This window comes from Salvelinus namaycush, chromosome 21 (assembly GCF_016432855.1).
Source record: "Salvelinus namaycush isolate Seneca chromosome 21, SaNama_1.0, whole genome shotgun sequence".
In the NCBI taxonomy this organism is placed as follows: domain Eukaryota; kingdom Metazoa; phylum Chordata; class Actinopteri; order Salmoniformes; family Salmonidae; genus Salvelinus; species Salvelinus namaycush.
In genome coordinates, this window is record NC_052327.1 from 50,046,369 (window position 1) to 50,103,228 (window position 56,860).

General features: G+C 45.8%; 3 protein-coding genes across 3 annotated transcripts; 1 reads left to right on the top strand and 2 right to left on the bottom strand.

Moving 5' to 3' along the window:
- Positions 1-622: 622 nt before the first annotated feature.
- LOC120066774 (GRB10-interacting GYF protein 2-like) lies at positions 623-21,671 on the bottom strand. Its single transcript, XM_039018241.1, has 12 exons — positions 21,568-21,671; positions 21,295-21,482; positions 20,912-20,954; positions 18,913-18,964; positions 16,364-16,428; positions 16,160-16,244; positions 15,913-16,009; positions 15,682-15,764; positions 9,917-10,018; positions 8,727-8,828; positions 5,947-6,126; positions 623-1,556 (listed from the first exon to the last, which is right to left on the bottom strand). The coding sequence occupies exons 1-12, from the start codon at positions 21,651-21,653 to the stop codon at positions 1,548-1,550; spliced, it is 1,092 nt and encodes a 363-aa protein (XP_038874169.1). The 5' UTR covers positions 21,654-21,671; the 3' UTR covers positions 623-1,547.
- A 163-nt stretch (positions 21,672-21,834) lies between these two features.
- Positions 21,835-34,801, bottom strand: LOC120065954 (myosin-11). Its single transcript, XM_039016995.1, has 13 exons — positions 34,527-34,801; positions 33,819-34,027; positions 33,655-33,713; positions 33,293-33,463; positions 32,749-32,881; positions 31,636-31,733; positions 31,206-31,347; positions 30,846-30,965; positions 28,453-28,578; positions 28,124-28,228; positions 27,726-27,914; positions 26,276-26,511; positions 21,835-22,116 (listed from the first exon to the last, which is right to left on the bottom strand). Exons 2-13 carry the CDS (start codon positions 33,999-34,001, stop codon positions 21,843-21,845), a joined length of 1,836 nt encoding a protein of 611 aa, XP_038872923.1. The 5' UTR covers positions 34,002-34,027; positions 34,527-34,801; the 3' UTR covers positions 21,835-21,842.
- A 5,659-nt stretch (positions 34,802-40,460) lies between these two features.
- On the top strand, positions 40,461-44,875 carry LOC120066775 (enhancer of mRNA-decapping protein 3-like). The gene is made up of 3 exons (XM_039018242.1): positions 40,461-40,590; positions 40,781-40,949; positions 44,653-44,875. The coding sequence occupies exons 2-3, from the start codon at positions 40,786-40,788 to the stop codon at positions 44,873-44,875; spliced, it is 387 nt and encodes a 128-aa protein (XP_038874170.1). The 5' UTR covers positions 40,461-40,590; positions 40,781-40,785.
- Positions 44,876-56,860: the final 11,985 nt, after the last annotated feature.

Genomic DNA, 56,860 nt, shown 5'->3' on the forward strand with positions numbered 1-56,860 from the left:
ATTGGAGTGGCCATCACAAAGCCCTGACCTCAATCCTATAGAAAATCTGTGGGCAGAACTGAAAAAGCGTGTGTGAGCAAGGAGGCCTACAAACCTGACTCAGTTACACCAGCTCTGTCAGGAGGAATTGGCCAAAATTCACCCAACTTATTGTGGGAAGCTTGTGGAAGGCTACCTGAAACGTTTGACCCAAGTTAAACAATTTAAAGGCAATTCTACCAAATACTAATTGAGTGTATGTAAAGTTCTGACCCACTGGGAATGTGATGAAAGAAATAAAAGCTGAAATAAATCACACTCTACTATTATTCTGACATTTGACATTCTTAAAATAAAGTGGTGATCCTAACTGACCTAAGACAGGACATTTTTACGAGGATTAAATGTCAGGAATTGTCAAAAACTGAGTTTAAATGTATTTGGCTAAGGTGTACGTAAACTTCCAACTTCAACTGTAGCTATGTACTGTATATGTACAGTCGTGGCCAAAAGTTTTGAGAATGACACAAATATTAATTTTCACAAAGTTTGCTGCTTCAGTGTCTTTAGATATTTTTGTCAGATGTTACTATGGAATACTGAAGTATAATTACAAGCATTTCATAAGTGTCAAAGGCTTTTATTGACAATTACATGAAGTTGATGCAAAGAGTCAATATTTGCAGTGTTGACCCTTCTTTTTCAAGACCTCTTACATTTGAGTTGGATGGCAGATTGCAATTGATTTAGATGAGAACAAACGATCATGTGAGTTAACGCAATCATTTTTTTTTTTAAATTACAACAAAATGAGAAAATCACAAACCTCCAGAAATGTTATGTTGTACGTGGTAACATTTTAGTTTTAATGTATTAGCCACATTAACATTGCTACTATTACCAAGCTCTATATGTATGCATCTGGATCATTAGCTTGTATAGCGTAGGCGTATTATTAGAAAAATCATCCTCTGTTGTCATCATCTCACTCTTATCAATGGAACACATTTCACTTCCTGTTTCATCGTTAATCATCAACAGAAGCACCATATTTATAACCGCCAGTCAGTAGATTGACATTAACACTGGTTTGTAAGACCTTTTTGGGATTTGTATCACTGCATGACTATAGTAAGACTTCACACAACCATGGAGGACTCCATTAGCTTCAATGTTTGCAGATCTGTATGGGGTGGAAGCAATATGGTGGAAGCAATATAGTGGAAGCTCGACAACAAATACTGCTTCTACGTATATAGATGCTTCAGATCTGACAACCTTGAAGTAGTTAAGGGCCAAGGGGAAGGGGAAGGGAGCAAATTAGGACCAGGTATGACCCGACTGTAGTATGCATCAGCCACAGCGTCCATCTTCCTCTTCCTCCCCCTCCAATTCAGGGCTGCCGATCTGCACCTGCCTAGCCAGGAACACTCCATCTTCCCAGCGGGGTGGTGGTGATGATGATCCCCGGTCTCTCTCCAATAGAAGAGGATCCCCACTCTCTGACGTGGTCTTCTCTGAAGAGTTAGACGCTGTGGTGCCCGACTCTTGGATCTGTGGCTGAAACCTTAGCTTGGCTAGGTCAGGAAAACAGGGAAATCAAACACAACTAAAAGTGTTGTGTAGTTAAAAAAAAAGTTCCAAGCACCCAAGTGGATTTTTAGATGTAATGGGCATTGATCATTTTAAAAACATTTGGGCGTGAAGCCTTCATCAGGGTTTTACTGTGACCTAGCTTGGTTAGGTCAGGTCAACATAACAGCACACATGGAATCAGATTAATTCAACATAATTTAAATCATTTTTCAGATGACGGTCTGTTCTGTAATGTTGTCAAACACGATCATTTCCGAAGCCATTTTAGATCAGAAAAGCGGCGGAGATCCAGAACAGAGGCTTACCCATAACCACTCTGAGGGAGGGTAACGTCAAGTGATGTCATAATGCTTCTGTCAACCTGGAAGCACTCCATTGGAGGAAATAAGTGATGTAATGTTTTCCTGAGTCGTCTCAAAATGTGGTTCTGGGTGCTGAGATTGTTTAATTAATGTGTTGTCCTCTCTGGGTTCTGAGTTCTCTTCACCCGTACACTTTAATAAATAATAAAGTCTAGAAAAACAAACTCAAATCTAGAAGGAAGCCTGAGCATTTTTTGATTACTTTATCTCAGTTTGATTTTCAAATGCTACAAAAGCTAATCTGACAATTATACTGTACTAGTCCAGTTGTGGAAGCTTTGAGTACCGGTATGCCCCTGTTCTGGAGGACATAAGCACGTGGATTTTAAGCACACACATTAATCCCAAGCAGTGGATATTCAGTCAGCAGATCCAATGGTTAAGGTCAAGCATAGTGATCGAAATTGGTTACGGTAGGGTTAATGTTAGGGTATGGTTAGGGTATGGTTAGGGTATGGTTAGGGTATGGTTAGGGTATGGTTAGGGTTAGGCATAACCAGGGTCAGAAAACTGCCATCTGAAACCATTCCAAATCTGCCAGCTGTATAAACATTACCAGTCAAAAGTTAGGACACACCTACTCATTACAGGGTTTTTCTTATTTAAAAAAAAAAAACTATTTTCTACATTGTAGAATAATAGTGAAGACATCAAACCTATGAAATAACACATATGGAATCATGTAGTAACCAAAAAAAGTGTTAAACTAATCAAAATATATTTTTTATTTGATATTCTTCAATATAGCCACCATTTGCCTTGATGACAGCTTTGCACACTCTTGGCATTCTCTCAACCACCTCAACCATCATGAGGTAGTCACCTGGAATGTATTTCAATTAACAGGTATGCCTTGTTAAAAGTTAATTTGTGGAATTTCTTTCCTTAATGCGTTTGAGCCAATCAGTTGTGTCAAGGTAGGGGTGGTATACAGAAGATTGCCCTATTTGGTAAAATACCAAGTCCATATTATGGCAAGAACAGCTCAAATAAGCAAAGAGAAACGACAGTCCATCATTACTTTAAGACATGAAGGTCCGTCAATATTAAATATTTTAAGAACAAAGTTTCTTCAAGTGCAGTCACAAAAACCATCAAGTGCTATGATGAAACTGGCTCTCATGAGGACCGCCACAGGAAAGGAAGACCCAGAGTTACCTCTGCTGCAGAGGATAAGTTCATTAGAGTTACTAGTCTCTGAACAGTTGATGTTGAGATGTGTCTCTTACTTGAATGCTGTGAAGCATTTCTTTAGACTGCAATTTCTGAGGAGACTGCTCTAATTGCTGCAAAGAAACCACTACTAAAGGACACCAATAATAAGAAGAGACTTGCTTGGGCCAAGAAACACGAGCAATGGACATTAGACCGGTGGAAATCTGTCCTTTGGTCTGATGAGTCCAAATTTGAGATTTTGTTTCCAACCTCTGTGTCTTTGTGAGACGCAGAGTAGGTGAACGGATGCTCTCCGCATGTGTGGTTCCCACCGTGAAGCATGGAGGAGGAGGTGTGATGTTGCTTTGCTTTGCTGATGACACTGTCTGTGATCTATTTAGAATTCAAGACACACTTAACCAGCATGGCTACCACAGAATTCTGCAGCAATACGCCATCCCATCTGGTTTGCGCTTAGTGGGACTATTTGACCAAGAAGGAGTGATGGAGTGCTGCATCAGATGACCTGGCCTCCACAATCACCCGACCTCAACCCAATTGAGATGGTTTGAGATGAGTTGGACCGCAGAGTGAAGGAAAAGCAGCCAACAAGTGCTCAGCATATTTGGGAACTCCTTCAAGACTGTTGGAAAAGCATTCCAAGTGAAACTGGTTGAGAGAATGCCAAGAGTGTGCAAAGCTGTCATCAAAGCAAAGGGTGGCTACTTTGAAGAATCTCAAATATCAAATATATTTTGATTTGTTTAACACTTTTTTTAGTTACTACATGATTCCATATGTGTTATTTCATAGTTTTGATGTCTTCACTATTATTCTACAACGTAGAAAATCGTTTTAAAAAATCAAGGAAAAACCCTTGAATGAGTAGGTGTGTCCAACTTTTTGACTGGTACTGTACACTACCCACTGAGATCTAAGACTTCCACACACAGATCAGAAGCCTAAATATATTTCTAATGGGACTGATTCATTCACATCTTTCACCTTTCTGGAGGTTTTCATTTCTCTCTTTCAGATTGCTGATTTCCACACTCATCGCTGACATCTGGTATGGAGGGAAACGGTTGATTTGTTTTAAGCTGAACCGAAGGTTGAATCTACAGATCTACTCTTTTCATATGACCAGACTTTCTACACTCTTAGGAAAAAAAGGGTTTCAAAATGGTTCTCCCAATAGGAGAACCCTATTTGATTCCAGGTAGAACCATTTTCAGGAACCAAAAGGGGTTCTTCAAAGGGTTCTCCTATGGGTACAGCCGAATAACCCTTTTAAATTCTAGATAGCACCTCCTAAGAGTGTATGGCAAAGGAACCATCACGCCATGAGCTTAGTTCGATTTTTCAAATGTAGGATTTTTTTTTTTGGGGGGGGGGGGGGTCTGACGAGAAATGTGTCCCAATTTGAGGCATGTTTTGTAAGGCTACAAACATTACTCTGTAGCATCATCTCTTGGAAACAAGTCAACTCCTTGTCCAGTGCTCTTCTTCTACTCTGAGTGGGAGTTAGTTAGTCAGATGTGGTCAGAGTCCCAAATGGGTCCCTATTCCCTATATGGTGCACCTATGTGGCTCTGGTCAAACGTAGTGCATTATAGAGGGGAAAGGGGGCCATGTGGTCAGTATCTGTGCCTCTGACCAGGTCAGCCAGTTTCCTGATTATTCATCCTAGTATAACAAGCGTAATGTGAGATTATTGTGCCGCATTTCACAGAGGAGTGTTTATGGAGTCGGACACACCCAATCCCCCTCCCTTCCCTCCACCTCTCTCTCTCTCCCTTCCCTCCACTTCTCTCTCTCCCTTCCCTCCACCTCTCTCTCTCTCCCTTCCCTCCACCTCTCTCTCTCTCCCTTCCCTCCACCTCTCTCTCTCCCTTCCCTCCACCTCTCTCTCTCTCCCTTCCCTCCACCTCTCTCTCTCTCCCTTCCCTCCACCTCTCTCTCTCTCTCTCCCTTCCCTCCACCTCTCTCTCTCTCTCTCCCTTCCCTCCACCTCTCTCTCTCTCTCTCCCTTCCCTCCACCTCTCTCTCTCTCTCTCCCTTCCCTCCACCTCTCTCTCTCTCTCTCTCTCTCCCTTCCCTCCACTTCTCTCTCTCCCTTCCCTCCCCCTCTCTCTCTCTCTCTCCCTTCCCTCCACCTCTCTCTCTCTCTCTCTCTCCCTTCCCTCCACCTCTCTCTCTCCCTTCCCTCCACCTCTCTCTCTCCCTTCCCTCCACCTCTCTCTCTCTCTCTCTCCCTTCCCTCCACCTCTCTCTCTCTCTCTCTCCCTTCCCTCCACCTCTCTCTCTCCCTTCCCTCCACCTCTCTCTCTCTCTCCCTTCTCTCCACCTCTCTCTCCCTTCCCTCCACTTCTCTCTCTCCCTTCCCTCCACTTCTCTCTCTCCCTTCCCTCCACCTCTCTCTCTCTCTCTCTCTCTCTCTCCCTTCCCTCCATCTTCTATCTCTCCCATCCCTCCACCTCTCCTCCCCTCCTCTTTTTCCCTCCTCACCCCTGCATTTCTGTTTGATTAAGACAGGAGCCAGGGTTAACTAAGTCTGCACATGTGTGTTTATGCGTGGAGAAGTAATCTGCTGGATGAGTTGCAAGCTAGGGACACATCAGTGTGTCATTTCATTTCAGTGTGTAAGCAGCTACATGCAATATCATTCTGCCATTAATGATATTAGTTTCTGCATGTTGAGTCCAGATGCTAATTTATCACTCAGTTAGTATAGTAAACACCCGGGGGTGGCGTTATTAAGGCCCGCCATATAAAGGCTTTATAGGGTCATTCATTAAGCTTTCATAAACACTACATAAATGCAGTGATATTACATGTCTAAAGGATTTATTACCGCGTGGGTCTTGCTGTGGAGTTTCTCCCTAAGGCGAGTCACCTCCTCCTCCACCTCCCTCTCTGGGTCGTCCTCCTCTTCCTGCTCCTCAGACACAGATCCCAGTCCTGCAGACTGCTGCTGCTCCCTCATCAGCTCCTTCTCTCTCTTCCTCTGGCTGTGTAGCGTGTCAAGGGAGTTCTGATTGAGAGAAAGAGGAGAGAGATTGAAGCAAGACACTCATATACCTGCTACATAGAACTGCTACATATACCTGCTAGATATACCTACTACGTATACCTGCTACAGTACATATACCTGCTAGATATACCTACTACGTATACCTGCTACAGTACATATACCTGCTATATATACCTGCTACATATACCTGCTACATATACCTGCTACGTATACCTGCTATATATACCTGCTACATATACCTGCTATATATACCTGCTACATATACCTGCTATATATACCTGCTACATATACCTTCTACATATACCTACTACATATACCTGCTACAGTACATATACCTGCTATATATACCTGCTACATATACCTGCTACGTATACCTGCTATATATACCTGCTACATATACCTGCTACAGTACATATACCTGCTATATATACCTACTACATATACCTGCTACATATACCTGCTATATATACCTGCTATATATACCTGCTACATATACCTGCTATATATACCTGCTATATATACCTGCTACATATACCTGCTACAGTACATATACCTGCTACATATACCTGCTACAGTACATATACCTGCTACATATACCTGCTACAGTACATATACCTACTACATATACCTGCTACAGTACATATACCTGCTATATATACCTGCTACATATACCTGCTACGTATACCTGCTATATATACCTGCTACATATACCTGCTACAGTACATATACCTGCTATATATACCTACTACATATACCTGCTACATATACCTGCTATATATACCTGCTATATATACCTGCTACATATACCTGCTATATATACCTGCTATATATACCTGCTACATATACCTGCTACAGTACATATACCTGCTACATATACCTGCTACAGTACATATACCTGCTACATATACCTGCTACAGTACATATACCTCCTACATATACCTCCTATATATACCTGCTACATATACCTGCTACAGTACATATACCTGCTACATATACCTGCTACAGTACATATACCTCCTACATATACCTCCTATATATACCTGCTACATATACCTGCTACATATACCTGCTACATATACCTGCTACATATACCTGCCAGATACACCGGCTACATATACCTACTACATATACCTGCTAGATATACCTGCTACATATACCTCCTATATATACCTGCTACATATACCTGCTACATATACCTGCTACATATACCTGCTACATATACCTGCTACATATACCTGCTAGATATACCTGCTAGATATACCTGCTACATATACCTGCTACATATACCTGCCAGATACACCTGCTAGATATACCTGCTACATACACCTGCTACGTATACCTGCTAGATATACCTGCTACATATACCTGCTACATATACCTGCCAGATACACCTGCTACATATACCTACTACATATACCTACTACATACAGTTGAAGTCTGAGGTTTACATACACCTTAGCCAAATACATTTAAACTCAGTTCCTGACATTTTATCCAAGTAAAAATTCCCTGTCTTAGGTCAGTTAGGATCACCACTTTATTTTAAGAATGTGAAATGTCAGAATAATAGTAGAGAGAATGATTTATTTCAGCTTTTATTCCTTTCATCACATTCCCAGTGGGTCAGAAGTTTACATACACTCAATTAGTATTTGGTAGAATTGCCTTTAAATTGTTTAACTTGGGTCAAACGTTTCAGGTATCCTTCCACAAGCTTCCCACAATAAGTTGGGTGAATTTTGACCCATTCCTCCTGACAGAGCTGGTGTAACTGAGTCAGGTTTGTAGGTCTCCTTGTTCGCACACACCTTTTCAGTTCTGCCCACCATTCATGTGTGGGGTTGCTTCTCAGCCAAGGGAGTGGGCTCACTCACAATTTTGCCTACGAACACATCCAAGAATAAAGAATTGTACCAACACATCCTCCGAGAGCAACTTCTCCCAACCATCCAGGAACAGTTTGGTGACAAACAATGCCTTTTCCAGCATTATGGAGCACCTTGCCATAAGGCAAAAGTGATAAGTGGCTCGGGGAACAAAACATCGATATTTTGGGTCCATGGCCAGGAAACTCCCCAGACCTTAATCCCATTGAGAACTTGTGGTCAATCCTCAAGAGGCGGGTGGACAAACAAAAACCCACAAATTCTGACAAACTCCAAGCATTAATTATGCAAGAATGGGCTGCCATCAGTCAGGATGTGGCCCAGAAGTTAATTGACAGCATGCCAGGGCGGATTGCAGAGGTCTTGAAAAAGAAGGGTCAACACTGCAAATATTGACTCTTTGCATCAACTTCATGTAATTGTCAATAAAAGCCTTTGACACTTATGAAATGCTTATAATTATACTTCAGTATTCCATAGTAACATCTGACAAAAATATCTGTAGACACTGAAGCAGCAAACTTTGCGAAAATGAATATTTGTGTCATTCTCAAAACTTTTGGGCCACGACTGTATACCTATTCCATAAACCTACTACATATACACTACTGTTAAAGGCCTCAACTGAATCTGTATCTGTTCTGATCCTTCCCAGCTTTCATATTGGCTCAACCCCTCTACACTCTCACTTACAAGAAACACATCTGAGCTTACCTTGATGACCTTTGACTTCGGTGCCCAGTCTTGCAGACCTCCTCCTGCTGATCTGCCATAGACCTGACCCAACTGCCCACGCTCTTTAAATAGACTCTTCAGCTGGTCATCCAAACAATAATGTAAATATCAAATAATACACCAAAGAGAGGAGCTTCTGTAAGGATACCTGTTCTGTTCTAACAGTCTACTGTACCTGTACCTGTTCTAACAGTCTACTGTACCTGTTCTGTTCTAACAGTCTACTGTACCTGTACCTGTTCTAACAGTCTACTGTACCTGTTCTAACAGTCTACTGTACCTGTTCTAACAGTCAACTGTACCTGTACCTGTTCTAACAATCTACTGTACCTGTACCTGTTCTAACAGTCTACTGTACCTGTTCTAACAGTCTACTGTACCTGTTCTAACAGTCTACTGTACCTGTTCTAACAGTCTACTGTACCTGTTCTAACAGTCTACTGTACCTGTTCTAACAGTCTACTGTACCTGTTCTAACAGTCAACTGTACCTGTACCTGTTCTAACAGTCTACTGTACCTGTTCTGTTCTAACAGTCTACTGTACCTGTTCTAACAGTCTACTGTACCTGTTCTAACAGTCTACTGTACCTGTACCTGTTCTAACAATCTACTGTACCTGTACCTGTTCTAACAGTCTACTGTACCTGTTCTAACAGTCTACTGTACCTGTTCTAACAGTCTACTGTACCTGTTCTAACAGTCTACTGTACCTGTTCTAACAGTCTACTGTACCTGTTCTAACAGTCTACTGTACCTGTTCTAACAGTCAACTGTACCTGTACCTGTTCTAACAGTCTACTGTACCTGTTCTGTTCTAACAGTCTACTGTACCTGTTCTAACAGTCTACTGTACCTGTTCTGTTCTAACAGTCTACTGTACCTGTTCTAACAGTCTACTGTACCTGTTCTAACAGTCTACTGTACCTGTTCTAACAGTCTACTGTACCTGTTCTGTTCTAACAGTCTACTGTACCTGTTCTGTTCTAACAGTCTACTGTACCTGTTCTAACAGTCTACTGTACCTGTTCTAACAGTCTACTGTACCTGTTCTGTTCTAACAGTCTACTGTACCTGTTCTAACAGTCTACTGTACCTGTTCTAACAGTCTACTGTACCTGTTCTAACAGTCTACTGTACCTACTGTACCTGTTCAAACAGTCTACTGTACCTGTTCTGTCACCAGTCTTCTCTGTTTATCTTGGTCTACTATGTTATCCACACAAACCGTTTTCTCTTTCTTGCTGCCAGCAGCTGCTGTCTGTTCTGTAGCCTGCAGATAAGGAAAGGCATTACTCGTATTGTCTGGATAAACCCTTTGCCTGGTCACAGATATTTGTCATTTGGCATGCCGCAAAAAAATATCTGGGACCAAGCTAAAGGTTTCTAGTACTGGAGTGTGGAACACTGTCTATATGTATAGTCTACCTGATGGAACACTGTCTATATGTATAGTCTACCTGATGGAACACTGTCTAAATGTATAGTCTACCTGATGGAACACTGTCTATATGTATAGTCTACCTGATGGAACACTGTCTAAATGTATAGTCTACCTGATGGAACACTGTCTATATGTATAGTCTACCTGATGGAACACTGTCTAAATGTATAGTCTACCTGATGGAACACTGTCTATGTGTATAGTCTACCTGATGGAACACTGTCTGTATGTATAGTCTACCTGATGGAACACTGTCTATATGTATAGTCTACCTGATGGAACACTATCTATGTGTATAGTCTACCTGATGGAACACTGTCTGTGTGTATAGTCTACCTGATGGAACACTGTCTGTATGTATAGTCTACCTGATGGAACACTGTCTATATGTATAGTCTACCTGATGGAACACTGTCTATATGTATAGTCTACCTGATGGAACACTGTCTAAATGTATAGTCTACCTGATGGAACACTGCTGTGTATAGTCTACCTGATGGAACACTGTCTATGTGGATAGTCTACCTGATGGAACACTGTCTATATGTATAGTCTACCTGATGGAACACTGTCTATATGTATAGTCTACCTGATGGAACACTGTCTATCTGTATAGTCTACCTGATGGAACACTGTCTATATGTATAGTCTACCTGATGGAACACTGTCTATATGTATAGTCTACCTGATGGAACACTGTCTATATGTATAGTCTACCTGATGGAACACTGTCTATATGTATAGTCTACCTGATGGAACACTGTCTAAATGTATAGTCTACCTGATGGAACACTGTCTATATGTATAGTCTACCTGATGGAACACTGTCTATACGTATAGTCTACCTGATGGAACACTGTCTATATGTATAGTCTACCTGATGGAACACTGCTGTGTATAGTCTACCTGATGGAACACTGTCTATATGTATAGTCTACCTGATGGAACACTGTCTATATGTATAGTCTACCTGATGGAACACTGTCTATCTGTATAGTCTACCTGATGGAACACTGTCTATATGTATAGTCTACCTGATGGAACACTGTCTATATGTATAGTCTACCTGATGGAACACTGTCTAAATGTATAGTCTACCTGATGGAACACTGTCTATATGTATAGTCTACCTGATGGAACACTGTCTATTTGTATAGTCTACATGATGGAACACTGTCTATATGTATAGTCTACCTGATGGAACACTGTCTATGTGTATAGTCTACCTGATGGAACACTGTCTATATGTATAGTCTACCTGATGGAACACTGTCTATATGTATAGTCTACCTGATGGAACACTGCTGTGTGTAGTCTACATGATGGAACACTGTCTATGTGTATAGTCTACCTGATGGAACACTGTCTATATGTATAGTCTACCTGATGGAACACTGCTGTGTATCGTCTACCTGATGGAACACTGCTGTGTATAGTCTACCTGATGGAACACTGCTGTGTATAGTCTACCTGATGGAACACTGCTGTGTGTAGTCTACATGATGGAACACTGTCTATGTGTATAGTCTACCTGATGGAACACTGCTGTGTATCGTCTACCTGATGGAACACTGCTGTGTGTAGTCTACCTGATGGAACACTGTCTATATGTATAGTCTACCTGATGGAACACTGCTGTGTATCGTCTACCTGATGGAACACTGCTGTGTATAGTCTACCTGATGGAACACTGTCTATATGTATAGTCTACCTGATGGAACACTGCTGTGTATAGTCTACCTGATGGAACACTGCTGTGTATAGTCTACCTGATGGAACACTGTCTATATGTATAGTCTACCTGATGGAACACTGTCTATGTGTATAGTCTACCTGATGGAACACTGTCTGTGTGTATAGTCTACCTGATGGAACACTGTCTGTATGTATAGTCTACCTGATGGAACACTGTCTATATGTATAGTCTACCTGATGGAACACTGTCTATATGTATAGTCTACCTGATGGAACACTGTCTAAATGTATAGTCTACCTGATGGAACACTGCTGTGTATAGTCTACCTGATGGAACACTGTCTATGTGGATAGTCTACCTGATGGAACACTGTCTATATGTATAGTCTACCTGATGGAACACTGTCTATATGTATAGTCTACCTGATGGAACACTGTCTATCTGTATAGTCTACCTGATGGAACACTGTCTATATGTATAGTCTACCTGATGGAACACTGTCTATATGTATAGTCTACCTGATGGAACACTGTCTATATGTATAGTCTACCTGATGGAACACTGTCTATATGTATAGTCTACCTGATGGAACACTGTCTAAATGTATAGTCTACCTGATGGAACACTGTCTATATGTATAGTCTACCTGATGGAACACTGTCTATACGTATAGTCTACCTGATGGAACACTGTCTATATGTATAGTCTACCTGATGGAACACTGCTGTGTATAGTCTACCTGATGGAACACTGTCTATATGTATAGTCTACCTGATGGAACACTGTCTATATGTATAGTCTACCTGATGGAACACTGTCTATATGTATAGTCTACCTGATGGAACACTGTCTATATGTATAGTCTACCTGATGGAACACTGTCTATATGTATAGTCTACCTGATGGAACACTGTCTAAATGTATAGTCTACCTGATGGAACACTGTCTATATGTATAGTCTACCTGATGGAACACTGTCTATTTGTATAGTCTACATGATGGAACACTGTCTATATGTATAGTCTACCTGATGGAACACTGTCTATGTGTATAGTCTACCTGATGGAACACTGTCTATATGTATAGTCTACCTGATGGAACACTGTCTATATGTATAGTCTACCTGATGGAACACTGCTGTGTGTAGTCTACATGATGGAACACTGTCTATGTGTATAGTCTACCTGATGGAACACTGTCTATATGTATAGTCTACCTGATGGAACACTGCTGTGTATCGTCTACCTGATGGAACACTGCTGTGTATAGTCTACCTGATGGAACACTGCTGTGTATAGTCTACCTGATGGAACACTGCTGTGTGTAGTCTACATGATGGAACACTGTCTATGTGTATAGTCTACCTGATGGAACACTGCTGTGTATCGTCTACCTGATGGAACACTGCTGTGTGTAGTCTACCTGATGGAACACTGTCTATATGTATAGTCTACCTGATGGAACACTGCTGTGTATCGTCTACCTGATGGAACACTGCTGTGTATAGTCTACCTGATGGAACACTGTCTATATGTATAGTCTACCTGATGGAACACTGCTGTGTATAGTCTACCTGATGGAACACTGCTGTGTATAGTCTACCTGATGGAACACTGTCTATATGTATAGTCTACCTGATGGAACACTGTCTATGTGTATAGTCTACCTGATGGAACACTGCTGTGTATCGTCTACCTGATGGAACACTGCTGTGTATAGTCTACCTGATGGAACACTGTCTATATGTATAGTCTACGTGATGGAACACTGTCTATATGTATAGTCTACCTGATGGAACACTGCTGTGTATCGTCTACCTGATGGAACACTGCTGTGTATAGTCTACCTGATGGAACACTGTCTATATGTATAGTCTACCTGATGGAACACTGCTGTGTATAGTCTACCTGATGGAACACTGTCTATGTGGATAGTCTACCTGATGGAACACTGTCTATATGTATAGTCTACCTGATGGAACACTGTCTATATGTATAGTCTACCTGATGGAACACTGTCTATATGTATAGTCTACCTGATGGAACACTGTCTATATGTATAGTCTACCTGATGGAACACTGTCTATATGTATAGTCTACCTGATGGAACACTGTCTAAATGTATAGTCTACCTGATGGAACACTGTCTATATGTATAGTCTACCTGATGGAACACTGTCTATACGTATAGTCTACCTGATGGAACACTGTCTATATGTATAGTCTACCTGATGGAACACTGCTGTGTATAGTCTACCTGATGGAACACTGTCTATATGTATAGTCTACCTGATGGAACACTGTCTATATGTATAGTCTACCTGATGGAACACTGTCTATCTGTATAGTCTACCTGATGGAACACTGTCTATATGTATAGTCTACCTGATGGAACACTGTCTATATGTATAGTCTACCTGATGGAACACTGTCTAAATGTATAGTCTACCTGATGGAACACTGTCTATATGTATAGTCTACCTGATGGAACACTGTCTATTTGTATAGTCTACATGATGGAACACTGTCTATATGTATAGTCTACCTGATGGAACACTGTCTATGTGTATAGTCTACCTGATGGAACACTGTCTATATGTATAGTCTACCTGATGGAACACTGTCTATATGTATAGTCTACCTGATGGAACACTGCTGTGTGTAGTCTACATGATGGAACACTGTCTATGTGTATAGTCTACCTGATGGAACACTGTCTATATGTATAGTCTACCTGATGGAACACTGCTGTGTATCGTCTACCTGATGGAACACTGCTGTGTATAGTCTACCTGATGGAACACTGCTGTGTATAGTCTACCTGATGGAACACTGCTGTGTGTAGTCTACATGATGGAACACTGTCTATGTGTATAGTCTACCTGATGGAACACTGCTGTGTATCGTCTACCTGATGGAACACTGCTGTGTGTAGTCTACCTGATGGAACACTGTCTATATGTATAGTCTACCTGATGGAACACTGCTGTGTATCGTCTACCTGATGGAACACTGCTGTGTATAGTCTACCTGATGGAACACTGTCTATATGTATAGTCTACCTGATGGAACACTGCTGTGTATAGTCTACCTGATGGAACACTGCTGTGTATAGTCTACCTGATGGAACACTGTCTATATGTATAGTCTACCTGATGGAACACTGTCTATGTGTATAGTCTACCTGATGGAACACTGCTGTGTATCGTCTACCTGATGGAACACTGCTGTGTATAGTCTACCTGATGGAACACTGTCTATATGTATAGTCTACCTGATGGAACACTGTCTATATGTATAGTCTACCTGATGGAACACTGCTGTGTATCGTCTACCTGATGGAACACTGTCTATATGTATAGTCTACCTGATGGAACACTGCTGTGTATAGTCTACCTGATGGAACACTGTCTATGTGTATAGTCTACCTGATGGAACACTGTCTATATGTATAGTCTACCTGATGGAACACTGTCTATATGTATAGTCTACCTGATGGAACACTGCTGTGTATAGTCTACCTGATGGAACACTGTCTATGTGTATAGTCTACCTGATGGAACACTGTCTATATGTATAGTCTACCTGATGGAACACTGTCTATGTGTATAGTCTACCTGATGGAACACTGTCTATATGTATAGTCTACCTGATGGAACACTGCTGTGTATAGTCTACCTGATGGAACACTGCTGTGTATAGTCTACCTGATGGAACACTGCTGTGTGTAGTCTACATGATGGAACACTGTCTATATGTATAGTCTACCTGATGGAACACTGCTGTGTATAGTCTACCTGATGTAGCTGGCGTAGAGTCTGTAGCCTCTGAACTGCCTGGTCTCTCTCCTGTTGCAGCTGATTGGCTCTCCTCCTGCTCTCTGTGAGAGAGTGTGTGTGAGAGAGAGCGTGTGAGAGAGATCGTGTGAGAGACAAAGTGTGTGAGAGAGAGAGCGTGTTTGGAAGTTCAACGCTAAAGTGTGATGATTCCAGTGGCTTCTTCATACTCTTTCCACAGAAACACCTTACCCTCTAGCTGAGACCTCAGTGAGTCAGTGTGCTGCGCTTTTTCTTGGCCTCCATGACATAGACCTTCTCCCCCGGCCTGCTCCTTTAGGTTAATCAACTGTGGCAATGAGAGAGAGCGGGAGGAGGAGAAAGAGAGATAGAAAAAGCAAGAGAGAGAGAGAGAAAGTGGGAGGTATCTTTCATAATGGACAAAACGTCAAAAGAAATACAGTAATTCCCTTGAAAAGTGATAAGAGCCCTTCAATACCTTCAACTCCAGTGTAGAAACCTTGATTTGTGCCTCTGTCCTCTCGGCATCTCTCAGTCTCTCCAGACTCCTCAGAGCATGTTCCCTGCAAACGGGACAATGATACGTCAGACTACATTCTCTCGTCATGGGTCGTCTTTGGATTAGCTGTGAGAGATATTGTTCATTTCCAAATGTACATGTTACAGGTAAGGCTCTACATACTTCTCCCTCAGGTGCTGCTCTCTCTCTGCCGCTTCCAGCTCCAGCCTCTGAAGTTCACTATTTAGCTGTGACACCCAATGACATTCAGGATGTGCAGAAGAGGGAAACACATGAACAAATTGACTGATTGTTTAATTGATTGATTAACGAACTAACCCACCTGTCCCCTGGCTGACTGTAACTCATGTTGCTGCTCCTCCAGTTCAGTGTCTCTGTCCCTCAACATGTTCCACACCTTTATGTAACGCTGCCCCTCACCTGGGCCCCATCCACCTCCTCCAGAGACACTGTATAGTTATTGTGCCTTTCGGAAAGTATTCAGACCCCTTGACTTTTTCCACATTTTGTTACGTTACAGCCTTATTCTAAAATTGATTCGTTTCCTCCCCCTCAATCTACACACAATAACCCATGATGACAAAGCAAAAACAGGTTTTTCAGAACTTGTTGCTAATATATATAAAATAAAATAAAATTAAATATGACATTTACATAAGTATTCAGACCCTTTACTCTCAGTACTTTATTAAAACACCTTTGGCAGCGATTACAGCATCAAGTTTTCTTGGGTATGACGCTACAAACTTGGCACACCACTATTTGGGGAGTTTCTCCCATTGTTCTCTGCAGATCCTTTCAAACTCTGTCGGGTTGGATGGGGAGCGTCGCTGTACAGCTATTTTCAGGTCTCTCCAGAGATGTTCGATCCGGTTCAAATACAGGCTCTGGCTGGGCATTCAGAGACTTGTCCCGAAGCCACTCCTGCGTTGTCTTGTCTATGTACTTAGGGTCGTTGTCCTGTTGGAAGGTGAACATTCGCAGGTGTGTGCCTTTCCAAATCATGTCCAATAAATTTAATTTACCACAGGTGGACTCCAATCAAGTTGTAGAAACATCTCAAGGATGATCAATGGAAACAGGATGCACCTGAGCTCAATTTTGAGTCTCATAGCAAAGGGGCTGAATACTTATGTAAATAAGGTATTTCTGTTTTTTTTATTTGTTAAAAATGTCTAAAAACCTGTTTTTGCTTCGTCATTATGGGGTATTGTGTGTAGATTGCTGAGGAAAATGTGTTATTTAATCCATTTTAGAATAAGGCTGTAACGTACATTTTTGGGGGAAAAAGTCAAGGGGTCTGAATACTTTCCGAATGCACTGTATAACTCTGCCCTCACCTGGCCCCCATCCACCTCCCCCAGGGAGACCATCTGTAGCTCTGCCCTCACCTGGCACCCATCCACCTCCCCCAGGGAGACCATCTGTAGCTCTACCCTCACCTGGCCCCCATCCACCTCCTCCAGGGAGCCCATCTGTAGCTCTACCCTCACCTGGCCCCCATCCACCTCCTCCAGGGAGACCATCTGTAGCTCTACCCTCACCTGGCCCCCATCCACCTCCTCCAGGGAGACCATCTGTAGCTCTGCCCTCACCTGGCACCTATCCACCTCCCCCAGGGAGACCATCTGTAGCTCTGCCCTCACCTGGCCCCCATCCACCTCCTCCAGAGAGACCATCTGTAGCTCTGCCCTCACCTGGCACCCATCCACCTCCCCCAGGGAGACCATCTGTAGCTCTGCCCTCACCTGGCACCTATCCACCTCCCCCAGGGAGACCATCTGTAGCTCTACCCTCACCTGGCCCCCATCCACCTCCCCCAGGGAGCCCATCTGTAGCTCTACCCTCACCTGGCCCTATCCACCTCCCCCAGGGAGACCACCTGTAGCTCTACCCTCACCTGGCCCCATCCACCTCCTCCAGGGAGACCATCTGTAGCTCTACCCTCACCTGGCCCCCATCCACCTCCTCCAGGGAGACCATCTGTACCTCTATCCTCACCTGGCCCCCATCCACCTCCTCCAGGGAGACCATCTGTAGCTCTGCCCTCACCTGGCGCCATCCACCTCCCCCAGGGAGACCATCTGTAGCTCTACCCTCACCTGGCCCCCATCCACCTCCTCCAGGGAGACCATCTGTAGCTCTGCCCTCACCTGGCGCCATCCACCTCCCCCAGGGAGACCATCTGTAGCTCTACCCTCACCTGGCACCCATCCACCTCCTCCAGGGAGACCATCTGTAGCTCTACCCTCACCTGGCCCCCATCCACCTCCCCCAGGGAGACCATCTGTAGCTCTACCCTCACCTGGCCCCCATCCACCTCCTCCAGGGAGACCATCTGTAGCTCTACCCTCACCTGGCCCCCATCCACCTCCCCCAGGGAGACCATCTGTAGCTCTACCCTCACCTGGCACCCATCCACCTCCCCCAGGGAGACCATCTGTAGCTCTGCCCTCACCTGGCACCCATCCACCTCCCCCAGGGAGACCATCTGTAGCTCTACCCTCACCTGGCCCCCATCCACCTCCTCCAGGGAGACCATCTGTAGCTCTGCCCTCACCTGGCACCATCCACCTCCTCCAGGGAGACCATCTGTAGCTCTGCCCTCACCTGGCACCATCCACCTCCTCCAGGGAGACCATCTGTAGCTCTACCCTCACCTGGCCCCCATCCACCTCCTCCAGGGAGACAATTTGTAGCTCTGCCCTCACCTGGCCCAGCTCCTCCAGCGAGACCTGTTCATCCCGTGTCTGTGGTGGTATACTAGGAAAGACAAAATGAAAATATTCCTGTGTCTCTGTGTTTCCATGTCCCCGTCTCTCTGTGTCTCTCTGTGTCTCTCTGTGTCTCCGTGTAATGTGTCTCTGTGTCTCTCTGTGTCTCTCTGTGTCTCTTTGTGTCTCCGTGTAATGTGTCTCTGTGTCTCTCTGTGTCTCTCTGTGTCTCTCTGTGTCTCTCTGTGTCTCTCTGTGTCTCTTTGTGTCTCCGTGTAATGTGTCTCTGTGTCTCTCTGTGTCTCTCTGTGTCTCTCTGTGTCTCCGTGTAATGTGTCTCTGTGTCTCTCTGTGTCTCTTTGTGTCTCCGTGTAATGTGTCTCTGTGTCTCTCTGTGTCTCTCTGTGTCTCTCTGTGTCTCTCTGTGTCTCCGTGTAATGTGTCTCTGTGTCCGTGTGTCACTCTGTGTCTCTCTGTGTCTCCGTGTAATGTGTCTCTCTGTGTCTCTCTGTGTCTCTCTGTGTCTCCGTGTAATGTATCTCTCTGTGTCTCTCTGTGTCTCCATGTAATGTGTCTCTGTGTCTCTCTGTGTCTCTCTGTGTCTCCGTGTAATGTGTCTCTGTGTCCGTGTGTCACTCTGTGTCTCTCTGTATCTCTCTGTGTCTCCGTGTAATGTGTCTCTGTGTCCGTGTGTCTCTCTGTATCTCTCTGTGTCTCTGTGTCTGTGTCTCTCTGTGTCTCTCTGTGTCTCCGTGTAATGTGTGTCTGTGTCTCTCTGTATCTCTCTGTGTCTCTGTGTCTGTGTCTCTCTGTGTCTCCGTGTAATGTGTGTCTGTGTCTCTCTGTGTCTCCGTGTAATGTGTCTCTGTGTCCGTGTGTCTCTCTGTATCTCTCTGTGTCTCTGTGTCTGTGTCTCTCTGTGTCTCTCTGTGTCTCCGTGTAATGTGTGTCTGTGTCTCTCTGTATCTCTCTGTGTCTCCGTGTAATGTGTCTCTGTGTCTGTGTCTCTCTGTGTCTCTCTGTGTCTCTCTGTGTCTCCGTGTAATGTGTGTCTGTGTCTCTCTGTGTCTCTCTGTGTCTCCGTGTAATGTGTCTCTGTGTCTGTGTCTCTCTGTGTCTCTCTGTGTCTCTCTGTGTCTCTCTGTATCTCTCTGTGTCTCCGTGTAATGTGTCTCTGTGTCTGTGTCTCTCTGTGTCTCTCTGTGTCTCTCTGTGTCTCTCTGTATCTCTCTGTGTCTCCGTGTAATGTGTCTCTGTGTCTGTGTCTCTCTGTGTCTCTCTGTGTCTCTCTGTGTCTCCGTGTAATGTGTCTCTCTGTGTCTCTCTGTGTCTCTCTGTGTCTCTCTGTGTCTCCGTGTAATGTGTCTCTGTGTCTGTGTCTCTCTGTGTCTCCGTGTAATGTGTCTCTGTGTCCGTGTGTCACTCTGTGTCTCTCTGTATCTCTCTGTGTCTCCGTGTAATGTGTCTCTGTGTCTCTCTGTGTCTCTCTGTGTCTCCGTGTAATGTGTCTCTGTGTCCGTGTGTCACTCTGTGTCTCTCTGTATCTCTCTGTGTCTCCGTGTAATGTGTCTCTGTGTCTGTGTCTCTCTGTGTCTCTCTGTGTCTCTGTGTCTCTCTGTGTCTCCGTGTAATGTGTCTCTCTGTGTCTCTCTGTGTCTCTCTGTGTCTCCGTGTAATGTGTCTCTCTGTGTCTCTCTGTGTCTCTCTGTGTCTCCATGTAATGTGTCTCTGTGTCTGTGTCTCTCTGTGTCTCTCTGTGTCTCTCTGTGTCTCCGTGTAATGTGTCTCTCTGTGTCTCTCTGTGTCTCTCTGTGTCTCTCTGTGTCTCTGTGGGTAAATCAAGATGCATTTAAGTGCATTCAGAATCTAGAGACAGACGACATTTAGATTCTTCATAATTCATACATTACTATGCTTGTGCAAGTAGTCCTGGTTCTACGTTCATAGAAAATACATCATTATGATATATTTAATAGAAGAATGGGATCATACTCACTCTGTCTCTGTCCCTTTATCAAACGTTTCTACCGTTCCCCTACCTGCAGAGGACAACAGTGTCAACTCCTTGTGTTCCGTAGTGCACCACTGGCACCACAGAGTGAGAGATCGACACTAATCCAGGGGTTTGGCAACCCTGTTCCTGGAGTGCCGTAGGTACTGCCGGATTTTTAAGCCAACTAGGCAGCACACTGAAAAACGTAGTGATCATTATCAGTGATTGTCAAAAAAATGTCACACCTGGTCTTCCAGGTCGGTTAAATCCAAAACATGAAGTATCTGCGGTACTCCAGGACCAGGGTTGCCTATCACTGCTCGATTCCCTTTGAATTCATTTATGAATTGCTGAACAAATTAATTAATAAATTATTTATTTTTTACCCAAGATATGAGGGTCGTCTTTAACTTTGAGTCTGTTGTGTAAGTAACAGTACCGGCTCCTCTCCAGCTCCAACTGTTGTTTACAAGCGTTCAGCTCTACCTTCAGCAGAGAACCAGCATCTTTAACGACTCTGCTCAGCTCTGCCTCTTTACTGGCCCAGTGCTGATGAAGAGTCTGAATCTCTTCCCTAAAACGAAGAACACATTCATGTAATGGTTAATTATAGACATTTGAAATGTCTGGGATTCATAAACCGGATAGTCCACGCTCACTTGTCTCTCTGTCCCTCTGTCTGAAGTCTCTCAACCTCCACCTTCAGCCGTACCACCTCCTCTTGAAGCTGAAAGCCACAAATCATACAACTACACGGATCTCAATAACACAGAACACTAAGGATCAATAAGCGATGACATTGAAATAGATGTTTTGTGTCTACAGCCAGGGTACGTTAAATAAGGACGATTGCTTGATCAATTGATTGACCGATTTGATTTAATTTACCGTTTTTATTTACTACATCTACAGCCACGGTACATTGGAGACGATCTCATCTTACTGTATCTCCAGGGTTCTTCTCTCTGAGTTCCTCTAATTCTGCCTGGGTGGATTGTAACGCCATAGCCACATCCTGCCACTTCTCGCTCCAGTGTGAGGCCACACCCCTAAGCTCCTCCATGTTCTGAGCTGACTCAGACTCCAACCGCTGCAGCTCCTCCCCCTTCTGACACAGCCCCTCCTCCTTTTCCAGGAGCTCCGCCTCCAAGGCCAGGCAGCATTCGTGCAGCCTCTGGTTCTCTGACTCCAAGGCATCCTGGGATTCACTGGTGATATGATGTTATTGACGTTAGTGATGACAATCATTAATACATGTCCATAGTTGTTGTGTGAGAGTGTTAAAGACATTACGAAACACAAATCAACCCCTAGCCTCTACCCACAATGCACTTGTGTAGATCTGAGAGGATTGGATAGGTGTAAATAGGCCTGTGGCGGTCATGAAATTGTGTCAGCCGGTCATTGTCATGCAAAAGTGAACCAACTGCATCGCCAAGGCATACGTGCTCTCTCAGACTCATGGATAGAACGTGTTGGAGCGTAGCAGAAGGTAACCAGTCCATCCAGTATGCATGATAATAATACCCACAATCAAAAGGGATTACTAGAATTTGTTTAATTTTGGAGAATAGGCTAGACCAATTATGTACAAAGGATCTCTTAAATCCCCCCCCCCCCCCCCCCATTTAAAAAAAATGTATTCTGCCTTCGGTATGTATTAGGTTATGTATTGTATAATGGCACAGTCATTATTTTTATTCAGGTTTTGTTTTATTCAGGCTTGGGTTCATGTATAGGCCTATGTGTACACATCAGCTATAATATGCTTATGGATGTTTTTGAATGAATCGTCCACCTTAGAAAGCGCCGTCCATTTCATTGTGTTAGGCTTTGAAACAACATCCACAGTGACCATGTTTTCCACTCTGTTTCAAACCTGTCGTTCAAATTCTTTCTTCAAATTGATCCATCACAGCGAGGTGAGTTTTTAAAAGCACGTACTGTTTATGTTTGATGTGATTTTCCATTTCATTTGCATTGATGGCAAAGTGGTTAGAGGGACAATAGAGCCCTGAGTACCAGGCCATTAGGACCTGATGGAGGGACAATAGAGCCCTGAGTACCAGGCCATTAGTGACCTGATGGAGGGACAATAGAGCCCTGAGTACCAGGCCATTATTGACCTGATGGAGGGACAATAGAGCCCTGAGAACCAGGCCATTAGGACCTGATGGAGGGACAATAGAGCCCTGAGAACCAGGCCATTAGTGACCTGATGGAGGGACAATAGAGCCCTGAGTACCAGACCATTAGTGACCTGATGGAGGGACAATAGAGCCCTGAGTACCAGACCATTAGTGACCTGATGAAGGGACAATAGAGCCCTGAGAACCAGGCCATTAGTGACCTGATGGAGGGACAATAGAGCCCGGAGTACCAGGCCATTAGGACCTGATGGAGGGACAATAGAGCCCTGAGTACCAGGCCATTAGTGACCTGATGGAGGGACAATAGAGCCCTGAGTACCAGGCCATTATTGACCTGATGGAGGGACAATAGAGCCCTGAGAACCAGGCCATTAGTGACCTGATGGAGGGACAATAGAGCCCTGAGTACCAGATCATTAGTGACCTGATGGAGGGACAATAGAGCCCTGAGTACCAGACCATTAGTGACCTGATGAAGGGACAATAGAGCCCTGAGAACCAGGCCATTAGTGACCTGATGGAGGGACAATAGAGCCCGGAGTACCAGGCCATTAGTGACCTGATGGAGGGACAATAGAGCCCTGAGTACTAGGCCATTAGTGACCTGATGGAGGGACAATAGAGCCCTGAGAACCAGGCCATTAGGACCTGATGGAGGGACAATAGAGCCCTGAGTACCAGACCATTAGTGACCTGATGGAGGGACAATAGAGCCCTGAGAACCAGGCCATTAGTGACCTGATGGAGGGACAATAGAGCCCTGAGAACCAGGCCATTAGGACCTGATGGAGGGACAATAGAGCCCTGAGTACTAGGCCATTAGGACCTGATGGAGGGACAATAGAGCCCTGAGTACCAGGCCATTAGGACCTGATGGAGGGACAATAGAGCCCTGAGTACCAGGCCATTATTGACCTGATGGAGGGACAATAGAGCCCTGAGAACCAGGCCATTAGGACCTGATGGAGGGACAATAGAGCCCTGAGTACTAGGCCATTAGGACCTGATGGAGGGACAATAGAGCCCTGAGTACCAGGCCATTAGGACCTGATGGAGGGACAATAGAGCCCTGAGTACCAGGCCATTATTGACCTGATGGAGGGACAATAGAGCCCTGAGAACCAGGCCATTAGGACCTGATGGAGGGACAATAGAGCCCTGAGAACCAGGCCATTAGTGACCTGATGGAGGGACAATAGAGCCCTGAGTACCAGACCATTAGTGACCTGATGGAGGGACAATAGAGCCCTGAGTACCAGACCATTAGTGACCTGATGAAGGGACAATAGAGCCCTGAGAACCAGGCCATTAGTGACCTGATGGAGGGACAATAGAGCCCGGAGTACCAGGCCATTAGGACCTGATGGAGGGACAATAGAGCCCTGAGTACCAGGCCATTAGTGACCTGATGGAGGGACAATAGAGCCCTGAGTACCAGGCCATTAGTGACCTGATGGAGGGACAATAGAGCCCTGAGTACCAGGCCATTATTGACCTGATGGAGGGACAATAGAGCCCTGAGAACCAGGCCATTAGGACCTGATGGAGGGACAATAGAGCCCTGAGAACCAGGCCATTAGTGACCTGATGGAGGGACAATAGAGCCCTGAGTACCAGACCATTAGTGACCTGATGGAGGGACAATAGAGCCCTGAGTACCAGACCATTAGTGACCTGATGAAGGGACAATAGAGCCCTGAGAACCAGGCCATTAGTGACCTGATGGAGGGACAATAGAGCCCGGAGTACCAGGCCATTAGGACCTGATGGAGGGACAATAGAGCCCTGAGTACCAGGCCATTAGTGACCTGATGGAGGGACAATAGAGCCCTGAGTACCAGGCCATTATTGACCTGATGGAGGGACAATAGAGCCCTGAGAACCAGGCCATTAGGACCTGATGGAGGGACAATAGAGCCCTGAGAACCAGGCCATTAGTGACCTGATGGAGGGACAATAGAGCCCTGAGTACCAGATCATTAGTGACCTGATGGAGGGACAATAGAGCCCTGAGTACCAGACCATTAGTGACCTGATGAAGGGACAATAGAGCCCTGAGAACCAGGCCATTAGTGACCTGATGGAGGGACAATAGAGCCCGGAGTACCAGGCCATTAGTGACCTGATGGAGGGACAATAGAGCCCTGAGTACTAGGCCATTAGTGACCTGATGGAGGGACAATAGAGCCCTGAGAACCAGGCCATTAGGACCTGATGGAGGGACAATAGAGCCCTGAGTACCAGACCATTAGTGACCTGATGGAGGGACAATAGAGCCCTGAGAACCAGGCCATTAGTGACCTGATGGAGGGACAATAGAGCCCTGAGAACCAGGCCATTAGGACCTGATGGAGGGACAATAGAGCCCTGAGTACTAGGCCATTAGGACCTGATGGAGGGACAATAGAGCCCTGAGAACCAGGCCATTAGTGACCTGATGGAGGGACAATAGAGCCCTGAGTACCAGACCATTAGTGACCTGATGGAGGGACAATAGAGCTCTGAGAACCAGGCCATTAGTGACCTGATGGAGGGACAATAGAGCCCTGAGAACCAGGCCATTAGGACCTGATGGAGGGACAATAGAGCCCTGAGTACCAGACCATTAGTGACCTGATGGAGGGACAATAGAGCCCTGAGAACCAGGCCATTAGTGACCTGATGGAGGGACAATAGAGCCCTGAGTACCAGACCATTAGTGACCTGATGGAGGGACAGTAGAGCCCTGAGAACCAGGCCATTAGTGACCTGATGGAGGGACAATAGAGCCCTGAGTACCAGACCATTAGTGACCTGATGGAGGGACAATAGAGCCCTGAGAACCAGGCCATTAGTGACCTGACGGAGGGACAATAGAGCCCTGAGAACCAGGCCATTAGTGACCTGATGGAGGGACAATAGAGCCCTGAGAACCAGGCCATTAGTGACCTGATGGTCGTTAGCGAGTTGGGTACTACCAACGCATGTACAAAGTGAACAAGAGGAGACTCAACGGTCACGTGCAATTTTACTGCGGTCCTGACTCATGACTGCCAGTGTGGCGGCAATACAGTCACCGCAACAGCGGGTGGTATCTCTATCTCGCACTCTGGTGAAATTGTCATCTAGGATCTTGGCCTAGGGGTCGAGGTCACCGTTAGGTGTTGATTTGGGCTTAAGGCTATGATACCAAGTGGTGATCTCCAAATGTACATCTGCAGTCTGTTATTCCTCTCACCTGAGCTGACAGCAACTCTCCCTCAACTCTGTCACTTCCTCCTCCTGTCTTCCATCCCGTCCAATAGCACTCGTCAACTCCTCCTTCTCTCCAATCAGCTGCGAGCGCTCCGTCTCCAGAGCTGCGATCTGATTGGTGTGGATGACTCTCTCCGCCCCCAGCTCATGCAGCTGAGACAATGAGGACTCCAGCCTCTGTCTGACCATCTCCAGCTCTGATGTCATCTTTTCATTCATCTTGTCCAATATCAAAGAGATAGACGTGGTTAAACATTCAGACGGGATATGGAACACTTAAGCAGGTAGAAAATTCAGTCACAGAGTACAAAAAAATTCAGCTCAACAAGTGGAACCAACAGGCACACAACTAGGACTAGAAATAGGGTTTTTAATAGAAAGTTTCCCCTTTTAGGGTGCATTGTTCTGGTAAATATATATGGAAAGCTTCCTCTTTTAGGGTGCATTGTTATGGTAAATATATATGGAACGTTTCCCCTTTTAGGGTGCATTGTTCTGGTAAATATATATGGAAAGTTTCCCCTTTTAGGGTGCATTGTTCTGGTAAATATATATGGAAAGTTTCCCCTTTTAGGGTGCATTGTTATGGTAAATATATATGGAAAGTTTCCCCTTTTAGGGTGCATTGTTATGGTAAATATATATGGAAAGTTTCCCCTTTTAGGGTGCGTTGTTCTGGTAAATATATATGGAAAGTTTCCCCTTTTAGGGTGCATTGTTCTGGTAAATATATATGGAAAGTTTCCCCTTTTAGGGTGCATTGTTCTGGTAAATATATATGGAAAGTTTCCCCTTTTAGGGTGCATTGTTCTGGTAAATATATATGGAAAGTTTCCACTTTTAGGGTGCATTGTTCTGGTAAATATATATGGAAAGTTTCCACTTTTAGGGTGCGTTGTTCTGGTAAATATATATGGAAAGTTTCCACTTTTAGGGTGCGTTGTTCTGGTAAATATATATGGAAAGTTTCCCCTTTTAGGGTGCGTTGTTCTGGTAAATATATATGGAAAGTTTCCCCTTTTAGGGTGCATTGTTCTGGTAAATATATATGGAAAGTTTCCCCTTTTAGGGTGCATTGTTCTGGTAAATATATATAGAAAGTTTCCCCTTTTAGGGTGCATTGTTCTGGTAAATATATATGGAAAGTTTCCCCTTTTAGGGTGCATTGTTCTGGTAAATATATATGGAAAGTTTCCCCTTTTAGGGTGCATTGTTCTGGTAAATATATATGGAAAGTTTCCCCTTTTAGGGTGCATTGTTCTGGTAAATATATATGGAAAGTTTCCCCTTTTAGGGTGCATTGTTCTGGTAAATATATATGGAACGTTTCAGAAATGTTTTAATAGAAAGTTTCCCTTTTTTTTTATTCCCTGAATTTTGAAACCAGCTACATCACAGTCCATAACCAAACCAAGTTCTTTCAAACTTCACACCTCTGTCACAGTCAGAAGTTCCTGCTTCATCTGCACAGTCTCCTGCCCCTGCCTGTTGGTGTGGGCCTTGGCCTCGGCCAGCTGGTTGCTGAGCTCACACACCTGGTCTGTGTAGCCTTCCCTGCCTCTCTGGGCCCTCTCCAACTGCAGCTCCAGATCCTGAGCGTGCTGGTGCAGGTCTGCCTTCTCCTGTACAGCATACATGACAGAACATACGCAGGTGTTCACCAAGACAAAACATCTATGCACAAATACTTTGGATCTTTGCATCGTTATACTCGAGATGCATGCCCTTATCTCGATGATTACGCCTTGGATGTTAACGGAGGATTTGCACGATAACTCATCATGCATGGATGTGAAGTTAGGATTGGGGCCACAGTGTTTAGCTGGGAGACCTGCAGTAAGTGGTCCTTGTCAGACATGGCTCCGGTCAGCTTGATCTTCAGGTCCTCCACACTGTCCTCCAGACGCAACACCTTGGAGGTCAGAAGGTCCCTCTCCTGCTCGACAGAGAGGGTGGTTAGGACCAGTCAGTGGAGTGCAAGAGGACTCTGGGTTGATTTCCCAGACACTGATTAAACTCAGTCCTCAGGATTCAAAAAGAACGTCCATTGACTATGTTTTTTTTTAGTCCAGGACTAGAGTTAATGCTTGTATGTCCCTTTGAGTGATGAATAAAGGTTTCCTGAAATGAAATGGAATTGACCCCAACCCTGCCACTCACCAGAGTGGCCTGACCCAGCTTACTGCGTGCCTCACTCAGCTGGTCCTGCAGCTCACTGTGGGTCTGCAAGGCACGACCCAGTCTCTGGTTCACTTCTTCTGTCTGGTTCAACACTGTCCTCTGAGCCTGGATGCACAGAGCGGGAGGTAGGGAGAGAAAGGTAGGTGAAAAGTGCTGCAGCATGTGTTTTGTAGCCTGGAGACAGAGTGGGAGGTAGGGAGAGAACGGGGCTGGAGACACAGAGTGGGAGGTAGGGAGAGAACAGGGTTGGAGACACAGAGTGGGAGGTAGGGAGAGAACAGGGCTGGAGATACAGAGTGGGAGGTAGGGAGAGAACAGGGTTGGAGACACAGAGTGGGAGGTAGGGAGAGAACGGGGCTGGAGACACAGAGTGGGAGGTAGGGAGAGAACAGGGTTGGAGACACAGAGTGGGAGGTAGGGAGAGAACAGGGCTGGAGATACAGAGTGGGAGGTAGGGAGAGAACGGGGCTGGAGACACAGAGTGGGAGGTAGGGAGAGAACGGGGCTGGAGATACAGAGTGGGAGGTAGGGAGAGAACGGGGCTGGAGACACAGAGTGGGAGGTAGGGAGAGAACGGGGCTGGAGATACAGAGTGGGAGGTAGGGAGAGAACGGGGCTGGAGACACAGAGTGGGAGGTAGGGAGAGAACGGGGCTGGAGACACAGTGTGGGAGGTAGGGAGAGAACGGGGCTGGAGACACAGAGTGGGAGGTAGGGAGAGAACGGGGCTGGAGACACAGAGTGGGAGGTAGGGAGAGAACAGGGCTGGAGACACAGAGTGGGAGGTAGGGAGAGAACGGGGCTGGAGACACAGAGTGGGAGGTAGGGAGAGAACGGGGCTGGAGACACAGAGTGGGAGGTAGGGAGAGAATGGGGCTGGAGACACAGAGTGGGAGGTAGGGAGAGAACAGGGCTGGAGACAGAGTGGGAGGTAGGGAGAGAACAGGGCTGGAGACACAGAGTGGGAGGTAGGGAGAGAACAGGGCTGGAGACACAGAGTGGGAGGTAGGGAGAGAACAGGGCTGGAGACACAGAGTGGGAGGTAGGGAGAGAACAGGGCTGGAGACACAGAGTGGGAGGTAGGGAGAGAACAGGGCTGGAGACACAGAGTGGGAGGTAGGGAGAGAACAGGGCTGGAGACACAGAGTGGGAGGTAGGGAGAGAACAGGGCTGGAGACACAGAGTGGGAGGTAGGGAGAGAACAGGGCTGGAGACAGAGTGGGAGGTAGGGAGAAAACAGGGCTGGAGATAGAGTGGGAGGTAGGGAGAGAACGGGGCTGGAGACACAGAGTGGGAGGTAGGGAGAGAACGGGGCTGGAGACACAGAGTGGGAGGTAGGGAGAGAACAGGGCTGGAGACACAGAGTGGGAGGTAGGGAGAGAACGGGGCTGGAGACACAGAGTGGGAGGTAGGGAGAGAACAGGGCTGGAGACACAGAGTGGGAGGTAGGGAGAGAACGGGGCTGGAGACACAGAGTGGGAGGTAGGGAGAGAACAGGGCTGGAGACACAGAGTGGGAGGTAGGGAGAGAACAGGGCTGGAGACACAGAGTGGGAGGTAGGGAGAGAACAGGGCTGGAGACACAGAGTGGGAGGTAGGGAGAGAACAGGGCTGGAGACACAGAGTGGGAGGTAGGGAGAAAACAGGGCTGGAGATAGAGTGGGAGGTAGGGAGAGAACGGGGCTGGAGACACAGAGTGGGAGGTAGGGAGAGAACGGGGCTGGAGACACAGAGTGGGAGGTAGGGAGAGAACAGGGCTGGAGACACAGAGTGGGAGGTAGGGAGAGAACGGGGCTGGAGACACAGAGTGGGAGGTAGGGAGAGAACAGGGCTGGAGACACAGAGTGGGAGGTAGGGAGAGAACAGGGCTGGAGACACAGAGTGGGAGGTAGGGAGAGAACGGGGCTGGAGACACAGAGTGGGAGGTAGGGAGAGAATGGGGCTGGAGATACAAAGATGAATAGGAATAGAAGAGTCTGTATAAACTGTGGAGTACCACAAGGAAGTGTTCTCTGACCCCTTTTTCTCTTGTTGTACATCAGTGATTTAAAAGCTGCCTGTTCATTAGAGCGTTGTACTAGTAACCGAAAGGTTGCTAATTCGAATCTACGAGCTGACCCGGTAAAAATCTGTCGTTCTGCCCCCTGAACAAGGCAGTTACCCACTGTTCTCCGGTAGGCCGTCATTGTAAATAAGAATTTGTTCTTAACTGACTTGCCTAGTTAAATAATGTTAACAATGAGCACAGCAGTTGTCAAGACAACACAGACAGACTAGGGCCTTTAATCCTCGGTCAAAGGTCGTGGACACTACAGGGAATAGGGTGTGATTTTGGACAGAAACTCCATTAGACGAGGCTAGTTGTTGGACTCACCTCTTTAGAGGTGCGTAGTTGATGAAAGTCTCTCTCTGTCTCCAGGGCCTCTGCTCTCTCCTCGGCCTCTCTGAGGGCCTCTCTCAGTCCGGACAGCTCTCTCTCTGCTTTTTGCTTCCCCTGCACGGACACACAGACACACTGTAAAATCATCCATATGGATGTAGTGCTGCTTTAAAGTTGAACCATACGTGGGGTTTTTACTCTAAACAAGGTTATCCACAAGTAACCTGGTCCCAGATCTGTTTGAGTTGTATCAGCTCTAATGGTCGTTATGACAACAATCAGAGGAGTTGCACAAACAGATCAAGGACCCAAAGAGTTTTATTTTATTTTTTACAATGAGGTTAAACAGTGTACATCTCTGAACAAGTCTTGTTGTGTAACAGGTAAGGTCCTGCTGAGTGGGTTGTTGTTAGTTCTTGGGGCCGCAGGTTTGATAACACTCCCTCTCTCGAGAGACGATCTCATCTTCGACATGTCCCTCTCCAGTTGAAGAACCCTTCAAATGGACATATAAATGGAATTTACTGACGTCTCTTTTGGGAGTTCTTTATATCAGGTTTGAAAACTGAGGTGAATAGCAGGGTTGGGGTCAAATCCATTTCAATTCGGTCCATTCAGGAAGTTAAATTTTATATATATTTTTTCCTGAAATGACTGAATTGAAATGGAAATGGCCCCTGCATGGTGAATAGCTGTCCTGTTCATCTACACAGGGATTTGAGAAAAGCATGAACTCATTCAATACCATGAATGCCATTCTTAGCGGCTTAGTCATTGTACTCACTTGTCTTGCAGTTCTCCTCGACGTCGGCTTTCCTCAAACCGGCTCAACTCAGCTGCCTCCTTCTCTTGCTCAAGAGCACTCACTGCATCTGCCAGCTGCTGTGGGACAAACGGGTTGAGGGGTGAGCCTGAACCCCAAAGACCAGACAAAGCCTGACCTAGACCCCAAAGACCAGACAAAACCTGGTTTAGACCCCAAAGACCAGACAACACCTGACCTAGACCCCAAAGACCAGACAACACCTGGTTTAGACCCCAAAGACCAGACAAAACCTGGTTTAGACCCCAAAGACCAGACAAAACCTGGTTTAGTCCCCAAAGACCAGACAAAACCTGGTTTAGACCCCAAAGACCAGACAAAACCTGGTTAGACCCCAAAGACCAGACAAAACCTGGTTTAGACCCCAAAGACCAGACAAAACCTGGTTTAGACTCCAAAGACCAGTCAAAACCTGGTTTACACCCCAAAGACCAGACAAAGCCTGACCTAGACCCCAAATCCCAGACAAAACCTGGTTTAGACTCCAAAGACCAGACAAAACCTGGTTTAGACTCCAAAGACCAGACAAAACCTGGTTTAGACCCCAAAGACCAGACAAAACCTGGTTTAGACCCCAAAGACCAGTCAAAACCTGGTTTAGACCCCAAAGACCAGTCAAAACCTGGTTTACACCCCAAAGACCAGACAAAACCTGGTTTAGACTCCAAAGACCAGACAAAACCTGGTTTAGACTCCAAAGACCAGAGAAAACCTGGTTTAGACTCCAAAGACCAGAGAAAACCTGGTTTAGACTCCAAAGACCAGACAAAACCTGGTTTAGACTCCAAAGACCAGACAAAACCTGGCCTAGACCGCAAAGACCAGACAAGGCCTGAACCCCAGAAACAAGACAAGGCCTGGCCTGAACCTCAAAAAGCAAGTGCAGGTACAATGGTGTTCAAAAACTTCCAAGAAGGAAGAAACGTTGAGAGGGAACTCTGGCTGTACCGGATAGAAGTGAAGAGTACGTTATGGCCATTAAAGACCAGTTCAGAGCGTACACAGAGACAGCAGACTTTCTGAATCATTAAACCGCAGTATGTCTCTTTTTAAGTCCAGAGATCCTTCACTTACCTTGTGTTTCATCTCCAGCAGCTGTGCAGTACTACTGCTATGCTGCAGCTGTGTGTGTCTGTTCTTCAACAGGTCTGTCTGGCTGTCAAGACGCCCATGGGCCTCCCGCAGCCTCTGCACCAGCTCTGCCCGCCTGCAGATACAATGCTTTATCAAATCAAATCAAATGTATTTATATAGCCCTTCTTACATCAGCTGATATCTCAAAGTGCTGTACAGAAACCCAGCCTAAAACCCCAAACAGCAAGCAATGCAGGTGTAGAAGCATGGTGTAGAAGCTTTATTACAGGTTCTAAGTGTATATGAGACTTTATAATACCTTATTATAAGGCTTATAACATTCTATGTCTCCCTAAGTAGTATCTTATAATAAGATAACATAAATACCTTATATTTATCCATTATATTTATAATGCCTTGTTATAAGGCTCATAATACAGTAGGTTATGTCTATCTAATAACATTATAATAAGGCATTATAAAGGGTTATAATATGTTATGTCTCTCTAAGTACCTTGTTATAAGGCGTTATAAAGGCTCATACCTAAAGCCACTCTCTTCCAGGGCTGCTCTTAGCTCAACCCCTGGGGAGACAGGGGAGAGGGACCGGGGGGCGCCCTCAGGGGCCAGGCGAGACATCGACTGCCATCTTCTTTTACCCAGCCCTGGGTCACTCTGTCTGCTGAAGCCACCATCTCTGCCATTAACGGAGGTGCTAGGACACATGAAACAGATGTCATCAATATCAAATTATACAAGACGCTTTGAGTAAACCTACCTTTTTTAAAGGGAAAGGCAGTGCTCAAACCAACCCAGGGTCAAGGTGCAGCCTTGAATAGAAGTACAACCTAGAGGTTAAAAACTAACTTTATGTCTTTAAGGCTACAAAAAAGTTTCTGTTCATACCTGGTGCTCATTTTGGAGAGGAACCCTCCAGTCATACATGCCATACTCCATGCTGAGGACTAACAGAACAAAACATCACTCAAAAATGCCTCACCATGATCTAAATAATTAATTCATAACACAAATTTATAAGTCACCTACATAAATCACAAATCGTTCCTTACCTGAGATTTAAAGTGAGACCTGCTGTCCCACATGTCCAGATCGGTGAGGACGAGTGGACGAGAGTCTCTGAGAGGGATGAGGGAACGACTGAAGGGTTTAACACCCAGTCCTCCGAACTCATCCCTGCCTTCCACGTGGGAGAGGCCGCGGTCCTCACCCCCCCATAGCTGGGCCAAGTCCATCCGGCACAGACTGTATCGACAGGCCCCTGGCCAGAGGGTGGAAAAAGGGGACAAGGATTGATTGAGTCTCATGTTAGTGGCAGTTCGTAGTCTGCTATTATTACTACTATTCATGGAGAAAAAAAAATGCCTTGACTTTTCCAGTGTTTGTTTGTTCTGCTCTGAGTTCACACCCAATCTTTAACAATGCAGTGCAGTTAATTATAACCCCACTGACTGGACTCCAAATGCCTTGTGTTTGTGTTGCAGTCAAATAGAATTTGAAAGAGAAAAAAAACAAACCCTTACAAGGAAAACAAATGTGGACGCAATAACAAATGTTTTCTGGGTGAATTAACCTTCTGTACACTGAGTAAATGTATTACATCTACATACAGTTCACATGTGGCCTACTGTTATTAATAAGCACACAAAGAAGTAACTAATATTTTAGAATGGCAAATAAACATTTTAAATATACTTACCATAACCAGAAAACCAAATCTTTAGTGAGTAAGTATACCATATGAGAAAGCTGTCTCTTACCTTGCTGTTCAAGCCCTCTCTTGTTTAATAGCTCTGTCCCTACTGCTGTCCGTCAGCTGCCCTGATTGTGGGAGCCAGGGAGCTGTTGAGAGTGCAGCCCTGGCAGACGGTAGTCATGGTTACCCGCATACAGAGGGACGAGCGTTGCAGAGCGTGGGTGAGCTAAGTCCAATCCCTGGGCCGGCTACATTGTCTCCCTGTGACCTCACTGCTTCAGTAGCCTGCCTACTGTTTGTTGACACGATGAGATGACAGGAGCACCACTCTGTGGAGACTAGCAAGACCCACGCTTGACATGAAAAAAAAAAAAACCAGTACATTTACTAATTGATTCACTCACACATTGCAACCGAGCATCGTGAAATAAATATTTGTGTTTCATGTTTATGGTAAAGTAATCATTGTCAAAACATTACAGTAAGATTGATGTATTCAGGTATATGGCATTAGTCACAATCTTTAACGTCATTTGGAATAAGTAAACCTATTGTATAGATATGAATAAAGACGCCGGTATGCACATGATTTAAAGGAAGTTGTGTTTGTATGTTGGTATGGGACATGACGGGTGTGAGATGAATGATGACTTGACAATGAGCTGTATTATAACACACTGTTATTTGCTCTGTCTCAACAGGACAGCGGGAAATACTGCACGCCACTGAGATCATAACATACAGGTATCTGCCAAAATAAAGGAAACCCCCAGCATAAAGTGTCTTAACAGGGGCGTTGGGCCACAACGAGCCGCCGGAACAGCTTCAATGCTCATTGACATAGATTCTACAAGTGTCTGGAACTCTATTGGAGGGATGCGACACCGTTCTGCCATGAGAAATTCCATCATTTGGTGTTTTGTTGTTGATGGTGGTGTTGGGAAAACGCTGTCTCAGGCACCGCTCCAATATCTCCCAAAAGTGTTCACTTGGGTTGAGATCTGGTGACTGAGACACACACACACACACTATGTTCCTTTGAGACCCCTCTTTCAAAGTCACTGAGATCTCTTCTTCTAGCCATGGTAGCCTAAATAATGGGCAACTTGGCATTTTTACACATGACCCTAAGCATGATGGGATGTTAATTGCTTAATTAACTCAGGAACCACACCGGTGTGGAAGCACCTGCTTTCAATATACTTTGTATCCCTCATTTACTCATGTGTTTCCTTTATTTTGGCAGTTACCTGTCGGTGTTAGCTTTGAGAGAAAATGTCTTCCAGCTCAGTCAGCTGTCGCACATAAATCACGTGTGTAGTCATGAACGCAATACATCTCTGTATTTAGTCATATAGACCTCCTCTCATTCACACCATATCTGATGTGACTTCATGGGTAATTTAACAAGTATTTTATCAACCAAACCAGTTATTACTTTACTGTCAAATCATCACATTATAAATCCCCCTAGAGTCTATTGACGCACCAGTGCGTCAATCTAAGTAAGATGATACAAAAAAATACCCATCAAATCCGTCAGTTTAAGATAGAGATATTTTTGTTTTTGTATTGGATGTGTCTCAATCCACTGCATCTGCCAATGGCGGCCTTCCGCATCTGCCAATGGCGGCCTTCCGAAATCTGCCAATGGCGGCCTTCCGCATCTGCCAATGGCGGCCTTCCGCATCTGCCAATGGCGGCCTTCCGCATCTGCCAATGGCGGCCTTCCGAAATCTGCCAATGGCGGCCTTCCGAAATCTGCCAATGGCGGCCTTCCGAAATCTGCCAATGGCGGCCTTCCGAAATCTGCCAATGGCGGCCTTCCGCATCTGCCAATGGCGGCCTTCCGCATCTGCCTATGGCGGCCTTCCGCATCTGCCTATGGCGGCCTTCCGCATCTGCCTATGGCGGCCTTCCGAAATCTGCGGTGGAAGGTAGAGGAGCTACAGCTGTGTTTGTGAGACCCATGACCGCTCTATGGAAAGGGGAGACTCTAACAAACATGATGGTGTTCTCCGCTTTGCTCTGCTCGTCTGAAGTCGGAAAAACGCTGATGTGACAACTTCTGTTGGTAGCATTCCGAACCTCTCGGTCTATAAACTAATGTGAACCCCCACTGTGAAAAAGGGGGAGATTCTCTCAAACAAAATGGTGTTCTCCTACAAGTGTTATGGGGATCCTCAGCTTTGCACACTCTTGGTATTCTCTCAACCTGCTTTACCTGGAATGCTTTTCCAACAGTCTTCTTGAAGGAGTTCCCACATATGCTGAGCACTTGTTGGCTGCTTGTCCTTCACTCTGCGGTCCAACTCATCCCAAACCATCTCAATTGGGTTGAGGTTAGGTGATTGTGGAGACCAGGTCATCTGATGCAGCACTCCATCACTCTGATTATTGGTCAAATAGCCCTTACACAGCCTGGAGGTGTGTTGGGTCATTGTCCTGTTGAAAAACAAATGATAATCCCACTAAGCGCAAACAATATGGGATGGCGTATCGCTGCAGAATGCTGTGGTAGCCATGCTGGTTAAGTGTGCCTTAAATTCCAAATATATCACAGACAGTGTCACCAGCAAAGCACTCTCACACCTCCTCCTCCATGCTTCACGGTGGGAACCACACATGTGGAGCTCATCTGTTCATCTACTCTGCGTCTCACAAAGACACGGCGGTTGGAACCAAAAATCTCAAATTTGTACTCATCAGACCAGAGGACACATTTCCACCGGTTTAATGCCCATTGTTCGTGTTTCTTGGTCCAAGCAAGTCTCTTATTCTTATTGGTGTCCTTTAGTAGTGGTTTCTTTGCAGCAATCCAACCATGAAGGCCTGATTCACACAGTCTCCTCTGAACAGTTGATGTTGAGATGTGTCTAAAAAAGTGTTTAAATATGTAAAAAAAAATATATATATTTGCTGAGCTTTCTTATATGTTCTAGATACCTGACAGACGCTTCAAAACCTTATTCCTTATGAAAAACTGTTGGACTGTCATTTTTTTCCGATTTATGATTGTGTTATTTCTATGGGCTATAGTAGGTTAAGCCAAATTCAATATTTTATCTAATCATTTATTTATATAGTACCAGTCAAAATTTTGGACAAAACTACTCATTCAAGGGTTTTTCTCTATTTTGACTATTTTCTACATTATAGAATAATAGTGAAGACATCAAAACTATGAAATAACACATATGGGATCATGTACCGGTAGTAACCAAAAAGTGTTAAATAAATCAAAATATGTTTTTTCTTTGAGATTCTTCAAAGTAGCCACCCTTTGCCTTGATGACAGCTTTGCACACTCTTGGTATTCTCTCAACCTGCTTTACCTGGAATGCTTTTCCAACAGTCTTCTTGAAGGAGTTCCCACATATGCTGAGCACTTGTTGGCTGCTTTTCCTTCACTCTGCGGTCCAACTCATCCCAAACCATCTCAATTGGGTTGAGGTTAGGTGATTGTGGAGACCAGGTCATATGTCTTCACTATTATTCTACAATGTAGAAAATAAAGACAAACCCTGGAATTGGTGTGTCTTTTGACTGTTACTGTCTAATTTGTTTATTACCTAAACTAAAGGGGTCCTAAAATTCAAAATCTAAATTGCCTATTGTATGACCATTTTATAACAATTCCATATGTCAGCTTAGAACCCCCCCCACTACGGTTTAGACTCTTGTTATTTTTTTTTGTCCTTTTTCTCCCTTTACAGTCTTGTCCCATCGCTGCAACTCCCTTATGGGGGAGAGGCAAAGGTCGAGAGCCGTGCGTCCTCCGAAACACAACCCAGCCAAGCCGCACTGCTTCTTGACACACTGCTCGCTTAACCCGGTAGCCAGCCAAAGCAATCTGTACACCTGGCGACCATGTCAGCGTGCATGCGCCCGCTAGTGCGAGACGGGACAAGAACATCCCTGCTGGCCAAACACTGACGCTGGGCCAATTGTACTATGCCCTATGGGTCTCCCGGTCGAGGGCGGCTGCGACAGAGCCTGGACTCGAACCAGGATCTCTAGTGGCACAGCTAACACCGTGATGCAGTGTCTTATGCTTCGAACACACCGACAGTATCATTGCATTTTGGTACACCATAATTACATTAAATTCCAATGAATCGCTGCGTTTGCCTTGCAGTGTTGCGTTGCAGAGACAGTTGCAGTGCGTTCGGTGTATATCCTGGTGATGCTACATACACTGCTCAAAAAAATAAAGGGAACACTTAAACAACACAATGTAACTCCAAGTCAATCACACTTCTGTGAAATCAAACTGTCCACTTAGGAAGCAACACTGATTGACAATAAATTTCACATGCTGTTGTGCAAATGGAATAGACAAAAGGTGGAAATTATAGGCAATTAGCAAGACACCCCCAAAAAAGGAGTGATTCTGCAGGTGGTGACCACAGACCACTTCTCAGTTCCTATGCTTCCTGGCTGATGTTTTGGTCACTTTTGAATGCTGGCGGTGCTCTCACTCTAGTGGTAGCATGAGACGGAGTCTGCAACCCACACAAGTGGCTCAGGTAGTGCAGTTCATCCAGGATGGCACATCAATGCGAGCTGTGGCAAAAAGGTTTGCTGTGTCTGTCAGCGTAGTGTCCAGAGCATGGAGGCGCTACCAGGAGACAGGCCAGTACATCAGGAGACGTGGAGGAGGCCGTAGGAGGGCAACAATCCAGCAGCAGGACCGCTACCTCCGCCTTTGTGCAAGGAGGTGCACTGCCAGAGCCCTGCAAAATGACCTCCAGCAGGCCACAAATGTGCATGTGTCAGCATATGGTCTCACAAGGGGTCTGAGGATCTCATCTCGGTACCTAATGGCAGTCAGGCTACCTCTGGCGAGCACATGGAGGGCTGTGCGGCCCCACAAAGAGATGCCACCCCACACCATGACTGACCCATCGCCAAACCGGTCATGCTGGAGGATGTTGCAGGCAGCAGAACGTTCTCCACGGCGTCTCCAGACTCTGTCACGTCTGTCACATGTGCTCATGTGCTCAGTGTGAACCTGCTTTCATCTGTGAAGAGCACAGGGCGCTAGTGGCGAATTTGCCAATCTTGGTGTTCTCTGGCAAATGCCAAACGTCCTGCACGGTGTTGGGCTGTAAGCACAACCCCCACCTGTGGACGTCGGGCCCTCATACCACCCTCATGGAGTCTGTTTCTGACCGTTTGAGCAGACACATGCACATTTGTGGCCTGCTGGAGGTCATTTTGCAGGGCGCTGGCAGTGCACCTCCTTGCACAAAGGCGGAGATAGCGGTCCTGCTGCTGGGTTGTTGCCCTCCTACGGCCTCCTTCACGTCTCCTGATGTACTGGCCTGTCTCCTGGTAGCGCCTCCATGCTCTGGACACTACGCTGACAGACACAGCAAACCTTTTTGCCACAGCTCGCATTGATGTGCCATCCTGGATGAACTGCACTACCTGAGCCACTTGTGTGGGTTGTAGACTCCGTCTCATGCTACCACTAGAGTGAGAGCACCGCCAGCATTCAAAAGTGACCAAAACATCAGCCAGGAAGCATAGGAACTGAGAAGTGGTCTGTGGTCACCACCTGCAGAATCACTCCTTTTTTGGGGGTGTCTTGCTAATTGCCTATAATTTCCACCTTTTGTCTATTCCATTTGCACAACAGCATGTGAAATTTATTGTCAATCAGTGTTGCTTCCTAAGTGGACAGTTTGATTTCACAGAAGTGTGATTGACTTGGAGTTACATTGTGTTGTTTCAGTGTTCCCTTTATTTTTTTGAGCAGTGTATTTTGCGCCATGACCGGTGGGTTCGAAGTGTTAGATCACTGTGGCACTAGGGAGGCCACGGCTTAGCCTCTTAATAAATTATATATATATATATATATATTAAAGCAATATTCACTCCATGAAATTAAATGTGATAACAAACACATAAATGTCATTGTGCATTGTGTATTTCATGTCTGCAACCCTACTTTTATTTTGAAATGTGTTTGGCTACGTGCGCCGGAAGTTGTGCGACGCTAGCTCATGCTTCTGAAACAAAGCTAAGGACGCTTGCTTTGATTATTTTAATTATAATAGCCCATTTTGGGCAACTGCTCAAATATTAAATTAAAACAGTCGTTATACGGAATATCACCAAAGGTAGGCTACTTTTCTACATGAAACAATAAGACATGTATTGCCATTCTGAACGAGAAAATTAGACCTCGTCAGAGGCCATGTTGTTAGCAAGCTGTCAACGTCAGCTAGATGTTAGCTAGCTATTTCAACTTTAAACTCAAATGTTCTCATGACATGTGTTCATGTTTACCATGGTTTGACTCGTCACCAGACAGCATGGCTGCAGACTGGTTGGGTAGTCTGGTCTCGATAAACTGCGGAGAAACTCTGGGGGTGTACCAAGGTGAGGTGTCGTCTGTGGACCAGTCCAGCCAGACCATCTCCCTCAAACAGCCCTTCCACAATGGAGTCAAGTGCCCTGTGCCCGAGGTCACTTTTAGGTACGACTGTTTATTATTTTCGTGGAAATTATATTTTCTTCATAGTATTACAACGCTTTCAGGAAACTATGATTATAATAACTCAATTGTAGGCTAGTGTTGTCATGATACCAGCATTTTGACTTCGATACCAGGTTTAGTATCATGACACTGGATTCAACACGATACTTGATACCAGAACGATACCAAAATTATACCAAGTTAAAAACAAAAAAGGTGTATTGGCCAAAGTCAAAGAATGGCACTTGATCCAGATAGATCTTCTGAGTTCAATATCATTTCATTTGACATTTTTTGATTTTAGAATGAATGTATTAATAAATTAATGAATCAATCATACAATCAAACTACATAACAACATAATGGCAAAAATGTATTTGAGTGGTAAATCTCTCTTGATAAACTGGATAAATCAAGATGTAGTTTAGGCCTATTCACAATACAGGTGAATGCATATGTAACAGTTTAACTTTAGTCCGTCCCCTCGCCCCGACCCAGGCGCGAACCAGGGACCCTCTGCACACACCAACAACAGTCACCCACGAAGCATCGTTACCCATCGCTCCACAAAAGCCGCGGCCCTTTCAGAGCAAGGGGAACCACTACTTCAAGGTTTCAGAGCAAGTGACGTCACCGACTGAAAGGCTGCTAGCGCGCACCACCGCTAACTAGCTAGCCATTTCACATCGGTTATACATATTCAATACGTGTGTGCATGCAATGAGTTATTAATCTTGCTTTAACTGATTTCAATGAGGCTACAGATGAAAAACAACCTGTTTACTTTCTAATGGGGACTTATTTTATGGCGCTGCTCAACAACATTTGCAATAGAAGAAGCAGTAGCTTTTTTAAATAGTGTGCGCACTGTCTCTTAAGACCCGTGACGTCATTCACACAAAGTCAGTTCGAGGCTCAAGCAAAGATGATCTTGACTGAAAGAGACGTAAGGCGCGGGAGACGAAGTGAATTAATAAAGGTTTGTAATCAGCTATTTTTTTCACTTATGGTTAGCATATTTTCACAAACGATGTACTTGGGTAGTGAATTGATGTTAGCTTCAGCTGTAAGCTAGCAAGGAAAGTTAGCCTACAAAGTTGGACGCTACCGGTATGTTCTTGCATTGTAGTGTTCTAGCCTGTACTGGACATTGTTTTGAGAACAGTAATTAACAGTTTCAACCCTTCTACATGTCGCATTATCAATAATGTATATCAAATCAAATCAAATGTATTTATAAAGCCCTTCTTACATCAGCTGATATCTCAAAGTGCTGCACAGAAACCCAGCCTAAAACCCCAAACAGCAAGCAATGCAGGTGAAGAAGCACGGTGGCTAGGAAAAACTCCCTAGAAAGGCCAAAACCTAGGAAGAAACCTAGAGGAACCAGGCTATGAGGGGTGGCCAGTCCTCTTCTGGCTGTGTCGGGTGGAGATTATAACAGAACATGGCCAAGATGTTCATAAATGACCAGCAGGGTCAAATAATAATAATCACAGTAGTTGTCGAGGGTGCAGCAAGTCAGCACCTCAGAAGTAAATGTCAGTTGGCTTTTCATAGCCGATCATATAAACCCTAGATTGCTGATGCTATGTATTGGCCATTGAGAGGCTTTGAAGCCACCGGTCGGCCATATTGGCCCTCCCCAGTAGGAGCAGTCCTTCACAGGAAATAATGGAATTCTACAGTATTTCAATTAAATGTTTCAAGGACTAATAACAGGCTGTTTCACACGTCTCTCTTGTCAAATGATACAAATGTACACCGCATTAATTAATTCAGGAGAAAATACCTTCAAAGTTGTCAAACCAATATGATTGTCTACCAGGGTTGAGATCAATTCTATTTTCACAGTCCAGAATTCCCTGTTGTCTCCCACAGTGCTGTGGACATCAGCCTTTATGACTATGACTGTCTATTCTCCCACAGTGCTGTGGACATCAGCCTTTATGTGACTGTCTATTCTCCCACAGTGCCGTGGACGTCAGCCTTTATGTGACTGTCTATTCTCCCACAGTGCCGTGGACGTCAGCCTGTCTATGACTGTCTATTCTCCCACAGTGCCGTGGACGTCAGCCTTTATGACTATGACTGTCTATTCTCCCACAGTGCTGTGGACGTCAGCCTTTATGACTATGACTGTCTATTCTCCCACAGTGCCGTGGACGTCAGCCTGTATATGACTGTCTATTCTCCCACAGTGCCGTGGACGTCAGCCTGTATATGACTGTCTATTCTCCCACAGTGCTGTGGACATCAGCCTTTATGTGACTGTCTATGACTGTCTATTCTCCCACAGTGCCGTGGACGTCAGCCTGTATATGACTGTCTATTCTCCCACAGTGCTGTGGACATCAGCCTTTATGACTATGACTGTCTATTCTCCCACAGTGCTGTGGACGTCAGCCTTTATGTGACTGTCTATTCTCCCACAGTGCCGTGGACGTCAGCCTTTATGTGACTGTCTATTCTCCCACAGTGCCGTGGACGTCAGCCTTTATGTGACTGTCTATGACTGTCTATTCTCCCACAGTGCCGTGGACGTCAGCCTTTATGTGACTGTCTATGACTGTCTATTCTCCCACAGTGCTGTGGACGTCAGCCTTTATGTGACTGTCTATTCTCCCACAGTGCTGTGGACGTCAGCCTTTATGTGACTGTCTATGACTGTCTATTCTCCCACAGTGCCGTGGACGTCAGCCTTTATGTGACTGTCTATTCTCCCACAGTGCCGTGGACGTCAGCCTGTCTATGACTGTCTATTCTCCCACAGTGCCGTGGACGTCAGCCTTTATGTGACTGTCTATTCTCCCACAGTGCTGTGGACGTCAGCCTTTATGTGACTGTCTATTCTCCCACAGTGCCGTGGACGTCAGCCTGTATATGACTGTCTATTCTCCCACAGTGCTGTGGACGTCAGCCTTTATGTGACTGTCTATTCTCCCACAGTGCTGTGGACGTCAGCCTGTATATGACTGTCTATTCTCCCACAGTGCTGTGGACGTCAGCCTTTATGTGACTGTCTATTCTCCCACAGTGCCGTGGACGTCAGCCTGTATATGACTGTCTATTCTCCCACAGTGCTGTGGACATCAGCCTTTATGTGACTGTCTATGACTGTCTATTCTCCCACAGTGCCGTGGACATCAGCCTTTATGTGACTGTCTATTCTCCCACAGTGCCGTGGACGTCAGCCTGTATATGACTGTCTATTCTCCCACAGTGCTGTGGACATCAGCCTTTATGTGACTGTCTATGACTGTCTATTCTCCCACAGTGCTGTGGACATCAGCCTTTATGTGACTGTCTATGACTGTCTATTCTCCCACAGTGCCGTGGACGTCAGCCTTTATGTGACTGTCTATTCTCCCACAGTGCCGTGGACGTCAGCCTGTATATGACTGTCTATTCTCCCACAGTGCTGTGGACATCAGCCTTTATGTGACTGTCTATGACTGTCTATTCTCCCACAGTGCTGTGGACATCAGCCTTTATGTGACTGTCTATTCTCCCACAGTGCCATGGACGTCAGCCTTTATGTGACTGTCTATTCTCCCACAGTGCCGTGGACGTCAGCCTTTATGTGACTGTCTATGACTGTCTATTCTCCCACAGTGCCATGGACGTCAGCCTGTATATGACTGTCTATTCTCCCACAGTGCCATGGACGTCAGCCTGTATATGACTGTCTATTCTCCCACAGTGCCATGGACATCAAGGAGCTGAAGGTCCTGGATATAGTGAGTGGTAGAGGTGTTGTGGTTCCGAAGAGCAGCGATCCGGTCTCAGTCCCACACAGAGGACAGCATAAGACCCAGGACAGGCTGTCTTCACCGCAACAGCTGTGTTCTAAAAGCTATGGAGATAAACACCTGGACGGGCCGGGCCAGCCCAGGGGTTTCCGACGGAGACACAACTCCTGTTAGTACCAGCACACTGCAGGGTCATGTTCATTAGGCACCAATAGAAACCAGCACACTGCAGGGTCATGTTCATTAGGCACCAATAGAAACCAGCACACTGCAGGGTCATGTTCATTAGGCACCAATAGAAACCAGCACACTGCAGGGTCATGTTCATTAGGCACCAATAGAAACCAGCACACTGCAGGGTCATGTTCATTATGCACCAATAGAAACCAGCACACTGCAGGGTCATGTTCATTAGGCACCAATAGAAACCAGCACACTGCAGGGTCATGTTCATTATGCACCAATAGAAACCAGCACACTGCAGGGTCATGTTCATTAGGCACCAATAGAAACCAGCACACTGCAGGGTCATGTTCATTAGGCACCAATAGAAACCAGAACACTGCAGGGTCATGTTCATTATGCACCAATAGAAACCAGCACACTGCAGGGTCATGTTCATTAGGCACCAATAGAAACCAGCACACTGCAGGGCCATGTTCATTAGGCACCAATAGAAACCAGCACACTGCAGGGCCATGTTCATTAGGCACCAATAGAAACCAGCACACTGCAGGGCCATGTTCATTAGGCACCAATAGAAACCAGCACACTGCAGGGCCATGTTCATTAGGCACCAATAGAAACCAGCACACTGCAGGGCCATGTTCATTAGGCACCAATAGAAACCAGCACACTGCAGGGTCATGTTCATTAGGCACCAATAGAAACCAGCACACTGCAGGGCCATGTTCATTAGGCACCAATAGAAACCATCACACTGCAGGGTCATGTTCATTAGGCACCAATAGAAACCAGCACACTGCAGGGTCATGTTCATTAGGCACCAATAGAAACCAGCACACTGCAGGGTCATGTTCATTAGGCACCAATAGAAACCAGCACACTGCAGGGCCATGTTCATTAGGCACCAATAGAAACCAGCACACTGCAGGGCCATGTTCATTAGGCACCAATAGAAACCAGCACACTGCCAGGGTCATGTTCATTAGGCACCAATAGAAACCAGCACACTGCAGGGCCATGTTCATTAGGCACCAATAGAAACCAGCACACTGCAGGGCCATGTTCATTAGGCACCAATAGAAACCAGCACACTGCCAGGGTCATGTTCATTAGGCACCAATAGAAACCAGCACACTGCAGGGCCATGTTCATTAGGCACCAATAGAAACCAGCACACTGCAGGGTCATGTTCATTAGGCACCAATAGAAACCAGCACACTGCAGGGCCATGTTCATTAGGCACCAATAGAAACCAGCACACTGCAGGGTCATGTTCATTAGGCACCAATAGAAACCAGCACACTGCAGGGTCATGTTCATTAGGCACCAATAGAAACCAGCACACTGCAGGGTCATGTTCATTAGGCACCAATAGAAACCAGCACACTGCAGGGTCATGTTCGTTAGGCACCAATAGAAACCAGCACACTGCAGGGTCATGTTCGTTACGCACCAATAGAAACCAGCACACTGCAGGGTCATGTTCATTAGGCACTAATATAAACCAGCACACTGCCAGGGTCATGTTCATTAGGCACCAATAGAAACCAGCACACTGCAGGGTCATGTTCATTAGGCACCAATAGAAACCAGAACACTGCAGGGTCATGTTCATTAGGCACCAATAGAAACCAGCACACTGCAGGGTCATGTTCATTAGGCACCAATAGAAACCAGAACACTGCCAGGGTCATGTTCATTAGGCACCAATAGAAACCAGAACACTGCAGGGTCATGTTCATTAGGCACCAATAGAAACCAGAACACTGCCAGGGCCATGTTCATTAGGCACCAATAGAAACAGCACACTGCAGGGCCATGTTCATTAGGCACCAATAGAAACCAGCACACTGCAGGGTCATGTTCATTAGGCACCAATAGAAACCAGCACACTGCAGGGTCATGTTCATTAGGCACCAATAGAAACCAGAACACTGCAGGGTCATGTTCATTAGGCACCAATAGAAACCAGCACACTGCAGGGTCATGTTCATTAGGCACTAATATAAACCAGCACACTGCCAGGGTCATGTTCATTAGGCACTAATATAAACCAGTACACTGCAGGGTCATGTTCATTAGGCACCAATAGAAACCAGCACACTGCAGGGTCATGTTCGTTAGGCACCAATAGAAACCAGCACACTGCAGGGTCATGTTCGTTAGGCACCAATAGAAACCAGCACACTGCAGGGTCATGTTCGTTAGGCACCAATAGAAACCAGCACACTGCAGGGTCATGTTCGTTAGGCACCAATAGAAACCAGCACACTGCAGGGCCATGTTCATTAGGCACCAATAGAAACCAGCACACTGCCAGGGTCATGTTCATTAGGCACCAATAGAAACCAGCACACTGCAGGGCCATGTTCATTAGGCACCAATAGAAACCAGCACACTGCAGGGTCATGTTCATTAGGCACCAATAGAAACCAGCACACTGCAGGGTCATGTTCATTAGGCACCAATAGAAACCAGCACACTGCAGGGCCATGTTCATTAGGCACCAATAGAAACCAGCACACTGCAGGGTCATGTTCATTAGGCACCAATAGAAACCAGCACACTGCAGGGTCATGTTCATTAGGCACCAATAGAAACCAGCACACTGCCAGGGTCATGTTCATTAGGCACCAAGTTGGAAGAAAACAGCCTGAAACAGGGAGGGACTAAATCAGACTCAATGACCTGTACTACCACTACTGACCTGTACTACCACTACTGACCTGTACTACCATTACTGACCTGTACTACTGACCTGTACTACCATTACTGACCTGTACTACTGACCTGTACTACCACTACTGACCTGTACTACCATTACTGACCTGTACTACCATTACTGACCTGTACTACCATTACTGACCTGTACTACCACTACTGACCTGTACTACCACTACTGACCTGTACTACCACTACTGACCTGTACTACCACTACTGACCTGTACTACTGACCTGTACTACCATTACTGACCTGTACTACCAATACTGACCTGTACTACCACTACTGACCTGTACTACCATTACTGACCTGTACTACCATTACTGACCTGTACTACCACTACTGACCTGTACTACTGACCTGTACTACCATTACTGACCTGTACTACCATTACTGACCTGTACTACCACTACTGACCTGTACTACCATTACTGACCTGTACTACCACTACTGACCTGTACTACCACTACTGACCTGTACTACTGACCTGTACTACTGACCTGTACTACCACTACTGACCTGTACTACCACTACTGACCTGTACTACCACTACTGACCTGTACTACCACTACTGACCTGTACTACCATTACTGACCTGTACTACCATTACTGACCTGTACTACCACTACTGACCTGTACTACCACTACTGACCTGTACTACCACTACTGACCTGTACTACCACTACTGACCTGTACTACCACTACTGACCTGTACTACCACTACTGACCTGTACTACCACTACTGACCTGTACTACCACTACTGACCTGTACTACCACTACTGACCTGTACTACTGACCTGTACTACCATTACTGACCTGTACTACCACTACTGACCTGTACTACTGACCTGTACTACCATTACTGACCTGTACTACTGACCTGTACTACTGACCTGTACTACTGACCTGTACTACTGACCTGTACTACCACTACTGACCTGTACTACCACTACTGACCTGTACTACCACTACTGACCTGTACTACCACTACTGACCTGTACTACCATTACTGACCTGTACTACTGACCTGTACTACCATTACTGACCTGTACTACCAATACTGACCTGTACTACCACTACTGACCTGTACTACCATTACTGACCTGTACTACTGACCTGTACTACCATTACTGACCTGTACTACTGACCTGTACTACCACTACTGACCTGTACTACCATTACTGACCTGTACTACCATTACTGACCTGTACTACCACTACTGACCTGTACTACCACTACTGACCTGTACTACCACTACTGACCTGTACTACCACTACTGACCTGTACTACCACTACTGACCTGTACTACCACTACTCTACCTGTACTACCACTACTGACCTGTACTACTGACCTGTACTACCATTACTGGCCTGTACTACCATTACTGGCCTGTACTACCATTACTGACCTGTACTACCATTACTGACCTGTACTACCACTACTGACCTGTACTACTGACCTGTACTACCATTACTGACCTGTACTACCATTACTGACCTGTACTACCACTACTGACCTGTACTACCACTACTGACCTGTACTACCACTACTGACCTGTACTACTGACCTGCACTACCATTACTGACCTGTACTACTGACCTGTACTACCATTACTGACCTGTACTACTGACCTGTACTACCACTACTGACCTGTACTACCACTACTGACCTGTACTACCACTACTGACCTGTACTACCACTACTGACCTGTACTACTGACCTGTACTACCATTACTGACCTGTACTACTGACCTGTACTACCACTACTGACCTGTACTACCATTACTGACCTGTACTACCATTACTGACCTGTACTACCACTACTGACCTGTACTACCATTACTGACCTGTACTACCACTACTGACCTGTACTACCACTACTGACCTGTACTACTGACCTGTACTACCACTACTGACCTGTACTACCACTACTGACCTGTACTACCACTACTGACCTGTACTACCACTACTGACCTGTACTACCACTACTGACCTGTACTACCACTACTCTACCTGTACTACCACTACTCTACCTGTACTACCACTACTGACCTGTACTACTGACCTGTACTACCATTACTGGCCTGTACTACCATTACTGGCCTGTACTACCATTACTGACCTGTACTACCATTACTGACCTGTACTACCATTACTGACCTGTACTACCACTACTGACCTGTACTACCACTACTCTACCTGTACTACTGACCTGTACTACCATTACTGACCTGTACTACCATTACTGACCTGTACTACCATTAATGACCTGTACTACCATTACTGACCTGTACTACCATTACTGACCTGTACTACCACTACTGACCTGTAGTACCACTACTGACCTGTACTACCACTACTGACCTGTACTACCACTACTGACCTGTACTACCATTACTGACCTGTACTACTGACCTGTACTACCATTACTGACCTGTACTACCACTACTGACCTGTACTACCATTACTGACCTGTACTACCACTACTGACCTGTACTACCACTACTGACCTGTACTACTGACCTGTACTACCACTACTGACCTGTACTACCATTACTGACCTGTACTACCACTACTGACCTGTACTACTGACCTGTACTACCATTACTGACCTGTACTACCACTACTGACCTGTACTACCACTACTGACCTGTACTACCACTACTGACCTGTACTACTGACCTGTACTACCACTACTGACCTGTACTACTGACCTGTACTACCACTACTGACCTGTACTACTGACCTGTACTACCACTACTGACCTGTACTACCATTACTGACCTGTACTACCATTACTGACCTGTACTACTGACCTGTACTACCACTACTGACCTGTACTACCATTACTGACCTGTACTACCATTACTGACCTGTACTACCATTACTGACCTGTACTACCACTACTGACCTGTACTACCACTACTGACCTGTACTACCACTACTGACCTGTACTACCACTACTGACCTGTACTACCATTACTGACCTGTACTACCACTACTGACCTGTACTACCACTACTGACCTGTACTACTGACCTGTACTACCATTACTGACCTGTACTACCACTACTGACCTGTACTACCACTACTGACCTGTACTACCACTACTGACCTGTACTACTGACCTGTACTACCATTACTGACCTGTACTACTGACCTGTACTACCACTACTGACCTGTACTACCACTACTGACCTGTACTACCACTACTGACCTGTACTACCACTACTGACCTGTACTACCATTACTGACCTGTACTACTGACCTGTACTACCATTACTGACCTGTACTACCAATACTGACCTGTACTACCACTACTGACCTGTACTACCATTACTGACCTGTACTACCATTACTGACCTGTACTACCATTACTGACCTGTACTACCACTACTGACCTGTACTACCACTACTGACCTGTACTACCATTACTGACCTGTACTACCATTACTGACCTGTACTACCACTACTGACCTGTACTACCATTACTGACCTGTACTACCATTACTGACCTGTACTACCATTACTGACCTGTACTACCATTACTGACCTGTACTACCACTACTGACCTGTACTACCACTACTGACCTGTACTACTGACCTGCACTACCATTACTGACCTGTACTACTGACCTGTACTACCATTACTGACCTGTACTACTGACCTGTACTACCACTACTGACCTGTACTACCACTACTGACCTGTACTACCACTACTGACCTGTACTACCACTACTGACCTGTACTACCATTACTGACCTGTACTACTGACCTGTACTACCATTACTGACCTGTACTACTGACCTGTACTACCACTACTGACCTGTAACTACATGTACCCCTACTACCTACTGACCTGTACTACCACTACTGACCTGTACTACCACTACTGACCTGTACTACCACTACTGACCTGTACTACCACTACTGACCTGTACTACCACTACTGACCTGTACTACCACTACTGACCTGTACTACCACTACTGACCTGTACTACCACTACTGACCTGTACTACCTGTACTACCTACTGACCTGTACTACCACTACTGGACCTGTACTACCACTACTGACCTGTACTACTGACCTGTACTACCATTACTGGCCTGTACTACCACTACTGACCTGTACTACCACTACTGACCTGTACTACCACTACTGACCTGTACTACTGACCTGTACTACTGACCTGTACTACCACTACTGACCTGTACTACCACTACTGACCTGTACTACCACTACTGACCTGTACTACCACTACTCTACCTGTACTACCACTACTGACCTGTACTACTGACCTGTACTACTGACCTGTACTACCATTACTGGCCTGTACTACCATTACTGACCTGTACTACCATTAATGACCTGTACTACCATTACTGACCTGTACTACCATTACTGACCTGTACTACCACTACTGACCTGTACTACCACTACTCTACCTGTACTACTGACCTGTACTACCATTACTGACCTGTACTACCATTACTGACCTGTACTACCATTAATGACCTGTACCATACCTGTACTGACCTTACATTATGACCTGTACTACATTACTGACCTGTACTACCATACTGACCTGTACTACCACTACTGACCTGTACTACCATTACTGACCTGTACTACCATTACTGACCTGTACTACCATTACTGACCTGTACTACCACTACTGACCTGTACTACCATTACTGACCTGTACTACCACTACTGACCTGTACTACCACTACTCTACCTGTACTACTGACCTGTACTACCATTACTGACCTGTACTACCATTACTGACCTGTACTACTACTACTGACCTGTACTACCACTACTCTACCTGTACTACTGACCTGTACTACCACTACTGACCTGTACTACCACTACTGACCTGTACTACCACTACTGACCTGTACTACCATTACTGACCTGTACTACCACTACTGACCTGTACTACCATTACTGACCTGTACTACCACTACTGACCTGTACTACCACTACTGACCTGTACTACCACTACTGACCTGTACTGACCTGTACTACACATACTGACCTGTCTCTCTTCCTTCCTCTTAACCCCCTCCTCCTCTTTCTTCTTCCTTCCTTCTTAACCCACCCTCTCTCTTTCTTCCTTCCTTCCTTCTTAACCCTCTCTCTCTCTCTCTTTCTTTCTTTCTTTCTTTCTTCTTAACTCTCTCTCTCTCTCTCTCTCTCTCTCTCTCTCTCTCTCTCTCTCTCTCTCTCTCTCTCCCTCTCTCGTCTCTCTCCTCTCTTCTCTCTCTCTCTCTGCTCTCTTCCTTCCTTCCTTCAACCCACCCTCTCTCTCTCCCTTCCTTCCTTCTACCCTCCCCTCTCTCTCTTCTTTCTTTCTTTCTTCTTAACCCTCTCTCTTCTCTCTCTCTCTTCTCTCTCTCTCTCCATCTCTCTCTCTCTCTCTCTCTCTCTTCCTCTCCTCTTGCTCTAAATCCCTCTCTCTCCTCTCTCTCTCTCTCTCTCTCTCTCATCCTTCTTAACCCCTCTCTCTCTCTCTTCTCCATCTCTCTCTCTCTCTTCCTTCTTAACTCCGACCTCTCTCTCCTCTCTCTCTTCCTTCCTTCTTCCCACCTCTCTCTCTCTCCTCCTTCCTTCCTCTTACCCCACCCTCTCTCTCTCCTCTCTTTCTTCTTAGACCACCTCTCTCTCTCTCTCTCTCTCTTCCTTCTTAACTTCCCACCTCTCTCTCTCTCTCTCTCTCTCCCTTCTTAACCCTCTCTCTCTCTCTCTCTCTCTCTCTTCCTTCTTAACCCTCTCTCTCTCTCTCTCCTCTCTCTCTCTCTCTTCCTCTCTCGCTACTCCTCTCTCTCTCTCTCTCTCTCTCTCCTTCTACCCTCCTCTCTCTCTCTCTCTCTCTCTCTCTCTCTCTCTCTCTTCCTTCCTTCTTAACCCTCTCTCTCTCTCTCTCTCTCTTCCTTCCTTCCTTCCTTCCTTCCTTCTTAACCCTCTCTCTCTCTCTCTCTCCTCCTCTCTCCTCTCTCCTCTCTCTCTCCCTCATCTCTCTCTCGCTCTCTCCTCTTCCTTCCTTTTTAACCCACCCTCTCTCTCTCTCTTCCTTCTTCTTACCCACCCTCTCTCTCTCTCTTCCTTCCTTCTTAACCCACCCTCTCTCTCTCTCTTCCTTCCTTCTTAACCCACCCTCTCTCTCTCTCTTCCTTCCTTCTTAACCCACCCTCTCTCTCTCTCTTCCTTCCTTCTTAACCCACCTCTCTCTCTCTCTTCCTTCCTTCTTAACCCACCCTCTCTCTCTCTCTCTCTTCCTTCTCTCTCTTACCCACCCTCTCTCTCTCTCTCTTCCTTCCTTCTTAACCCACCCTCTCTCTCTCTCTCTTCCTTCCCTTCTTAACCCACCCTCTTCTCTCTCGCTTCCTTCCTTCTTAAACCCACCTCTCTCTCTCTCTCTCCTTCCTTCTTAACCACCCTCTCTCTCTCTCTTCTTCTTCTACCACCCTCTCTCTCTCTCTTCCTCCTTCTTACCCCCCTCTCTCTCTCTCTTCCTTCCTTCTTAAACCCACCCTCTCTCTCTCTCTTCCTTCCTTCTTACCCCCTCTCTCTCTCTCTTCCTCCTTCTTAACCCACCCTCCTCTCTCTCTCTTCCTTCCTTCTTAACCCACCCTCTCTCTCTCTCTCCTTCCTTTCTTAACCCTCCTCTCTCGCTCTCTCTCTCTTCCTTCTTAACCCCCCTCTATCTGCTTCCTTCCTTCTTCTTAACCCCCTCTCTCTCTCTTTCTCTCTCTCTCGCTCTTTTTTTCTTTCTCTCCTCCTCCTCTTTCTTTCTTTCTTTCTTTCTTTTCTTCTTAACTCTCTCTCTCTCTCTTCTCCTCTACCTCTCCTCTCTCTCTCTCATCTCTCTCTCTCTTCTCTCTCTCTTCCTTCCTCCTCTCTCTCTCTCTCTCTCTCTTCCTTCCTTAACCCACCCTCTCTCTCTCTCTCTCTCTTCCTTCTTAACCCACCCTCTCTCTTTCTTCCTTCCTTCTTAACCCACCCTCTCTCTCTTCCTCTCTCTCCTTCTCCCTTCTTAACCACTCTCTCTCTCTCTCTCTCTCCTTCTTACCCACCCCTCTCTCTCTCATTCATTCAATTCATTCAATTGCTTTATTGACATGGCAGTTCGTTATTACTTACTTGTCAAGTATACATATCGAAAATAAAAATCAAATATTATGTATTATATACAAAATATATATATGTTTATATATAAATAAATGGTGGGACCACAGCATATCCTCTCTCTCTCTCTCTTCCTTCTTAACCCACCCTCTCTCTTTCTTCCTTCTTCCTTCTTAACCCTCTCTCTCTCTCTCTCTCTCTCTCTCTCTCCCTTCCTTCCTTCCTTCCTTCCTTCCTTCCTTCTTAACCCACTCTCTCTCTCTCTCTCTCTCTTCCTTCCTTCTTAACCCACTCTCTCTCTCTCTCTCTCTCTCTTCCTTCTTAACCCACCCTCTCTCTCTCTCTCTCTCTCTTCCTTCTTAACCCACCCTCTCTCTTTCTTCCTTCCTTCCTTCTTAACCCTCTCTCTCTCTCTCTCTCTCTCTCTCTCTCTCTCTCTCTCTCTTCCTTCCTTCTTAACCCTCTCTCTCTCTCTCTCTCTCTCTCTCTCTCTCTTCCTTCCTTCCTTCTTAACCCTCTCTCTCTCTCTCTCTCTCTTCCTTCCTTCCTTCCTTCCTTCTTAACCCTCTCTCTCTCTCTCTCTCTCTCTCTCCTCTCTCTCTCTCTTATCTCACCCCCTCTCTCTCTCTCTCATCTCTTCTTCTTAACCCACCCTCTCTCTCTCTCTCTCTCTTCCTTCTTAACCCACCCTCTCTCTCTCTCTCTCTCTTCCTTCTTACCCACCCTCTCCTCTCTCTCTCTCTTCCTCTTAAACCCACCCTCTCTTCTCTCTCTCTCTTCTTCTAAAACCCACCCTCTCTCTCTCTTTCTCTCTCCTTCCTTTAACCCACCCTCTCTCTCTCTCTCTCTCTCCTTACCCCTTCTTCCTCCCTAACCCACCCTCTCTCTCCCTCTCTTCCTTCCTTCTTACCCACCCTCTCTCTCTCTCTCTCTCTCTCTTCCTTCCTTCTTAACCCACCCACCCTCTCTCTCTCTCTCTCTCTCCTCTTCCTTCTTCTAACCACCCCCCTCTCTCTCTCTCTCTCTCTCTCTTCCTTCTTAACCCACCCTCTCTCTCTCTCTCTCTCTCTCTCTCCTTCCTTCTTAACCCACCCCCTCTCTCTCTCTCTCTCTCTCTCTTCCTTCCTTCTTAACCCACCACCTCTCTCTCTCTCTCTCCTCTCTTCCTTCCTTCCTTCACCCACCCCCCTCTCTCTCTCTCTCCTCTCTCTCTCTTCCTTCCTTCTTAACCCACCCACCCTCTCTCTCTTCCTCCGTCTTAACCCCCTCTCTCTCTCTCTCTTCTTCCTTCTTCTTAACCCACCTCTCTCTCTCTCTCTCTTCCTTCTTAACCACCCACCCTCGCTCTCTCTCTTCCATCCTTCTTACCCCCCCCCCCTCTTCTCTTCTCTTCCGTCCTTCTTACCCCCCTCTATCTCTCTCTTCCATCCTTCTTAACCCCCCCTCATCTCTCTCTCCATTCCTCTTAACCCCCCCTCTCTCTCTCCTTCCTTCTTCTTCACTCCCCCCTCTCTCTCTCTCCTCTTCCTTCTTACCCCACCCTCTCTCTCTCTCTCTCTTCCTTCCTTCTTAACCCACCCTCTCTCTCTCTCTCTCTCTCTCTCTCTCTTCTTCTTCTTAACCCACCCACCCCTCTCTCTCTCTCTCTCTCTCTCTCTTCCTTCCTTCTAAACCCCCCACCCTCTCTCTCTCTCTCTCTCTCTCTCTCTTCCTTCTTCTTAACCACCCACCCTCTCTCCTTCTCTCTTCTCCTCTCCTCTTCCTTCCTTCTTACCCACCCACCCTCTCTCTCTCTCTCTCTCTCTCTCTCTTCCTTCCGTTCTTACCCACCCCCTCTCTCTCTCCTCTCTCCTCTCTCTCTCTCTCTCTCATGTTCCTTCCTCTTACCCCACCCACCCTCTCTCTCTTCCTTCCTTCTTAACCTCCCTCTCTCTCTCTCTCTCTCTCACTCTTCTCTTCCTTCTTAACCCCCCTCTCTCTCTCTCTCTCTCTCTCTTCCTTCCTTCTTAAACCCCACCCTCTCTCTCTCTCTCTTCCTTCTTAACCCACCCACCCTCTCTCTCTCTTCCATCCTTCTTAACCCCCCCACCCTCTCTCTCTCTTCCATCCTTCTTAA

Bases quoted from the DNA above. Each gene is read 5' to 3' on its own strand.
- LOC120066775 (XM_039018242.1), top strand. From the start codon at position 40,786: ATGGCTGCAGACTGGTTGGGTAGTCTGGTCTCGATAAACTGCGGAGAA. The intron at 40,950-44,652 runs GTACGACTGTTT...ATTCTCCCACAG, and splicing joins GTGCCCGAGGTCACTTTTAG to TGCCATGGACATCAAGGAGC.
- LOC120066774 (XM_039018241.1), bottom strand. From the start codon at position 21,653: ATGATTTGTGGCTTTCAGCTTCAAGAGGAGGTGGTACGGCTGAAGGTG. The intron at 18,965-20,911 runs GTGAGTATGATC...TGTCTTTCCTAG, and splicing joins GATAAAGGGACAGAGACAGA to TATACCACCACAGACACGGG. The intron at 16,429-18,912 runs GTGAGGGCAGAG...TGGGTGTCACAG, and splicing joins CGCTGGAGGAGCTGGGCCAG to CTAAATAGTGAACTTCAGAG.
- LOC120065954 (XM_039016995.1), bottom strand. From the start codon at position 34,001: ATGGACTTGGCCCAGCTATGGGGGGGTGAGGACCGCGGCCTCTCCCAC. The intron at 26,512-27,725 runs GTGTGAAGTTTG...ATATTGGACAAG, and splicing joins AACTTCTGACTGTGACAGAG to ATGAATGAAAAGATGACATC. The intron at 22,117-26,275 runs GTGAGAGGAATA...TCATATCACCAG, and splicing joins GAGAGTTGCTGTCAGCTCAG to TGAATCCCAGGATGCCTTGG.